The sequence below is a fragment of the Dipodomys spectabilis genome, unplaced genomic scaffold (assembly GCF_019054845.1).
Source record: "Dipodomys spectabilis isolate Male_0828 unplaced genomic scaffold, ASM1905484v1 ptg000155l, whole genome shotgun sequence".
NCBI classification, from domain to species: domain Eukaryota; kingdom Metazoa; phylum Chordata; class Mammalia; order Rodentia; family Heteromyidae; genus Dipodomys; species Dipodomys spectabilis.
Genome location: NW_024870832.1, coordinates 2,592,530 through 2,664,618, shown reverse-complemented (window position 1 = coordinate 2,664,618; position 72,089 = coordinate 2,592,530).

Genomic DNA, 72,089 nt, shown 5'->3' with positions numbered 1-72,089 from the left:
AAATTTCTAAAAAGTATAAATCAGAATAGGAATTCCCCTCCTGGTATGTGTAGGTGCTATAAATAGCATCATATTTAATGCTGCTCTGTAAACTTAATTTTTCCATTTAATAAAGACACATATAGCAATACATACAACTGCATTATCATTTAAATGGCTACACGTTCCATTAGACATTTCTGTCTAGCAATATAAATATATGAAATTATACCTACCATATATTTAATTCTTGTCTTCTTCGTGACTATTTGGATTGCTTTCAAATTCTCCATGGTCTCAGGCCAGTGAAGTAAGCATCTTTTTTACATTCATTTTTATGTCCTTATCTAGCAATTTCTGCAAGATATGGGATTAAAATGGTTTGCTGAAAAGATAAAGTTTTTCAGGATATTTGAAAAAAAAATCTCTCATAAATGTTGTGTCATTTTTATTTCCAGTAGCATGTCAGAATGTAATCTCTACTCTTCCCCCCAACTCTAACTGGGTCCTTTAGCATTTTTAAAAATATTTAACTCACTGAGAGATAGAATTTTATCTTTTACATTTCTACAGAATGTATTGAGTGTTTTCCTTCAAATAAATGTGTGAAAGATATGTATATATATATATCTATATATATATATATGCAAATATGTTTTGACAAGATCTTTGCAAAAATTGTGTCTTTTCTATTAGATTATAAAATGACTTAAAATGCTTTCATTGATAACACTAATCCCTATCACGCATTCTCATTAATATTTCCTGTCTTATTTCATTTTGCATTCCCCAGAACATCTTAACAAATCCTAAAATCTTTATAAATGATAGGCTTTTTCATTTCCAAGCACCATTTATTGATATGTAACTGCGTGTTAATTTTTCATTCCTGCTAGAAAGGTGATAAGCCTAATCATAAAATAATATGCTTTGAACAAATCAAGACACCCCACATCTACAGCAATTCTGTCAAATGTGTCAGACTCTAGTGAATTGTGTCCATGGAGTGTTTGAGTAATGGACTTTTTCCCTAGATGTATCATTAGTATAAAACACATATTGACATGGAAGACTTAGGAAACAATGTAAAATCCTTCACAATTTATTTTCATGCTGATTGCCTTTGGAAATGCTATTGCTGTGAGGCATATTGAACTATATACAGTATGTTAACTAATTACTAAATTTACTTATTTCTTTTTATGTGTGTGTTTATATGTGTGTGTTTGTGTGTGTGTGTGTGTGTGTGTGTGTGTGTGTGTGAATCCTGGGGCTCTTGAACTCAGGGTCTGGGCACTGTCTCTGAGGTTTTTGTTTTTTCTTTTGTTTTTTTGCTCATGGCTAGTGCTCTACACTTGAGCCACAGCTCCATTTCCAGCTGTTTTGTTGCTTCATTGGAGATAGCAGTCTCCTGGACTTCCCTGCCAAGTCTGGCTTTGAATCACCATCCTTAGATCTCAGTCTCCTGCGTATCTAGGATTACAGATGTGAGCCAGCAGTGTCTGGCTTCTTTTTACCTTTCTCTTGTGGCTCTTAGAAAACTTTATCCATGTGGTTTCCCTGTCTCTCTCCTGGACAGCAATACTCTTGAGAAGGCTCACATTAGAAACATAGAAGCGAGGGAGGTCGGCCTGGGGTCTCCTCTTGGATAGTCTTCCAGTCAGAATCCTGTCATTCCTTTACAGCCAAGAGAGGGAACAAAGCCTCTGAATTCCATTGTCCTCCTAGCTCCTGTTTGCCTTGCCTTTCATCTGTGGAAGCCCTGATAAAAGGAAAACGACATCAACCAGAATAGTTTATAGCTTCTTTGGAGAGAGAAAAAAAAAAACTTAAATGGGAAAAAAGAAAAAGAAGAACAGACCAAAAAAATGGAAATAGTTCTGACTTTGAACAACTGCCAGTGTCACCACAAAGCCACCGTCACCCTATGATCTGTTAGGAGATGAACAGAAAGTGTGTATCATGGATCTCCTCCAAGTTTCAAGGATTTCAAAGAACTAAAGATACAAGCCTGGTCTAAGTTACAAGGAGGGAGCGTCCTCCGCAGGGCTAGTTCACATGGGATGCTGATGATCTTCTCTTAGTGGGAACGTGGCCTCCTTCTTAATCAAATGAACAGTCAGAATCCTCTACAGTTGACTTTTTCCTATTGCAGAGGGATTTCACAGGGTGAGATGAATGGTTTCGGGCCCTGGGAGGAAATGAAAACCAAATCTCCCATCTGTATCTTCATTTTCATGGTACAAAGTTTCTTCAGCTTCCTGATCACAAGCCATAGGGCTTGTCTTTGTAGCTCAAGAGGGGTTGAGCCACACCTCCACTCTGGTTTTCTGCTGGTTAATTGCAGAGAAAAGTCTTGAGGATTTGTCTCCTAGGGCTGGCTTGGAACCTTGATTCTCAGATCTCTAGTTCCCTAATGGGCTATGATTACCAACATGAACCATCAATACCCAACTTTGATTTGATGTTTATTTTATTTCTGTATTTATTTTTAATTTTTTGGCCAGTCCCTGGGCTTGAACTAAGGGCCAGGGCACTGTCCCTGAGCTTCTTTTGCTCAAGGATAGCACTCTACCACTTGAGCCACAGTACTGCTTCGAGTTTTTTCTGTGTATGTGATACTGAGAAATTGAACTCAAGACTTCATGTATGCTAGGCAAGCACTCTACCACTAAAGCACATTCCAAGCCCTTGACGGTCATTTTAATATTGACATTGCTTAAGTCTTTTTCTTCTACAATTCTAATTGCTCTTGGGTTAATTTGGGCAAAACCTGTTTTATATTAGATACTTGGAACTAAAGTTTCCATTCTTCCTTCCTTCCTTCCCTTTCTGCCACAGGGTTTGAACTCGGGCCTGCGTTCAGTCCCTGAGTTGTTGTTTTATTTTTGTTTTTGTTTTGGTTTTGCTCAAAGCTAGTGTTTTACCACTTAGAGCCATAGTACCACTTCCAGTTTTTGAGTGAGATAAAAGTTTAACAGGGACTTTCCTGTTCAGGTTGGCTTTGAACTGTGATCCCCAGATCTCAGCCTCCAGAGCAGCTAGGATGACAGGTATAAGCCACCAGCATCCAGCAAAAGTTTTCTTTTGTATTTGACCTAGCTTACTTTCTCTATCCCTAAAATTTGGATTGGTTATCATTGTTGTTATTGTTGTTGTTTTACATTAATATGTCCTTGGGGAAATAAAAGTAAGATTGTATTAAAAGGAAAAGACTAATGGGCAAGTTTTTGCATAGACTTTACATGAGTTCCCTTGGTTAGATAGTTCCTTTTTCACATTCAATGAATTTTTTCCTTCCTCCATCATTCTTTTTCCTTTCTTTTTTTTCTGGTCTTGGGGCTTGAACTCATGCTGTCCCTGAGCTCTCTTGCTCAAGGCTAGTGCTCTACCACTTTGAGCCACAGCACCACTTGCAGTGTTCTAGGAGTGTATTGGAGGTAAGAGTTTCACAGACTTTCCTGGCCTGGGAAGGCTTTGAACAATGATCCTCAGATCTCAGCCTCCTAAGTAGCTAGGATTATAGGGGTGAGCCACCAACACCCAGCTCTTCCCTCCATCTTTCTATGTACTTACAAAACATGTTATTCTTCTGTTATTCTTTTTCCTGATCTTCAAGAGGCACACATGACTCAGTGAAGGCCTAAGTATTATATAGCCTTCAGTATGGTTATCTTTCTAGCATTTAGAGTATTCAGAGGAGGTTTTGAAGGAATGATGTTGAATTTGGGACTCTTACTGGGCTTGGAGGTCATTATTTGAAAGCTTTGCTACATACACAATTGGCCTGAGAGCCCCGATGGGGATACAGAGAGAGAGAATGATTAAGATGGAAAGGAAATAGAATGGATATACAGAGTGATAGGCTGCACTTCCTGTGTAACCCTGTTAATGATTGCCCTATAAAAGGAGACTTGTAAATTTAGTTCCTACAACATTGGCAGATTCATCAGACCCTATGCCATTGTGTACTCTCTCACATTCTCTCTCTCTCTCTGTCTCCCTCTTCTTCCCCCCCTCTTCTGTCGATTCTATCTCTCTGGATACTGGGGTGGAAATTCAAGGTCTGTCCTTCCTATACAAGTACTCAGCGTATCCCCAGCCCCTTTTGTTTTCGCTCTTTTTTCAGACAGCTTTCTGCACTAGTCCTGAAGATCAATCTTGGCCCACAGTTCTCCCATTGCCTCCCAAGTCACTGTGAATACAGGCACCAACTATCATTGCAAGCTTGTTCTTTTAGATAGATCCTCAATGACATTTTGTCCAGGCCACCTGTGAGCCATAAGTCTTCTATCTCGACGGCTCCAGTTGGTATGTATAAGCCATTGTGCCCAGCCATGTGTCTTTGGTCATCAAATAGGAAAGTCATCACAGTTTCTAAGTCTGAGGAAAGTTTGTCTTGGGTTAAATAAGAAATATTTTGGCAAGTGGCAATGATTTTGTTTCTCTTCTCCATTTGCATTTCCTGTGGAATTCAGAGACAGAAGGCTGTGGATTAGGGAAACAGCCCTTTTATCTTTCAGTAAATAGCCATTTCCTGTAACAAAGCTGATTTCTTCCCCCAGATGCTTGGTATTTGCAAGCCTAGTAATTCTGTTTCTAAAATCATTCGTACTGGACATCCCTTCCTTTATTTCCTCTTTCCTTCTTCCTATTGCTTGCTGATATCCTGTTGATAACTGTCTGCTCTTATCTTCTTTCTCAAAGGAAAGGGACTCCATTAGGGAGAGAAATTCCACTGAATGTGAACCCTTACCCAATTCATATTCTTTGGGAAACTCTGTGATCGATTAGCTGGCAGGAATTTTAATATATGCTTGATTAAAGAATAATGAAAAATGTAGAGGACAAGCAATTGTCTCTAACTTGAATGTTTACATACCTAGAGATCTGAAAAGCTACCCAAATATTTTTTGAGTCTGAGAATCCTGAAAAATAGTGCATAATGCTCATGTAAGTAGATTTCTCTTTGTTGATTCATTTTTATTTTTTTTAATTTTGACCAGTGCTCATAGGAGTCCTGAGAATCTGAGATTTGTTTCAATGATAAGACTGGGTGCTATATTTTGAATCCTTATAACAAAGTAGAGAGTGATGGGAATCCTATGACACACATCTGTAAACCTACTATTTTGGAGGCTGAGGATTGTGAGGATTGTGATTTGAAGCCAGCTCAGAAAAGACAAATTTGTGGAGACTTCTATCACCAATTCATCAGAAAAAAAAAATTGTGAAGAAGCAAGTGGGATCCTGGGCAGATGGAAAGAAGACACTGTAGCACCTTGTAGGCCATGTGGAGCAGAGTAAGATGTCATCAAGAAGTGTAGCAGAATGACTAATGGCATCATTTTAAGGACTTGGAAACATCTGGCTGTCAAAAGGAAGAGAGTGTCTGGGCGCTGGAGGCTAACTCAGGAGGCTGAGATCTGAGGACCATGGTTCAAAGCCAGCCCTGGCAAGAAACTCCCTGAGACTCTTTTTTTTGTTTGTTTAGGTTTTTCTTAACTGTATTTTTTTTTTTTTTGTCTTTTCATTTTTGGTACTGGGGATCAAACCCAGGACGTTGCACTTGCTAGGCAAGCGCTTTGCCACTGAGCTACATCCCAGCCCCTCCCTGAGACTCTTATCTCCAATGAACCACTAGAAAACGGGAAGTAAAGTTGTGGCTCAAGGTGGTGGAGTGTTTTAGCTTTCAGCAAAAAGGCTCAGGAACAGCGCCCAGGTCCTGAGTTCAAATCCCCAGATGAATAACAAAAAAACAAAGAGAGAAGGGGGGGAAGAAAGGAAGGAGGGAGGGAGAGAAGGAAGGAGGGAGAGAAGGAGGGAAAGAAAGAAAGAAAGAAAGAGAAAGAAAGAGAGAGAGAGAAAAGAAAGGGAGTGGTTTGTTTTATTAAAAATAAAAGTTCCAATGGGAGGCATGAGTCTCTCCCAAGTCGATTCTTGATGGCAGCCACCTTTACCCTATATTCCACTGTCTCTCAACTGGAAGATGATAGTCCCAACTGGGATGAAAAGAAGCAGTGTTGCATGGGAATGCTACATCTGATCAACAGCCGGGTGCACACAGTATTGATTCCAGCTGTCAGCAGGATGCTCTCTAAAGGGCAGGCTTGGCATTGGAGAATATACAGTTCAGCTTATCAGAAAAGAAGCTGAGGTCTGTGAGAACTCGATGAAGAAAAGAAGCCAGCATGGGATGGTGCAAGTAGATCAAGTTGGTGGACCAAATATGAATTCTAACATACAGATCAACTAGCTACCTCCTTCCCTCCCTATCTCCCTGCCACAAACATCTGCTGAGCATCCACTAGTAGCATTTGCTATGTTATTCTACCTCTCTGAGGTTTTGTTTCCCCCACACTTACAAAATGAGGGTTGTAATATTTCCTTAAAGACTAACAATGGGAAGGAATTAAACAGACCAAGATGGCATATGCCTGTAATACAAGCAGTCAGGAGACCAAGGCAGGATGATTATAAGTCCAAGACCACTACATAGGAAGACAGTGGGACCTATCCTTAGACACTAAGGACTAGGGATGTAGTGCAATGGTAGAGCACTTGCCTAATGTATGCAAAGCCCTAGATTTGATCTCCAACATCATAGGAGAAAAAAAAAAAAAGGAGAATAAGAGTGTAAGTAAGAGTCACATGAATGATGTATTTAGAACCAATTAAGTACGGTCTTAAGGGCATGGTAGCACCCAGTCAGCTCCTTTTCCATTTCCTACTTCCTACTTGGGTTGGAAACATTGGTCAGTATCCTCCATGTAACAACCACAATTAATATGGATACTGGTCAGAAGCAAAAGTCAAACAGGCTGTCTTGGGAGTTGACATTCAGTGGGGAAATAAAGTGGAAATAAGACTCCTCATCTGATACTTATGAGTGCCACGGCACAAGCCAAAAGCAGTGTGGGGCCTTGGGGCACCTGGTAAGGAGGTTAGTTTTGTAGGGTGAAAACAATGGCTTCCTGGAGGAAGAGACCTTGAAGCTGACACAGGAATACGAAGTGAAGACTGTGTGAGGAACAGGCAGTGCACACCTATAGTTCCAGTTACTGAGGAGGCTGAGGCAAGAGGATTGATTGATGGTAGGGGTTTGGAGCTAGCTGAGCTGAGCTGAAAGCGCAAGATCTAATATCTTTTGTTTTGTTTTGTTTTTGTTTTTTGGGTCCCGTCGTGGGGCATGAACTCTGGGTCTGGGCGCTGTCCCTCAGCTCTTCAGCTCAAGGCTAGCACTCTACCACTTAAGCCACAGCGCCACTTCCGGCTTTTTTCTTTTTTTGCTTATGTGGTGCTGAGGAATCGAACCCAGGTCCTCATGCATGCACAGCAAACGCTCTACCACTGAGCCACCTTCCCAGCCCCAAGATCTAATATCTTAAAAAAGAAAAAAAAAAGAAAAGTAGCTGGGCACGAGTGGCTCACGTCTGTGATCCTAGCTACTTAGAGGCTGAGATCTGAGGATTGTGGTTTGAAGCCAGCCCAGAAGGAAAGTCAGTAAGACCCTTATCTCCACTAAACTACTAAAAAAAAAATCAGGAAGTGGAGCTGTGGCCCAAGTGGTAGAGTACTAGCCTTGATCAAAAGAATCTCAAGGAGGAGAGGGATGGGGGGGGAGAGAGAAAAAAGAGGGAGGGGGGTAACAAGTTAGACAGGAAGTATACTTACTACCTTACTTATGCAATTGTAACCCCTCTGTACATCACCTTGACAATAAAATTATTTTTTTTTTTTAAAAAGAATCTCTAGGACAGCACTCAGGCCCAGAATCCAAGCCCTGGGACCAGAAAAAAGAAAGAGAGAAAGAAAAAGAGAAAGAAAGAGAGAAAGAAAGGGAGAAAGAAAGGGAGAAAGAAAGGGAGAAAGAAAGGGAGAAAGAAAGGGAGAAAGAAAGGGAGAAAGAAAGAAAGAAAGAAAGGGAGAAAGAAAGGGAGAAAGAAAGGGAGAAAGAAAGGGAGAAAGAAAGAAAGAAAGAAAGAAAGAAAGAAAGAAAGAAAGAAAGAAAGAAAGAAAGAAAGAAAGGGAGAAAGAAAGAAAGAAAGAAAGAAAAGGAGAGAGAAAGAGAGAGAAAGAAAGAAAGAAAGAGAAAGAGAGAAAGAAGAAAGAGAGAGACAGGGAGAAGAGAGAGAAAGGGAGAGAGAAAGGGAGGGAGGGAGGAAGGGAAGGAGGGAGGGAGGAAGGAAGGAAAGAAGGAAGGAAGAGAAAGAAAGGGAGGGAGGGAAGAAGGGAAGGAGGGAAAGAAGAAGAAAGAAAGAAAGAAAGAAAAAGAAAAAAAAGTAAAAAGACCTCAGATCCTGTTTTCTAGGCAGAGGGTGAAACAAGGCAAATTATACTAACAGGGAAACAACCGTGGAGTGTTCAAGGAAAAGGAAAGCCAGGCGCCTGGTGCCTACCCAGGAAGGGCAAGCAAGGAGCAACAAGTCACCAGCCTCTGCAAACAAGCACCCTGCTGGCAGACAAGTGGCAGCTGTCAAGAGAGATGATACTCAGCCTCCTCCCCTGCCATTCCCTTCCTGCACACAGCTCCCTCCGACCTTCCCCTGTCACAGGAGCATGAAGAGCCACCGCTGGGGACATGTGCACTCGATAGATAATGTTGCCATTTAGCCAGCAGTTCTCTCACAAGAGCAGATTCACATCTTCCATCTTCCTTTAATCTCTCCATGTGTAGCCCATGTCGCTTGTGAAGATACACGTTTTACAATGGAACCTGAGAGCTTACAAGCTAATAGCAAAGATAGATAAGGGGCCTCGTAAGAGAGATACTGTAACAGAGCTGATCACATTCTTTGCCACCGCAGAAAATGGACAGAGGCTCAAATATGTGCTTCTGGAAGGCTGCATGGAGAAAGTTTATGCCTGATCTTGAAAGGTGTGAAGGGGTGTATGTGGGGGGAGGGGGAGAAATCGAACTCAGGGCCTAAGTGCTATTCCTTAGTTCTCCTACCCCTCCAACTCCTTTTCGAGACTGGCACTCTACCACTTGAGCCACAACTCAACTTCTGGCTTTTTGGTAAATAACTGGAGGTAAGAGCCCCATGAACTTGTCTGGCTTTGAATCACAATTCAGTATTTTCCCTCTCTCTGCATATATATAGGTGATATACAGACAGATAAATTACAAATATAATATTATATATGCATATAATATAGATGATATACTTATATAAGGTACATATTTTTTCCTTTTCTTAGAAATGTTTGTAGATATGCTATTTCTAAATTTACTACAGTTCAGGGTCAAATATGCTTGCATCTTACATGTGGCCATTCTGACTTAAATTTGCTTTTATCATCTCTCATAAGGTGACATGATTTCATTAATATCAGCATTATTTCCAACAACTGAACATTGTCTAAGAGTTGTAACTGCATTAGAACTCCCTGAAAACCTTAAAGGATTTCTGTCACTCCAAAATCAAATGGCAACTCTCGTGTAAGGCAATATGAGAAGGAATTTTTTTTTTTAATTTAATTTTATTTTATTTGAGAACATACTGTACAGAGGGGTTACAATTACATGGTCAGGATAATGCATACATTTCTTACCAAGCATTGCAGCCTCCTCCTTTGTTTACCCTTCACCTCCCTTCCCAGCCTCCCCCCTCCCTCCCACCCAATCATACCCTTCCTCCCCCCCCCCCCCCCCCCCCCCCCGACACCGACATTGTAAAGCTGGTTTTGACATGACATTTTGTACTTCTCATTGTTGCAACAGGTCTACCTGAATCCTTAAACGACTTGTTTGTCCCCGTCTCCTCCACATGTTATACTGACATCAAATATAGTGAAAGCGGGGGTTACACTGTGGGGGAGGGACATACAAAGCAACAAAGAAATAATCTTATAAATGCGTTAGAAACACATGCATGAAAGAAACAAAAACATTAAAATACATATTTGAGGGTTCGTTTTCCTAACATCACATTCTCTGACTTTTTCCGCTTGACTCATACCTATACTAGATATTGCAAATAAGGGAAACCATGGGACCTATGTTTCTTTGGGCCTGGCTTACTTCACTTAATATAATTTTTTCCAAGCCTTTCCATTTCCTAACAAATGGGGAAATGTCATTCTTTCTGATGGAGGCATTGAATTCCATTGTGTATATATATCACATTTTCTTGATCCATTCATCTACTGAGGGGCATCTGGGTTGGTTCCATATCTTAGCTATGGTAAATAATGCTGCAATAAACATAGTTGTGCTGGTAGCTTTAGTGTGGTCTTTTTTGTAAACATTAGGGTAAATGCCCAAAAGTGGGATTGCTGGGTCATAGGGGAGTTCTATGTGAAGTCTTTTGAGGAACCTCCATACTGCTTTCCAAAGTGGTTGAACAAGTTTACATTCCCACCAACAATGAAGTAAGGTTCCTTTCTGTCCACATCCCCTCCAGCATCTGTTGTTGTTAGAGTTCTTGATTTTTGCTGTTCTAACTGGAGTGAGGTGATATCTCAATGTTGTTTTGATTTGCATTTCTTTTATGGCTAGGGATGTTGAACATTTCTTCATGTGTCTATTGGCCATCCTTCTTTCTTCTTCAGAGAAGCTTGAGAAGGAATTTTTTATTCTATCTTCCAAAATGTAATCAATATTTTCCTCTTTTTTCTCCTTTGCATATACATTTTTAACAGATAGGAGTTTTGGCATGAGGGAATGAGACTAGAAGATGCATGTTGGGACAAATTTGGTGGTATATGGACAAGGGTCTAGCACTAGGAAAAAAAACAGAACAAAACATGGTCATTCTGCATTGAGAAAATTCCAAGAATGGGATCTACAAGGCTGTTTTCTGTAAATAAATATGCCTGACTCTTCCAGAAATTCTTTTCATGTTGGATGCAAGAATCAAGGTTGATTGTGTTAACAATAGAACTCATGCCAGTTAAACTTTGGATTAAGGCCTAGAATAAAGACAATGACTACCTAGAAGTACTGCGATAAATTCCATGTATTATGGGAGAGTAATGTCCCCTGCTCTTTTACTCCAGCACAAGTATTTATACTAGCAAATAAAGGAAAGATCTGTCTTTAGCTATTTAAGATCAAGTACTTATTAACAGATCTCTTCTAAGACTGCTTTTTTCCTTCATATTGAGATTCAAAGTGGAATTCATGTTCAGAAGTAGAGTGGTTCAACAATATTTTCATGAATGCACCTTCTCATTCTCTTATTATAACAACAAAAGTTCATTATACAACACTTAAGATGTCAAGTATAAATCATAGAATACAAAACAGCTGTAACTTTAAAGCTCAAGGAAAAGAACATACTTAATACCTGTTTCTCTCATCTACCTTATCTATGTTTGCCCTAAGGGCAACTCACTTGAATATTGTAGGATATCTAAATATTTAAACATTTCATTAGGAAAATAACCCACATTGCTTTCTTCTCTTTTCTTTTTTTTTCTCTTTCTTTCTTTCATTTATTTATTTACTTGTTTACTAGGTCTTGAACTCAGGTGTTCCACACTCTTGCTTGGCTTTTCACTCAAGGCTAGCACTCCACCACTTGAGTCATAGCTCTACTTCCAGGTGGTTATTTGGCGGGGGAGGAGGGGGGTTAGGGAGGTTGGTCGGTCATGGGGCTTGAACTCCAGGCCTAAGCACTGTCCCTGAGCTCTTTTTGCTCAAGGCTAGTGTTCTATCACTTTGAGTCACAGCTTCACTTCTGGTTTTCTGTTGGTTCATTGGAGATAAGTCTCATGGGCTTTCCTGCCCAGGCTGACATTGAACTGCGACCCTCAGATCTCAGCCTTCTGAATAGCTAGGAATACAGGCTTGAGCTACCAGTGCCTGGCTCATTAGTTCAGTCTTATTCCTTGATAGAAATTAGAATTTCTATCACTTTAACATTGAAACTGGAGCAGGCACAAGTTGCCCTGCAGGTGATTTCCTGAGATTTTTGGCTGTTTCCTTTAAGATGATAAGAAGACAGTATCCTGTTTGAGGGGGCAGTTTGCCTTCCACACCAAATGCTTATTGATGAATTGTCTTTTCTTGGACCACAAGTTTATGGTAAAGAGAGTGCAGCAGAGAATAGCTCAGATCACAGAGCATAGATACAAAGTTTGGACGGAGGGGGGAGAGGCGGGATGTTCAGCTAACTCACAGGGCCCAGCAAAGTCATCATTTAAGTTGCCTACTGTGTAAGTTACACATAGAGGAGACTAGAGAATTGCCTTCCAAATAGTGAGCAGTGAACTATATGCACAGGAAAGGAGTTGAAAAGTCTAAAAGAGCCAGTCAGATCAGGTATATACATATACATATACATATACATATACATATACATATACATATACATATACATATACATATACATATACGAAGTGCTTTAAGTCTTTCATTTTCCTACATTTTATTAAAGAGGGGAAAATAAATCATCCCAGACAGCGTACAAAAATGAAAACGATTGTATTGTTGGAGAACAAGACACAGTAGTGAAAACCCTGGGAACCCAATTGGGAAGATTGTATGACTAACAAAAGCTGGGCAAATGAATGTGTATGCAACACTTTCCAGAATTTCAAGGTCAGTCCCCCCCAAAGGAAATTTCTTTCTAAGCATTTCTGAATGATTTACACAGCATGTATGTTCAGTTTGCACTGGAACCGCAAGTTACCAGTTTGAGATCTTGGAATTTTCACCAAGGAATGAGTGAATTCTCAAGTCCAGATGGTTTTCCTCTGTTTCTCTCCATCCTCGTATGGTGCTGGTTTGTAACATCACAAATTTAATGACCCTCTGGTTCTCTGGAATTGAGTAGACCAAAGAAAGGATGGATTTCTCCTTGTTCTCTGTCCACTGCAAAGTTTAATGGCACAGAGCATCCAGACATTGAGAGAAGAAAGTCCAAATGGAGCCAATCGCTCCTCAGTCCTGTCTTTTGTCCACACAGCTGTGCTTGACCTTAGTTGGGAAGTATAGCTTCTCCCTAAATTGTTGACTTCAGACTGCTAATGGAAACCCTCCAATCCTCCATCTGGCCTCTGAAATGTCATCTTGCCACTCCGTGTGTTTAATTGTTCCCTCCTTTAGAAACCGTAGGCTATCCATGCTGCTCATTAGAGTTGACTGGCAAGAATAGCCAGTCATTTTGGGCTTGATTCTGATGCTTAACCTTCGGGGGGGGGGGGAGATCAATTCTTGGTGCGGTCAGGGCACCTTTCTGAATCACCCGAAGGCATCAATTACATATTCAGACCTAAGGAGACGAGTGCACCAGGGAATGTCTTGTTAATAAACCAGTTAATGATCAGGGAAAGCAAAGGAAGAAGGTGGACTCTATTTAACCTCTCGAGGATGTCCTCTCATGATGAAGAGCAAGAGCACAGGAGTGCTCCCACAAATCATTGCACTCCTTTTAGAAGCAGCCAAGGGGATGTTTTAAAGCAGTCAGGTTGATTCTGTGCTCATTATCCACTATAGCAAAGAGTATCTACAGTGGCTGGTCAAATCGAATAAAACAAGGAAATTCTAACAACTTTATTGCTCTTCGAATATCAAGCTGCTTCTTCTTCTTCTTATTATTTTTTAATGCTTTCTTCTACAAACTCCCACTTGGATTTGTAGAGATCAACCTTGCCTAGCTATTTTCTCCTCCAGTCTTCTCTAGCTGAGACTCCATTCTGTTGTTTTACTTCCTGTCTTATCTGGGAATACAACTGTTAGCCCAGAAGCCTCCTCTCCCATAGCTTAGCATGCTCTTTCCCTAGGCAACACTAGGCCCATGCAGTAAAGGCAGTAAATGATTAGCCCCTACCCCCTTTTCCTGAGAGATCACCCCTTTAGTATAGCTATGGACATATAAGGCAGGGAAATCCCCTAATCCTGGACGTTGTGAAAGAACACCGGAGACAATAACCAGCACTTCTTCTCACTTCCTCTCACCTGATGAGATGGGGTCTTGCTGGTCCCCTTACTGGCAATAAACCTTTCCTTTCTCCTTCCTACCTGGATGTCCCAGTGGCTTTCTGTCTGAGTCTAATTTACTCTAACAACAACCCTAAATGCAATCTGTGCTGTATTAATTTGTCCTCTTTGCACATCACCTCACCTTTTCTATGTAGCATATTATCATCATCATCTTATCTCCAGCTGAATAGATCCTGAACTGACCTCAAATTTTGACTCTACAAAGAAGCTTTTCTACATTTTCTTTTCCCTCCCTTCCTTTCTTCCTTCCTACCTTCCTTCCTTCCTTTCTTCCTTCCTTTCCTTTTTTCTTCTTTCCTCCTTTTCTTTTTTTGATTGGTCATAGGTAGGGCTTGAGCTCAGGGCCTGCACATTATCTCTGAGCTTTTATTCTCAAGGCTAACACTCTACCACTTTGAGCTACAACCCCCACTTCTGGCTTAAAATTTTTAGTAGTTTATTGGAGATAAGAGTTTCATGGACTTTCCTGCCTGGGCTGACTTCAAACAGTGATCCTCAGATCTCAGCCTCCTGAGTAGCTGGATTATAGGTGTGAGGCAGCAGTGCCTGGCAGTTTTTTTAAAAAAAAAATACAAAGAGATCCAAAGACATCCAGGAAGAAAGAAACAAACATCTTTGCTTTGTTCTTCCTCCATTTTTCCCTCATCTTGTACCCTATCCTTGGGAAAATAATGTCTGATTAACCAGATGCTAGAACTGATTGGACAACATTTGCTGAGGGTGATATCATTTTATTCTGAACAAAAATGTCTACAAGTTCCTGAAACCAGGGTTTTAGAACCAGGAGTTTCACATGTCAGATCCAGTCACTTGCCCCCATATTCTAAATAAAGAGACATGGTGAAATGCAGGGAAAGAAGACTATTTGGCAACCACGAGAGACAGAGTTTCAGGACATCTTCAGGGGTATAGACCTTGGGCTTAAGTTAAATGGGGAGGATTGAGGGCAGGGACTGAGAAGTTGTGCATAGCTAAAACAGGCCCAAGTCACAAGTGAAGAGCCCACTTGATTGACCAATCTCAGATTTTTTTCTGGAAAAGTTAGTTTTGATTCATCACTTGAGCAAGAACAAGTCAGTCACTTGTTACCTGGAAGGTGGTCTGTCCTGAGTTTTTGCCTAGTCTCTATAGGGGGTAATTTTGCCTATTACCATACAGATGATTTTCAGTGGTACATCTTGTCTTTCCTGAGATGATTGTATGGTGATGGTGGGAGAGGATGGCCCAAAGAAAAGGACACAGACGCATAGTGGTGACAGACTGAGTACCTAGCTTTTCTCCTGCTTTTAGTTAATTCAGGGGCCTGGCAAAAGCAGCTTTGTTAATTGCTTCTTGCCCCCCCCCCATTTTCTCTAACCATAGCCCAAAGGGGTCTGAAAATGACTCAGCCTGAATTTTAAGTCCTACTTCCCTTCAGCTTGCACTTTTCATATATATCCTGAGATCGTGCAACTGAGTTGTTAAGTCTGTGGGGGTCGTATTTAAGAACCACTGAGCAACAAAAGAGTATTTGCTTTATGTTGACTGTTTCCTCTTTTTTTTTTTTTTTCCCCACTCATGGGGCATGAACGCTCTCCCTCAGCTCTTCAGCTCAAGGCTAGCACTCTACCACTTGAGCCACAGTGCCACTTTCAGTTTTCTGAGTGGTTTATTGGAGATAAGAGTCTCATGACTTTCCTGCCTGGGCTGGATTTGAACCATGATCCTCAGGTCTCAGCCTCCAGAGTAGCTAGGATTACAGGCGTGAGACACCACACCCAGCTACAATGTCTTTTTTTTTTTTAAATTTAATTTTATTTTATTTGTGAACATACGGTACAGAGGGGTTACAATTACATTGGCAGGATAATGCGTACATTTCTTACCAAGCATTGCAGCCTCCTCCTTTGTTTACCCTTCACATCCCTTCCCAGCCTCCCCCCTCCCCCCCCAATCCCAATCCTTCTCCCCCCCCCCCCCCCACACCGACATTGTAGAGCTCGTTTTGGACATACAACTTGTACTTCTCATTGTTGCAACAGGTCCACCTGAATCCTTAAACGACTTGTTTTTCCCCATCTCCTCCACAAGTTATACTGACATCAAATATAGTGAAAGCAGGGGTTATACTGTGGGGGAGGGACATACAAAGCAACAAAGAAATAATCTTATAAATGCATTAGAAACACATGCATGAAAGAAAAAAACATTAAAATACATATCTAAGGGTTCATTTTCCTAACATCACATTATCTGACCTTTTCCGCTTGACTCATACATATACTAGATATTGCAAATAAGGGAAACCATGGGACTTATGTTTATTTGGGCCTGGCTTACTTCACTTAATATAATTTTTTCCAAGTCTTTCCATTTCCTAACAAATGGGGCAATGTCATTCTTTCTGATGGAGGCATTGAATTCCATTGTGTATATATACCACATTTTCTTGATCCATTCATCTACTGAGGGGCATCTGGGTTGGTTCCACATCTTAGCTATGGTAAATAATACTGCAATAAACATAGTTGTGCTGGTAGCTTCAGTGTGGTCTTTTTTGTAAACATTAGGGTAAATGCCCAAAAGTGGGATTGCTGGGTCATAGGGGAGTTCTATGTGAAGTCTTTTGAGGAACCTCCGTACTACTTTCCAAAGTGGTTGAACAAGTTTACATTCCCACCAACAATGAAGTAAGGTTCCCTTCTGTCCACATCCCCTCCAGCATCTGTTGTTGTTAGAGTTCTTGATTTTTGCCATTCTAACTGGAGTGAGGTGGTATCTCAATGTTGTTTTGATTTGCATTTCTTTTATGGCTAGGGATGTTGAGCATTTCTTCATGTGTCTATTGGCCATCCTTCTTTCTTCTTCAGAGAAGTTTTTCTTTAAGTCTTTCGCCCACTTATTTATTGGGCAATTGTTTCTTTGAGGATTTGTTGTTGGGGGATTTAATTCTTTGAGTTCCAAGTATATTTTAGATATGAGACCCTTGTCCGTTGTATGGCTAGTAAAGATCTTCTCCCAATCTGTGGGCTTTCTATTGATCTTGCTAGCTATGTCCTTTGCCATGCAGAAGCTCTGCAACTTTATGCAATCCCATTTGTCCAACCTTTCTTTGATTTGTTGTGTTTCCGGGTCTCTATTCAAAAAATTTCGGCCTGAGCCAAGGAGACCTAGGGTTTCTCCTATTCCATCCTATAATGTTTTCAGAGTGTCTGCTTTGACTCCGAGGTCTTTGATCCATTTGGAGTTGATTCTGGTGCAGGGTGATATATAAGGATCTAGCTTTAGTTTTCTACAAGTAGTTAACCAATTTTGCCAGCACCATTTACTGAAGAGGCTGTCTTTGTTCCATTCTATTTTTTAGCTCCCTTATCGAAGATTAGATGGCTATAGGTCTGTAGGTTCATTTCTGGGTTTTCAATTCTATTCCATTGGTCCTGAGGTCTGTTCTTATGCCAATACCAAGCTGTTTTGATTACTATAGCTTTATAGTAGAGTTTGAAATTTGGTATTGATATTCCTCCAGCAGTGTTCTTTCCGTTGAGGAGCGTTTTTGCTATTCAGGGTCTTTTATTGTTCCACATGAATTTTTGGATTGCCTCTTCTATTTCCTTGAAGAATGAGGTTGGAATTTTGATAGATATTGCGTTGAATTTGTAGATAGCCTTGGGAAGTATTGCCATTTTCACGATGTTAATCTTTCCAATCCAGGAGCATGGGAGGTTTTGCCATTTTTTAAGTTCTGTGTTGATTTCCTTTTTCAAGATTTTAAAGTTTTCATCATAGAGGTCCTTCACTTCTTTGGTTAAGTTAATTCCTAGGTATTTTATTTTTTGTGGGGCTATTACAAATGGAGTTGCTTTCCTAATTTCAGCCACACTTTTCTCATTGTTGGCATACAGAAAAGCCATTGATTTTGAGGGGTTAATTTTATACCCTGCTACTTTGCCAAAGTTTTGAATCAGCTTGAGTAATTTGGGAGTGGAGTCTATGGGATTCTTTAAATACAAGATCATGTCATCTGCAAAGAGGGAGAGTTTTATTTCTTCTTTCCCTATTTGGATCCCCTTTATGTCTGCATCTTGTCTTATTGCTGTCCAGCTACAATGTCTTCTTAAGGCCACTAAGACTCTTACACAGTTTCTGGAAGATACAAATAGCAATGGTTCATTTTTTTCAAGACCTTCCATGAAAAGTTGTGTACACAATGACTTAACAACCTTCTGATGTAGCAATCATAAAGTTCCTGCACATAAAAATTCTGTCCATCACAGAAGATAGCAGCAGGAGGCCAATTATCCAGGGATAGGGTAGAGTGCAATAAGTAAGTTGCAACTGTGTTTGTACTAGGAAACATAATCCTAGGAAAGCCATTCTGTTAACAAGAAAACAGAGGAGAGAGAGGTAAAGGCAAGACCTCTTTCTGAAATTCAGCCAACCTCAAAAGACACATATATGGAAATTGCTCAACAGAAAGATAATGAAATCTAGGCAACATCTAAGGAGATCGTACACCCCACAGCCAGCAAACAATGAGGAATGTGGAGGGATATGTACATTAGGGAGTTGACTTCTTTTTGCATCTCCTTGGGGGATACCTACCCATCAGGAATCTTGCAAAACCTCATACAAGTTTTCATTTCTGCTGAGTTTCTCATCTCTGAGTCTATCTGTCAGTTAGGATTGGTGATTGTTTCAAGCCATCTCAAATAGCATTCAATTATTTAGAAAAGCAGGAAATTGGTCTAGTGACAACAGTAATGTGTAAAGATAGACTCTGAATTCAGATCCAAATTCTGCCTATCTGGAGCTTTTGAAGACAGCCATCTAATTTTTTTGGTCTTCAGTTTCTGCATCTATGGGATGAAGACGGTTCAGGTGCTTGTGTCATGGAATGTCTTGAAAAGTAATTCAAATGGTATTTGCTAACTATTCTCCAAATGTTAGTATCTGTATCATCATCATTTATATACCCCAAAACATGCCACTCAAAATTCCATCACTGTTCTCAATGCAGTGTGAAGATATACTTTATTCTTTTTACATCCTCAGGTCTGCTTCAACTTTATTTCTTTATTTCTGGAACTTATTTATTTTTCAATTCATTTTTCAAGTCCTACACCCTCTCCTTGAGGGTTTTCTTTTTCTTTTTCTTTTCTTTTGTTTGTTTGTTTTTGTTCTGTTTTGTTTTTACTCAAAGCTAATGCTCAACCACTTGGCTTTTTTTGTGGCTCATTGGAGATTAAAAAAAAAAAGTCTCATGGCCTTCAAACCACGATCCTCAGATCTCAGCCTCCTTAGTAGCTAGGATTACAGATGCCAGCCACTAGCACCTGGCATGGAATTCATTCTGAGAATAGGAGAACAGTCCCTTGATGAACATGTGCCACGAATATTGGAGAGTTATGTAAGAGTTCAAATGATCCTTGGAAATTACCATAGTGCAAATCTTTTTCATACATGATGAAACAGGCCTGGAATGAGACTGAATCTCAAAGTCTCTGACCTGCAGAAAGATGAAGGGGTATAATTTGTTGTCGGAGAACATCACTGGAAGTCTTTCTGCCTTCATCCTGGAGAGCAAACAAACCATATAATGTTCTACAAGGCTCACTTTAGGATTTAAAGATTAAAGAGATGGTTACCTTTCCATCCAAGATAAGTATCATCATGGTAAACTAAATGTGCCTCCACATGATTGTATTTACAATTTAATAGGCATCTAGCTCTTGTGTTAATTAGAGACCAAATTCCCCTTTCAAGGGATACCTCATAAGGTTTTATAAGTAAGTTTGGAGGCCAGTGCTCATCTCCCCGCTGAGTAATTAGTTTCTCCTGTTTAGCACCAGAAACATCAGTATGGACAAAACGATGTACATAATATAATAAGTGCAGCAACTGATCATTAATGACCCACCTTTGGGCAATTCTCCCAGGCATTGTCCTTGTCTGCATTCTTCTCACCTTGCCTCTTTGCTAAGTCACTCTCCCATCCTCTAATTTTTTAAACCATAAATACATCTGTTTTGTGTGTGTGTGTGTGTGTGTGTGTGTGTGTGTGTGTGTCTTTTGGTGTTGGTTCTGGGGCTTGAACTCAGGTACTGGCCACTGTCCCTGAGCTTTTGTGCTCAAGGCTAGCACTCTATCACCTGAGCCATAGCTCCACATCCAGCTTTTTGTTGGTTAATTGGAGGTAAGAGTCTCACAGACTTTCCTGGCTGGCTTCACAATATGATCCACAGATCTCAATCTCTTGAGTAACTAGGATTATAGGTATGAACCACCTGTGCCTGACTAAATCTGTTTTAAATGCTTTTTACATTTATAGCAGATGTGATCTGCCATGCTATATGTCTGCCATCATCATCCCTATCTACCTTTTCTTTCCATCACTAGGCTTGTGGAATGGGTAGAAGCCTGTGTCTTCTGGGCTTTACTGCCTGATAAGGGAGCTATGGCATGTTGTATAACGTGAGTCACACATCAGCAAATTCATGTACATTCACAAGATAGGAGAGAAATACAGGATACTGGTTAGGAAATGAGGCACAAACAAATTAGGGATCAAATCCTGTCTGAACCAGATAGCAGCTGTGGGATACCCACACTGGTCCATTTCTTAGCACCTTGATTTCCTCACTGACCATAATAGTGCCAGGATGGATGGAATTCTCCAAGGTCTACGGTAAGGTAGAGGTAAAGTTTACATTGTTACCTGAAGAGTGAGAAAATGTGGATTTGCCAAAATGAGTGAGCTCTGTGGGGAGAAAAATCAGGCAAAGTACTAACTCAGATACCATTGGCATTGCATAGGGAAGAATGTTAGAAGATAATTGTTTGTCAAGGGACTATTTAAATACAAGAGTAAAAGAATAAGTTAGGGCCAGAAAAATAAAAAAGACATAATGGGACGTTCTGTATAATGAAATTATGACCATTTACCTCCCAACATAGAGCCAATAAATACCATGTTTTTTGTTCTGGTTAAGAATTGGGGTTCAAGCCAGGCACTAGTTACTCACACCTGTAATTCTAGCTTCTCGGGAGGCTGAGAGCTGAGGATCATAGTTCAAGGCCAGCCCAAGCAGGAAAGTCTGTGAGACTCTTATCTCCAATGAACCACCAGAAGTGACACTGTGGTACAAAGTGGTAGAGTACTAGCCTTGAGCAGAAGAGCTCAGGGACAGCATCCAGGCCTTGAATTCAAGTCCCATGTTAAACAAAAAAGAAAGAAAGAAAAAGAACATGGGTTCAAGAGACAATTAATCTAATTTGCATCCTGGGATGCCTTGGTTCCCAAGCATGAGCCTTTTGGAGTAGGAAAAAGAAACATCTGCTTCCAACACTAAGGAGTTAGATGCTTTGAAACTGGAGTTTTAGACCCCAGGTGTAACAGTTACACCTGTCAGGTCTGACCACTAGCACTATCAGCTAAATAATGAGACATGATGAAAGGCAGAGCAAGGATATTTATTACAGGACACAGCCAGCTATGAGAGAAGCACTTCAGCACCTCTTCTGCCCTCTTTATTTTACAGAGCTGAGCTACAGGCTTAAATAGATAAAGAATGCGGGGCAGTGGGTAAAAGAAAAGTATGCAAAATTAAATGGTCCCAGTGCTGAGCACATTTCAGAGATGGTCTGGGAAGGCATTGCAGAGGGCCTGAAAGTCCATTGTCCCAGAATTGGTAAGGGAGAGACTTGTTATAGCAACAGCCATCCATACCAGGCAGGTGGTCTGATTCTCCCTAGATTCCATGATGGCTCAGGGAAGAGGACTCCAATGGAGGTGAGGATGGCTGGCTTTTATCCTGCTTCTGGTTCATTTGTAGGCTGACCATGTAGTCAGTTCTTTTCAACCAAAGCAGCTTTTGAGCTTCAGTTGCAGCTTCAGACAACACCTTTCACTGAGGATAAACAAAATAGATCAGGCACTTAGGAAATGTTTTTTTTTTTTTTTTTTTTTCTGAAAAAAACACTGACTTCTCCCTTCCTGGTATCTACAAATGTTAACTATTAAGAACAGGAGAAAAGCTTTGCATCTTTGCCTGTATGTTACATCAGTCTCTTTTTACTCTGAATCTCTCTGTCTCTCTGTCTCTCTCTTTCTCTCAATCTGTCTGTCTGTCTGTCTGTCTCTCCTCCCTACTCCCTCTCTGCAAAACCTTGAAATCCAGGGAAGGTCAGAACTGATGGATAAGCATCTGTGACGAGTCAAAACTGTCCCCAGACAACAACTTTCTTATCATGATCAAACTTCTCCTCAGCATTAAGAACTTCTTTAGTACCCCAGGTGATGATCAACTTGTGTCCTGGTTAGAACATGCTTTGCCCAGCACTTTTCGGGATTATGCATACCTCTTGTGCCCCTTACTCAAATTCTTCTTGGATTCAAGCCTGCTTATTTTCTTGTGCTGTTCTGATTCGTTGCTTCTCATTACACCCATCCAGTAGCCCACAAAGTCATGCCCCTGTGTGCGTAAGCTCTCCACGCAGGCTGCTGTCACCTGCCAGTGCCTTTCACCATACCCTCCTTGATAGACTTATTCATCCCTTTCATCTCAGAAATATCATCATTCTCCTACACAACAAAACCCTTTAAAGTCAAAGTGCTATACACCAGACACCTGTGAAATAAAAAGACCTACCAAGTCATAACAAACGCTAGTCAGGGAGGGGAAAAAAACAATATCTGATCCCTAAGCTAATAGCAGCGTGGCTAGGTAGCAGCTGGACAAATGTCTGCCAGAACTAAGAAAGTAAGATGTTTTAATAAAATTTGCTAACATTGAACTTACATTATTAGCTGTAGATACACTTGCAGATAAGGTTGGCTGCACCACAGAAACAAGATGACTTTGGAGATAGGCTGATAGGATCTAAGGAGAAGCTTGTTGCTCTTGTTTGGTTGGGGTTGTAAGCCGTATATAAGAAAGCTTCCTGGGCTGGGAAGGTAGCTCAGTGGTAGAGCGCTTGCCTTGCATGCATGAGGCCCTGGGTTCGATTCCTCAGCACCACATAAGCAAAAAGAAAAAAGCCGGAAGTGGCGCTGTGGCTCAAGTGGTAGAGCGCTAGTCTTGAGCTGAAGAGCTGAGGGACAGCGCCCAGGCCCAGAGTTCAGGCCCACGACTGGACCCCAAAAAAAAAGAAAAAAAAAAAGCTTCCTTTCTTTCCTCCTTCTTCCTTCCCTCCTTCTTCCTTTCCTCCTTCCTTCCTTCTTTCATTCCCTCCCTCCTTCCTTCCTTCCCTCCTTCCTTCCTCCTCCTTCCCTTCCCTCCCTCCTTCCCTCCCTTCCTTCCCTCCCTCCTTCCCTCCCTTCCTTCCCTCCCTCCTTCCCTCCCTTCCTTCCCTCCCTCCCTCCCTCCCTTCTTTCCTACCTTCCCTCCCTCTCTTTCTCCCGTCTTTGTTTCTTTGCTTCTTTTCTTTCTTTTTTCTTTCTCTTTTTTCCTTTCTCTCTCTCATACCAGTTCTAGGGCCTGGGGACCCTGTCCCTGAGCTTTTTTAAATTTTTTTCCTCAAGGCCAATGCTCTACCAGTTGAGCCACAGCTCCACTTCTGGCTTTTTGGTGGCTCATTGGAGATAACAGTCTCAAGCCTGAGCTTGCTTTGAATCACAATCCTCAGATCTTAGCCTCCTGAGGAGCTAGGATTACAGGCATGAGCTACCAGTGCCTGGGATTCTTTCTTGGTGAATTGGGTAATAAGCAGAATGTAAAGAGAGCTTTAAGAGCTACACTTCTGCAGCTTTCAATCAGGACCCTCATTGAGCAATGAGAAAACATTTTTGGCTTTCATGTGGTCCAACACTATTAGCTCTACTGCCTCTTTTTTTTTTTTTTTTAACTTCCCTACTCTGACCTCTGGCCTACAATTAAATTTAGGAGATCTCAGAATTTCTCTCTTTTTAAAACAAACAATCATATGAAGGACTGAAGAAAGAGTACAATGGAATTCCTAGAAGAGCACCCTGATTTTTCCAGAAAAACAAAAAGCACAAGTTTTGGGTTCAATATCCTGACTGCCTTCCTTCCCCTGCTCTCCCTAATCCCTACCTCGCGCCCCCCCCCCCCCCCTCAACTCAATAAACATGGATGAGATCTTTCAGCCAGCCTCCTTGTGTCCTGGTGTTGTTTCTATCAAGCAGAGGTGACAGGAATGCCTACAAAACAGTGCTCCTTGGAATATTAAACTAGTATGTGCATACTTTCCCCAGTGTCCAATACTTAGAATATTAAACAGATATATAAAATACTTTCCCCAATGTCTAATGCAGTCCCCATCAAGATAGAAATGGATTTTGAGCAGCAATGCTTATTTCCAAGACCAGTTGAGATGTGTGCACAATTAATACACCAAGCAATTGAGTTCTCCCAAAGCAATTGAACAGTAGCCCCCCTTTTTTGGGGGTCCAGTCATGGGGCCTGAACTCTGGGCCTGGGCGCTGTCCCTCAGCTCTTCAGCTCAAGGCTAGTGCTCTACCACTTGAGCCACAGCGCCACTTTTTTCTTTTTGCTTATGTGGTGCTGAGGAATCAAACCCAGGGCCTCAGGCATGCAAGACAAGCACTCTACCACTGAGCCACCTTCCCAGCCCCAGTAGCCCTTGTTTTAATGTTTATTTTTGTGTGTGTGTGTGCCAGTCCTGGGGCTTGAACTCAGTGCCTGGACGTTGTCCCTGAGCTTCTTTTGGAGTCACAGCTCCAACTCTGGCCTTTTTTTTGGTAGTTTATTGGAGATAAGAGCCTTGGACTTTCGTGCCTAGATTGGCTTCAAAGATGATTCTCAGATCTCAGCCTCCTGAGTAGCTAGAATGACAGGCATGAGCCACCAGCACCCAGCCAGTAGGTTTGTTTGTTTGTTTGTTTTTCACCTGGTTACAGTGGTTGGAATATTTAGGGGTCAGGGTTTACAGAAGTGGGGGAAATGCACACTCTAGAAGAGCTCTCTGTGTATAGTTGTGTAGTTTGATATTGTTCATGCCTAGAGGATACGGAGCAAGGTGTCATTTTTTTCTTACTTGCTTAGAGACATCTACTCTGCAGTCTGGTCCTTGACAGTCCTTAAGCCAACCTGCCATTGGGCAAATGCCTAGGACTAAGAATTCACTGATTTGCAAGACTGACTTGATGGAGAGATTTTTTAGACCAAAGTTTCAAAATTTCAGTGATACAAGATGAATAACTTCTGGAGGTATTTGTAACAATGTGTCTACGGTTAATAATCCTATATTGTATGTTCAAGAGGATATATCTTAAAGGCCTTCATCATTCTAAAAAATAATAATAGTAATAAAGGAAATCAAATGTTGTTTTTTTTTTTTAAGAAGATTGACTTAAATAGGTCAACCGAGTCAGAAATAGTAGCAAATAAAATTGCAGTTCAAAGACTTTGAGAAGCTGGAGAAGCTGGAAAACTCAAACAATTGGAATCATGGGTGCATCATCAATCAAGTCTGAAAGAGCCAACTCCCTAAAATACAACAACAATCCCACAAAGCTCAAACCAATTATCTGAGAAAGTCTAGCTATCCTAATTTCTCTCATAAGGGAAGAACATGTCCAAGTTCAAGGTTAAAAGGTGATAGCACTGAGATTTAACAAAAATCTACCTATAATTTCCACTATTTTCAGTAAGAAGCAGTTCTCCATGACCATTATTGTTCTTCAACCATTAAGACAAATAAATAAATAAAAAGATAAAATTCATCCAAAGAGATACAATCTCCGTGTGAAAGGAAAACGAAATGAGCCATCGGTGGTGATTATTTGAAAATTAGATCATTTGTTCACTTTTAAAATATATTAGGCATTAATGTGTTTTGCAATTCAGAAAGTATTTCTGCGTAGTATGCTGGACTGATTTGTACACATAAGGATTCCAACTATTTCTCTGAGTTCATAGGCATTTGCATTCTTTCACCATAAGAATATACAGAAGCACTATGGCAGTTAGAAAGAATCCAAGGATTATAGTTATTTTCTTGTTTATCATTGCATAATTACTGACTAATGAGCTTTCTGAGGAGAAAGAACATGAGCAAAATGCAAGTAACTCTATTTGTCTTCCTCTGGGCAGCTCATGCATGGCAATCTGTTTTCTTAGAGAAATTGGCTCTTGACGTTTATTTTTACTTTTATTTCCATTGTCATTATTACTCCAATCATCTCCTGCTTCCCTACAGGAAGAAGAAAATATTTGATGATCTTAAAGTGCCACCAGGAAATGTATAGGAAGGTATAATTATCTCTTTTTTCAGTTAGATAAACACAGATATTTTGACTAGTTAGCTTAGATTACGTGGTTGATTTCACCAAAAATCTAGAATCTGGAAGTCTTCTGCCTTCATTACTCTGTGTATGTACGTGTGTGTGTGTGTGTGTGTGTGTGTGTGTACATGCATGCGCAAGTATATGTGCCAGTACTAGAGCATGAACTCAGAGCCTGGTTGCTCTCTCTTTTCTCAAGGCTGACATTACCACTTGAGCCACAGTTCTACTTCTGACTTTCGATTGGCCAACTGGAGATAAGACTCTTATGAACTTTCATGTCTGGGCTGGCTTCAAACCATGATCCTCAGATCTTAGCCTCCTGTGTAGCTAAGATTACAGGCTCAAGGTTTTTGTTTTGTTTTTAATGATCTCACAACTGCAAGTTCCTATGTCACCTATTTTTTTTTTTTTTTTTTTTGCCTTTTCCAATTGTAATTTGTGTATCTTCCTAGAAATTCCTCTGACCCTAAAATTATGTAAACACATATTTTCCTAGTTTTTTAAATCCTATTTTCTCTCATTCCCACTAACTATTCAATCAGTCCTTGTTTCTTAATATGTTAGTTGATAGAAAGAGCCAGCTTCCTGCTCTCAAATAGTTAACTAATTATCTAAGCACAAAACAAATTTAACCGCTGATTTGAAATGTCACATTTATCTTAAACTAAATTCTGTCACATAGTTGGGTCTGTTTCTGGGACTTCATGTCTGTTTTGTTCATCTGTCTGCCTGTTCTGGTGTTTTTAAGACAACTGTAATAATGAAACTATTGTGTGGAATTCTATGTCTGCATGGTATAGCACCCACCATAGTTCTTTTCTGAGTCTTTGTTACTCTTATTTTAACTCATTATTTTTATAATCATCATTTTGTTGGCTTAGTTAAGAGTCATCATTTCTTTTGAGATCTAGAGAAAATTGTGTCAAATAAAAAAAGAACATGGAGAAAATGAAAACATTTGACATTTTGAAACTTCCCCACTTAAAAAGTAACTCTTTTTTATGTCCACAATTTTAAGTCTCAAGTTAAATACGTAAGTAGCTCTTACATATTTCTAGCACTTCAATATATTTTCTATCTTTTAGTATTATAGAACAAGATATTTGAAAATCACATTTGTAACTTTTTACAAGCTGTAATTTAAAACAAACAAACAAGTTTTCTTGCCAAATTCTGGGTAAGATTTAGTAATTATTCTATGTCACTTAAGAGTCGTTGTGCAAATCATCTTATTCTTGGTACATTTTTGTTAATGAAGTTTGATCTTGTTCCTCAAAAAACCATAAATAGAAATACAATATGATTTAGTAATAATAACACTCGGGCAGATACTCAAAGGAATTTAAGTCAGAACAGAGACACTTTGTATTTCCATGTGTATTGTAATACTCTTCACAATAACCAATCTATGGAAACAGAGTCCTACAACTTACAAATGGACTAATGGTATGATGGAGAATTAGAAATGAATTATAGTATTTGACTTAAACTGTACAAGGGGGACAATAAATGAATCTAGTAATATGATGGGAAATTAAAAATGAGCTGTAGTATTTGACTTAAACTGTGAAGTAAATGAGGAATGGATTTAAAATATGAATGTAACTAAGCTTCTTGTGGATGAGACTTTCTTGGTACCTAACTAGTTAGCTTTTGTAACCCTATCTGTGCTCCTTCCTGAGCCACGTGTTCCCCAACCTGGCTGAGCCATTAATATCGTTTGTTCTATTCCTGGAGCTTCCCGGGGAATCCGAGGCACGCCCAGTTCCAGTGGAAAGCCAATAATATCCTTGGGTGGGAAGCTCATACTGGAAACTGGCGCGGCCATTAGTTGGAATCTGAAGGACAGCCTTAAGACACTTGCCTGTAGCTCCCCTTCTCCTCCCCCTCCCCCCCCCCTCCGCCCCCCCCCCCCCCCTGCCCCTACCTAGCAATGTTTAAAAGGTCAAGGTGAGCCGCCCGGGGCCATCTCTTCTAAGTTTAATTGCGGATTGTGTGGTCTTACAAACACACACACACACATATGCACATTAGAGTATTATGCAGCCATAAAGAAGACTGAAATGATCTCTCTTGCAGGTAAATGGAAAGCATTCTGTTAAGCCAAGTAAGCCAGGTTCAGGAGGCCAAATGTTACATGTTTTCTCGTATATGAAAGCCAGACAAAAAATACATATATGATCATGTGTGTATATTTGTGCATATGTAGATAATGCGTTTGTATAGTGGGGCTGAGGGATCTAAGGAAAAGTGGAGAGCAGAAGAGAATGATAGAAGAAGAATATCAAAATACACAGTGCCTAAGTATGGCAATGGTATTCAGAACAACTCACTGGAAGTTGTGGAATGTGGGAGGTAGGAAGGATGGAGATGAATACAGAAGATTAATCTGATTAAGTACAGTAAATGCAAGCATGAAGCACAAATCTCCTTAGAACAATGGATGTATGAATTAAGACAATCCATTCATGAAAAATTAAAATAAAACATTTAATAAATATTTGAAATTAAGTATTTACAAAATGAACAATAGGAATTGTAAGAATCCTATCCTTTTCAGGGATGAGGGAAAGAAGGTGGTGAAAGAAAGTGAATTTGATCAAACTACCTCACTTGCAGAAGAATGAAACTGGTCAAGATGATTGTAAAAGGTGGATGGGAGATGACGGGGAGAAGTGGAGAGGGTGAGTCTGGTCAAGGTACATTCTAAGCATATATAAAATGTTATAGCCCCTTGCACAACTAATGAAAGCAGATAAAAACCGTTTCATATACAACAAAGACAGTAACTTAAGGTTTGTTAAAAGAACCTTCGGTGAAAAGATCTTGCTGACATTTGGCCGGGGGAAGGATTGTCTGCACCCACCAACCCCTAGTTTATGAAAATGGGAGGTTTTGAAAATCACTGAAGAAATGTGGATTCCTAAATCCAAATGCGGTGGAGTGGGGCGGGGTGGGGGTGGAAGTGGGAGAGTCAAATTTTCTTTGTGTGTGATTAGAACAACACCATTTGAATGCCTTTGTGAAGGACTTGTTTTTAGTCTTTCCAGGCTGTGAAGCCCTGGGTGGAGGGGGGAGAGGGGGATGGAAAGGGGTGGCAGGATTTATGCAGACAGGACTAGGATAACAACAAGGTTTTTTGTTGATGGGACAAAGGAAGCTTACCAGGTCAGGCAACCTGTTCTAAGCCTTTTGGCTGCTAGGGGACCTCCCTCCCCCAGTTCCTATATACTGTGGGTACTGGGGACTTGAACTCAGAATCCTGGCGCTGTCCCTGAGCTTTTTCACTCAAGGCTCCTGTTCTACCACGTGAGCCACAGCTCCACTTCCAGCTTTTTGGTTGACTGGAGATAAGAGTCTCACACACTTTCTTGTCCAGGCTGGATTCAAACCACAATCCTCAGATCTCAGCCTCTTGAGTAGCTAGGATTGTAGGCGTGAGCCACGGGCATCTAGCCTATTTCCATTGATGAGTCACATCCCAAATCCAAACCAGAAGCAAGTCACCATGTACCACCTAAAGCGTTTCCCCCTCATATTCTTCAGAGGAATTAAAGGGGGGGGGGGCGTTTATAATGCATCTAGAAAATTGGATGTTGCTGTATTATTCTATAGGCAATTCATTCTCTGACCCCAGTCAGAGCTCAGATCCTGCCCTGACACCAGGGGACTAATTGGCCATGTAATTGTTATCTTTGTTAGTAACTCCAAGAGTTGTGAGCCCTGTTCTTACCCAGACAAGCCCCTAATCCTTTTCCAAATTCTTCTTGCTTCAATTTGCCTCAATAGTTTCCTGCAGGAGTAGATAATTGCAGGCTTTGTGAAGAAAGATTTTTTTCTTTGATCTTCTCTAAATTTAGACTCTGGCTAATTTCGCTCACAGTCCCCTTTCAAGGTAAGCAAGGGGACCAGGTTAACAAAGGAAGAACACCCAAGTAGATGCTTGGTAGCTAGCCATTTCTGTTCAGATTTCCTCTCTCCTATCAGGAAACACAGATCCCCTCCTCCATTTATCTTCCTTGTGGAAGAGCCTGACTCTGTCCTGACCTGAACTCCCACAGCTGCTCTAATTACATCTGGTACAAATTGTGGCATCGCTCAGGTTCAAAGAAGACTTAACTGGAGAGAGATAAGATCGGTGGCTTCTGTGTCTGAGGGGATGTCAGGGGATGAAGCTTGAGATTTACTCTAAATGGAGGGAGAGGTTATACAAGTTGTTGAGAAGATGAACTTGAACTTAGTAAAAGGTAGAAGGTGAAGGTATGACATTGTTATCTACCTGGGAAATAAGCTAACCTAAAAGAACAGATTGTACTCTCCTTCATAGAGTTTGAAGCTGTTAAACTGTGAGGTAAAAATCTTTCTAGAGCCTCTTGATCTTGTTTGGCATTTTTTAAATTCAAGCTTGACACTCTAAGCAGAGTGCTGGTGGCTCATGCATGTAATCCTAAGGACTCAAGATACTGAGATGTGAGGATTACAGTTCGGAGCCAGCCCAAGCAGGAAAGTCTGTGAGACTTTTATCTCCAATAAACTACTCAGAAAAAGCCAGATGTGGAATTGTGGCTCAAGTGGCAGAGTACCTGCCTTAAGCAAAAGAAGCTCAGGGACAGTGCCCAAGTCCAGAATTCAAAGGCCCAAAACCAGCAAATAAATAAATAAAAATTAAAAAAAAAATCAGGGGGAGGGGTACTCTTCTACTTGAGTCATACCTCTACTTTTGGCTTTTTGCTGCTTAACTGGAGATAGGAGTCCTACAGATCTGTCTGTTAGGTTTTGTCTGAACCTTGATCCTTAGACCATACACTCAAGGAATGGAAGTCAGTTTGAGATCACCAAAACAAAGGAGAATTCATAATCAAGTTCTGGAATGTCAGGAATCAGATGACAAATTTCATCAGAGTGTCCAAAGAAACTAGAACCCAAATCTATGCAGTTAAAACCCTAAAAAGTTAACAGGTGGGCACTGGTAGCCTCTGCCTTGAATCCTCGCTATGCAAGAGGCTGAGGTCTGAGAACTGTGACTCAAAGCCAGCAAGGTGCCCAAATCTAAGAGACTCCTATTTCCAATTAACTAGCAAAATGTCAGAAGTGGAGGTATCTCATAGGTGGTTGGACACTAGCATTGAGTAGGAAACTAAGCAATAGCATGAGGTCCTGAGTTCAGGCCCTAATACTGGCCCATGTCTAACAAAACAAAAACCCAAACCTAAATGGTAGTTCCATTTCTATGGGACATCTGCTTTGTGCTTCCTCTTTTTATCCTTGTTTATTTATTTAGGTAGTTATTGTAGATAAGATTGGATAAGATAGATGGATGGGTAGATAAGATGGATGGATGAGGAGTGCATAGATGATAGATAGATAACAGATACAAAAAGTTTTATAAAAGAAGGCAGAGGGCTGGGAAGGTAGCTTAGTGGTAGAGTTCTTGCTTAGCATGCTTGAAGCCCTGTACCACATAAACAGAAAAAGCCAGAAGTGGCTCTGTGGCTCAAGTGGTAGAGTGCTAACCTTGAGCAAAAGAAGATCAGGGACATTGTCCAGGCCCTGAGTTCAAGCCCCAGGACTTGCAAAAAAAAAAAAGAAAGAAAGAAAGGAAGGAAGGAAAGAGGAAGGAAGGGAGGGAGGGAGAGAGTAAAGGAGGGAGGGAGGGAGGGAGAAAGGAAGGGAGAAATGTAGAGAGAATAATTTATCTTAACAAATTCACATAGCTAACACGGAATAAATTCCAGGATTCCAGATTGGGCCTGGGATTCCTTGTATCCTTGTGAAATTCCCCACAAGGAGTTTTAACAATGCTATAATAACAGAGAATTAAGAACAGAATAGAATAAAATAAATGTGCCACTCATTTGCTGTATTATCTTTCTTCTTTTTAATTATATGAATTTAAAGTATATTTACAAAGTATTATCAAACAGTACTCTTTCTCCCTTCCTCACCTTATCACTATTGTTATTACATTGAATGCCTTGGCATGATTTCCTAATCTATATGAACCCTTTCAAGAAAAAAAAAGTGTAATCATTTCAAAATAGATTAATATTGATATTACAGTTACATATTTGCTGATAAGGTAACTGTTAGTATTATGTTCACCTTTGGTCCTCAGCTCTACCCACACCGGGGCCCCCTCTCATTCCTGGAGTTCCTGCTTTACAGCTGGCCCCTCCCTCTCTCTGTCCAGACCCACCGGAACTCCCATCTACCTCACTTCCAATCCCCCAGACCCTCCTGTTACATGGATGGTGGTGGAGGCCATGTGTTCCTTGGGGGAACTATGGCTCCTCAAATAAACTTTATAATAATCTTTCTCCTGTGCCTGCCTACCTCTGCATGGTCTCCTGGGATGGATGGGTCCGCTCCTCTTACAGTAACTAGATTCTACAGAAGGGAAGAAGGGTGTCCCAGAAACAGGACAAGCCAATAACCAAGGTAGGAGCAGAATACAAGAATCACCATCCCTACTCCATTATTGGTTACCCAATCTTCCATACATGGTCTTACTGCATATGTGAAAAATGGGATTGACCTGCATGGCAACAGGATTATTTTAGCAAGGAGTCTGCAGCCATATCAGTTTGTAATCAATTGTGGTTATTGATTTATAATGCCTGTGTAGTGTATGGGAAGTGTGGTGGTGGGTAGGTTTGTGTGTTCACCATTGTACATTCACAGCATCCTCTATTTCCCTGCCTTATTCTGGCTGGGCAACTCCTCAGATAAAAGCTAGTGTAATCATATGGCACTTATCTTTCTTTGGCCTCTATCCTAATTTGTAATTTCATCCCCTCAGAATGGCAGAAGATTGAATAGAGTTAAGTTCATTTTAGCCAAATTGATCATGTGGAATAGTTAGAATGTTATTAGAGAGAATTCCTAGGAGGCAGTGCACTGTAATGCAGGAGGCATTGAATGCCAACTATGAAAGCTTATGTTCTGTAACTGACTGTGTGATATTTCAAAATACAGGGATATTTTTTAAAATCACAGGCACACCAACTCTGTGTATTTTAGAGGGAGTCAATACCTGAAGAAAAGAAAATGAATACCAAATACCTAGTGTATTCATAGTCACTTCCTCCTATTTGGAGAGGAAGGCAGGTCACAGAGTTAGCAGGTGGCTAGAGACTCATGTGATAGCTCTTCATGTTTTTGTGGGTGGTGGCTGGAAGGTTATACTGAGAATTTTCCTGAGACTTAATCTGCCCTCAAGAGAGAAACAGGAATGTGATTTATACTTCTATGGGCTGATCTGCTGCTTTACTGATTTTTTGTTTTCCAGTCTTGGGGCTTGAACTCTGGGCCTGGGCGCTGTCTCTAAGCCTCTTTGTGGTCAAGGCTAATGCCCTACTACTTGAGCCACAGCAACACTTCTGGCTTTTTCTGAGTAATTCATTGGAGATAAGAGTCTCACAGGGCTGGGAAGGTGGCTCAGTGGTAGAGCGCTTGCCTTGCATGCATGAAGCCCTGGGTTTGATTCCTCAGCACCACATAAGAAAAAGAAAAAAAGCCGGAAGTGGCGTTGTGGCTCAAGTGGTAGAGTGCTAGCCTTGAGCTGAAGAGCAGATGGACAGCGCCCAGGCCCAGAGTTCAGGCCCCACGACCGGACTCAAAAAAAAAAAAAAAAAGAGTCTCACAGACTTTCCTGCCTGGTCTGGCTTTGAACTGCAATCCTCAGATCTCAACCTCCTGAATAGCTAGGGTTACAGACATGAGCCACTGACACCCAGCATTTACTGATTTCTTGACATGGGATTTTTCTCCCTGTGTCATTTCCAGCCTATTTGCTTAGTCTTGCTTCTGTCATCTTCAGGAATCTGAACCCTGGGCAGGTAAACAGAATGTGAACCACAGGTGGTAACTTAAAACCATCATCTCACCCACTCTATTCCCAGTGGGAACCATCTCTGCAGGTCCTTGGTCAATTTCCAACTATTTGATCTCAGAAAAATCCCAAAGCTGGTAAAAAGTGAGCTTGTCGCTTTCATCCTTGACCACCCATTCTTCTTCTTCTTTTTCTTTTTTTGTACCTGATACCCATTCTGAGTCCTATATGAGAAGTATGTGAATTGATACAGGAAAATGGCATTGGATGACAAATAGGAAGTAAGGGTTCTTGTCCTTAGTTGGCCTGGTTTTCCTGGCAGGAAACTCAATGCTTAATGAAGAGAGCAGGGGGAGATTAATGCTGTCATTTTCTAGGGTGAAAGGTCAGAGTAATGACTAGCCTGGACTTTCAGCCAAGATCAGCTCACAGACTGCTATATTTATGCTTTCAGAAGTAGATACCCTACACTTCCAAAATCCTTCCTTATCCCAAAGTATTTCTTCTTTTCCCTTTATTTACTTGCTGATAATTGTCTTAGCAGACTAGTCAACAAGAATCAAGCCAGCAGGCCCAAGCAGGAACCTTTGAACAATCCACTTTGATAGCAAAGATGGCTTTTCTCATTCACACTCTTCTGATATTACAAGACATCCTAACATGGAATGACATCAAATATCGACTTGTTATGCTCATCAAGTCTTTGGGTCAGGAATTCAGAAAGGGTGCCACAAGGGCGTTTTTTTCTCTGTTGTGTGATAGAATGAATTCTGTCGGGATGGTTCAAAGGACTGGAGTGGAGAATAACTGCATTTGAAAAGTGAATTCTTTGCTTGCATATCTGTATTATGGGCTGGAATGGCTGAGGAAAGAGAATAGCCTGGAATATTTCCTAAAGCACCTCCATGTGACTTTTCTACCAGAGTATAGAATAGGTATGTTCTTCTTTAAGGACAAATTATCTCAAGGACAAAGACTTCAATGAACATACAAAGAAAAGTAAACATCTGACTGGGCACTGTGGCTCACACTTGTAATCCTAGCTACTCAGGAGGCTGAGATCTACAGAATCTACAAAGCCAGCCAAGGCCTGGAAAATCCATGAGAATCTTATCACCAATTAAAAACTGGAAGTAATGTTGTGGCTTAAAGTGGTAGAGGTCTAGCCTTGAGCAAGAAGGCTTAGGGATTAAGGCCCTGAGTTCAGCCCTGATAAGAAAGAAAGAAAGAGAGAGAGAGAGAGAAAGAAAGAAAGAAAGAAAGAAAGAAAGAAAGAAAGAAAGAAAGAAAGAAAGAAAGAAAGAAAGAAAGAAAGAAAGAAAGAAAAGAAAGAGAGAGTGAAAGAGAGAAAGAGAAAAAAGAGAGAGGGAGAGAGAGAGGGAGGGAAGGGAGGAAGGAAGGAAGGAAGAAAGAAAGAAAGGAAGGAAGGAAGGAAGGAAGAAAAGGTAAGCAACAGAATATAATTATATATTGATGACAACTTAGCAAAGAAGGATGGAAAGATTGGAGGAGACATGATATGGTCAAACCATACCTTCCCGAGGAGGTAATGTTTCCGCTGAGATATTAAGTACTTATTTTATCTTATATTTTATTGTTGTGCAAATCTTGAGTATTGAGACTTTTTCTACCCGGGCTGACTTCAATCCTGATATCTAGGTTCCCTTTATAGCTAGGATTGCAGGCCGGAGCCTGCTCAAAGCACCTGGCTCAAAGTTATTTCTTTGCAATACAAGTAACTAAAATCTCACCTTTGGAGTCAGACCTGCACTTGAACCCTATCAATATCTACCCCTCTATTTATCCCATACCTATCTTAACCCAGAATTCCAGCAGAGAAGCCCTCATCACAAATTCCACTAAATGGTTGGTCTCTCCTACTATTCCCTTTCATATTCAATTTCCCACATTTGGTTCTCTAGAAACTCAACATTTTTTCCTTGTCTTATTGCCTCTCTAAAATAGATTTTTTTTCTCTTAAAATGCTCTTTTCTTTCTAAATGGGAAATTTATCATTACAGTGAAGATTCAGGTTGAAAGACAAGAATAATGTTAATTAGAATTCTGAAAGCATGGCTGTTCACTTCCTAAAGGAAATCAAGTAGTTTTCTAATAATACTATATTACTAAGCTTTGTATTCTTTTTTCAAAATCAATCTTAAGACTTATCACCTTTTTGGAGGGGGTGGGGGGAGAGGGTTGTCATGGGGCTTGAATTTAGGCCTAAGCTCTATCCCTGAACTCTTTCACTCAAGGCTAGCGCTTTGAGCCACTTTTAGCCACAGCCTCACTTGTGGTTTTCTGGTGGTTAATTGGAGATAAGAGTCTCACAGACTTTCCAGCCTGGGCTAGCTTCCAACTGAGATCCTCAGATTCAGAATCCTGAGTTGCTAGGGTTACAGGTGTGAGCCACTGTGCCCGGCTTTCATCTCATCTTCTGAAACAGTAAAAATTTAGAAAGCCTAATAACTTAGAATTGAGAGAATAAGTTTACTGTGAAGTATACTGTTTTCATTATATCACAGGAGAAAGTAAATAACTGCTGTGATCCTACAGGCATGTGTAGGTAACTAAACTCCTGGTTCACAGTTAAACCTGCTCTCCTCTTTATTTGATATTACAAGTGAATAGAATGTGATACTCACTAAGTCATTCTCTTATTACTTTGTGCCAACTAATTTGCTGAGAACCTGGCACTTATGACTTAATTTGGGACCCAGTGCTGTAAGGAGTAAGGAATCATTACTAATGCCCTTTGGTAGAAGAACTTGGAGGGAGCCAATGTGCCTGAATAGTGGGTCCCACAGGTCAGATCAGAACCCATACTCCTAACCATTTTGCCTAGTTTGCCTTGTGTTCCAATAAGATATTCCACCTCTTTGCATCATGGGAATTGGAAAGAACCATAGAGCTCAAATGAGCCAATCACAGTATCCATACCCCAGTTCCTTTGACTAGTTGCTTCTGACAGCTGTAATTAACATCTACCACCCAGGAAGGGTTGGGGCAGGAAGGATGTGTACAACTGAAGTAATTTGTGCACTGTTGGATTGCTCTAGAAAAAAAAAAAGTAATTGCCAATGTGGAAGCCTTCAGGAGGAGGGTATCCCTGGAGGAAGGAGAATTCACAGGGGGAGGCTGGTGGGAGGGGGACTGAGCTGGTATTAAAAAAGAAAAGGAAAAGCAACAAAGAGGAAACAAATGCAGCAGTGATACTCCCTAGACACAATGTTGAAAATGAACTATATCACTTGTGGTGATGGGGGTCAAGGGAATGGGAAAGAGCAAAGGAAGGGGTGACATCATCCAAAAAGAAATGTACTCTTCACCTGACTTATGTAACTGTAAGCCCTCTGAACATCACCTTTATAGTAACAATTCAAGGATTTACAAAAAAAAAAAAAAAAAAAGGAGAAATGTTTAATCACAGTACCTGCTGTTAGTTGAGGGCTGTGGTGATACGCAAACATCTTCTTACTTCTAAGTAGGTTTCTTAAGTTTATGTTAAGTATCAATGAAAAATCCAAACCTTTCTAGATATGATTGAGAAAGATACAGGAGGACTGGGGGAGTCCAGATCTGATATTCAAAAAAGTAAGGAATTAAGCATAAAATTATTGTCGACATTGGTCAAAGGAGGCAAGACAGGTAAGAGGCCTCAAGTACAGAACCTGAAGTACAGTGGAAATGGTGCAACGATTGATTAATGATGTCTGTCCTGGCCAACTTATGAAAGAGTGGAACGTGGATCAATTATGTAACAGATTGGACCTTTAAATAGCAACTAATGTCATTTTCATACCCAAGAAGGATATAAGACAGATAATATAACCAAGACTAGCAAAAAAAGGCAGGAGCTCATGATACGTCGATGAGGGAGGATAACTGAGCCAAGGAAGTAAGAGATTTCTAGAGCAATCCGAAATAGTTGCATAAAAATGGAAACATCATTTTGGATTGTGGAGAAGACAGATTGATTCTTTCTAGAAAAATAGCAATCTTCCCAATTTCTTTCGTTGCCTGTAATGGTCTCATGGCTGGCCTCTACCACTTGAACTATACCATTCCACTTTGAGCATTTGGGGTGGTTGATGGGAGATTGAGTCTCATGGACTTTTCTGTGTAGGCTGATTTTGAACTACAGATCTTAGTCTCCTGAGTAGCTAGGATCATTAGGCATGATCTACCCAATGCCAGACTCCACATTTCCTCAGAGTACATAAACAAATTTTAAAGTTTCTTTTTATTTTTTTTTTTAATTTTCCTTGTAATTTTAAGTCCCTAAAGATCAACAACATGTCTGTGCTGCAAACCTGACTTCCCCAAAGTATTCAAGACACTTATCCTGCTCTGGGTACAGTGTTGGCAATTTGCTGGATGTTCTAATTAAATTAATAGTTGATGAATGTATTAGCTATGTTAATTGGATTCTGCTTGCATGAAATCCTGGCTGTTAATTGGTTGGAACATTAGAAAACAGCAATAGAGATTTTTACTTCTATCAAGGAAAACAAGTCAAGGCGAATCCTTAGGGAGAAAAAAGACTCCACAGAAATACGCAGTGTAGCCTAAATTTCAGCCTAAAGGGATTTCTGTGGGAGCTTAGAGGATGATAGCTTAAAATCAAAGTAGAGTTTTCATTGATACATTCATCAATTTTATGGATGCTTTAAAAAAAAAAAAGACTATTCAAGGCTGTTGAAATCTATTCAAGGATATGAGGAAATCTAGTTAGAGCTAGAGAACCTTTTAAATAAGTGCATGCTTTGTATGAAAATGAGTTAGGAAAAAATAAAACTCAAGCCTTTGCACTCTCGCTTGGCCTTTCTGATCAAGGCTGGCACTCTACCACTTGAACCACAGCTCCACTTCTAGTCTTTTCCTGGTTAACTGGAGATAAGAGCCTCTTAGATTTATCTGACCAGGCTGGCTTTGAACTAGGATCCTCATATCTCAGCCTCCTGAGTAGCTAGGATTACAGAGATGAGCCACTGGCGGCAACACCTAGCTTCAAGGATGAATTTTTAAATTTTCAGTGGATCTAAAATAACCATTTGTTGTACAAGAAATGATGGTGTATATATCATAAAAAAATTTTCCAGGATGACTCTAAATTAACTTTTTTTAATTCTGCTCAAATCCAGGGGATTATCACAGATAGTTGGACTTTTGTTTTGAAGCAGAGTCTCAATATGTAGCCCAGGCCATCTTCGAACTGACTCACAATCCTCCTGGGTCAGTCATCCTGTGTACTGGGGTTAAAGGCATGCGCCACTGAATCTGGTGCTGGGCTTTTAAAAATGTAATCTGTGTGTTTTGCAAGGCTACTGAGATTTATTTTTTAAATGAGTTTTCTAGAGTTTTATTTTACTACAATTAATAGGAAATTTTACTGAAATTCAAACAGGCAAGTCTTTAGTAAGTTATAAATATTGAAACAAGGGTAGTAAACTGAAAGGTACATTTTTTTGTTTGTTTTTGGTCAACAAAGTGGGGTTTGGTAAAATTAAACAACTCAAATATTATTCCATATTTAAACTTGAAATCCTATACTTATGATTTGATCTTCGGTTGTAGGAAAAATCTTTAATGGAAGTTCCTATTTTGTGTCAATTTTGTTTTTGGAACTGGCTAGCTTTGATCATTCTCTGCTTCCTGAGGTTAGAGATTTTTTCAATTAGTCAAGTCTTTATTCCCCAATAGGATGAAATGAAGTTCAGATATATGATTGCCTTATTAATTTATCTAAATAGTCATACATAGAGGTAAGTTATGTATCACATTTTGTCTTATAAAGAAGGAGAGAGGAATACAATCTAAGTTAAAGTGAAAAATGAGTAATGGACAGCCTACCTAGATACCCTATCTAGAAGGGCTGTTGTTGTTTTGTTTGTTTCTGTGAATATACAGGAAGTGGTGTTTGAACTCAAGGCCTCATGCTCTTAATTGCCTTTTTTACTCAAGCCTGGTGCTCTACTTCTCAAGCTATAGCTCACTTCCTAAATTTCAAAAGGGTTTATAGCATTTTGCATTTTGTCTTTATACTTAACCATAACTTGTCTTATCAAAAACTTCAAATTTATTAAATAAAAACATTTTTGATGAAGGGTAATAGGCAATTTTTGGAAAATAGGAGTAACAAAATCACACTATTTGAAAAACACGTGTTCTTTAGAAAACATACTAGCGGTAGATTTTTAAAGACAAATATGGCTAGTTAAATTCTTGATAAAAACTAATTCATTGGTTTATTTTGAATGCTTAAACTGTCAATAGAACATTTAAAATTTATTACTTCTTGTGTGCCCTCTGCCACTTGAGTTTCAGATGGTTAATTAGAGATCAAAGTCTCAACTTTACTGCCAGAACTGGCTTTGAACCATGACCCTCACATCTCAGTCTCCTGAATAGTTAAGATTATAGGTGTAAGCCAATGGCACCCAGCATAGTACTTTTATATTTTGCTGGTGTCGTGGTGAGGCTTGAACTCTGAGTGATATTCCTGAGCTTTTCTGCTCAGGCTAGTGCTCTACCACTTTGAGCCACAGCTCCATTTAGTACTTTTATATTTTAAGAAATGATTCTATTTTTTTTTTTTCAAATTAGTCTTGGAAGAGCACAGGAAAACCATTTTAAGGTCAATATGCATAAATCATTTCCATGTGATTTATACTCTGCATTGCTATCCAATGTTGACTGAAAAGCAGTTCTGAATGAGCACTTGTGAGCAGGTTGAAGGACTCAGGACATTGATGGATGGAATGTAAATCTAGTGAGCTCTTTGCTTGGATAGAGTTTGTGGTGAACTGTGCAGAATTAGCTTTCTTAAAGAGAGCCAAATGAGCCTAGCCTTCTCCTCAAGATGTTCTTTTTAGTAGGTGAGATTATGCAAAGACCTACCACTTACACCTGCATGAATGCCAGCTACTAATCTAGAACAAAGATGTGTTAGAATTTAATAATTAAATCAGCATTCCTCTGGATATGCTTCAGTTTTCAGCTGAGTGAATCCTGTTGTTTTGTTCTCTCTCTCTCTCTCCCTCACTCTCTCACTCCGTTTCTGTTAATATAAGCTAATTATTTCAGAAACTAAGTAGGACAAAAAGAAATTAAAATTCTTCTTTAAGGTGATTTCTGTGAAGGCATTAATCTTGGCCAATGTTATCTTTGTTGTTGTTGCTGTTGGTCTTGGGGCCTGGGTACTGTCCCTGAGCTTTCTAACTCAAGGCTAGTGCTCTACCACTTGAACCACAGCTCCATTTCTGGCTTCTTGGTGGTTAATTAGAGATAAGATTCTCAAGAACTTTGCTGGCCAGGCTGATCCTCAGATCTCAGACTCCTGAATAGGTAGGATTGCAGGCATGAGCCACCTGTGCCCAGCTGGCTGATGTCATCTTCAAAAACTGCTTCTACCAGATGTTGGTGGCATAAAAGCTCAGGGACAGCACCCAGACCCTAAGTTCAGCCCTAGGACTCTCTCTCTCTCTCTCTCTCTCTCTCTCTCTCACACACACACACACACACATACACACACACGCTGTTCTATCTAAAGGGAGATCTTCCAGATAATTCCAGCTCTTCGAGAGTGCATTCCTAATAGAATAGAAACAGTCACCATGTTCTTGACGTTTATTGTTGAAAGCCATATGGTATCAGGAATACATACATATATTTGACACTCACATAATTAGCTTGTAGCCCATTGATCATTAAAGCTGAGTCTTCGTCTTCCTCCTCAACTATTTATTCTGTCAGTTTTACAGTTGACTGAACCATCTTAATAAATGTTTTTCAGAGCACCAGACTGTACATATCCACTGACAATACTGAAAAATCTCTTCTGCACCTACACAGGACAGATTTGGGAATTCATTGCATTTTTAGTAACATAACCAATGGATTGCTGTTAATTCCCAGGGGCTGACCTTTGGCTATTAGACTATCACAGTTTTCCATTGCTCTACACATCCCACAGCCTATTTATTAATGGATGAGATATGGGATACTAGAAGGGTTGTCCAAACTATAGGGTCACTTTGGTAAGATTTAGAGTAAAATTTATTTCTATCTTTAAGGTACATCTCATTAGTAGTAGTCACTCAATTACTGCTGGCTAAAATGGCCAACATGAAACCTGAAGTAGAATTGGTTGGAAATAGAAAATGAGAGAGTTGTGGTATTTATTAATTTCTTCCTTTGAAATACATAGATTGCCTGCATTTTGATACTCTAGGAACTGAAATCTATACAAGGTATTTATTCCCTGGGGAGCTCAATCTACTGGGACAGTAAACACTATAGTAGCTAACAGTTAAGTATCTCTATTCAGTAGCTTATGAGTAAATAGCCAAAAGTATGCCAGTTATCTTTCTCAAGGCATCATCCAAAGGTTAATATGTCTAGGGAGAAATCTCCCAAGAAAGCTTTACAGAAAAGTAGGGCATACGGTGGCTCATGCCTGTAATTCTAGCTTCTCAGGAGGCTGAGATCTGAGGATTGTGGTTTGAAGTCAGCCCAGGCAGGAAAGTCCCTGAGACTCTTATCTCCAGAAAACCAGAAGTGGTGCTATGGCTCAATGTGGTAGAGTGTTGGCCTTGTGTGAAAAAGCCCAGGTACAATGCCCAGGCCCTAAGTTTAAGCACTATGACTAACCCTTCCCTATCCTCCCCCTCAAAAAAAGAAAAGGGCTGGGAAGGTGGCTCAGTGGTAGAGCGCTTTCCTTGCATGCATGAGGCCCTGGGTTCAATTCCTCAGCGCCACATAAGCAAAAAGAAAAAAGCCAGAAGTGGTGCTGCGGATCAAGTAGTAAAGTGCTAGCCTTGACTGAAGAGCTGAGGGATAGTGCCCAGGCCCAGAGTTCAGGCCCCACAACTGGACCCCCTGCCCCCCCCCAAAAAGAAATAAAATGTAAAGTAGGGCATAAGAAGGCATTGTAAAGGCTGTATTCTTGGAGAAAAAAAAATGAGATAAAAGCATTTAAGGAAATATCTTAAGATTCTCTACTTTTCATGTAGGCATAATATTTACCAAACACTTAAGGACAGTGTAGTTTCCTGTATTCTAGGGGCAAAGAGAATTCCACCAGACTTCAGCAGTAAAAGAGAATATAACACTGCATTTATTGCTAATGCTGAAAAACATGTAACGTAGGAACTTCCTCCCAGTTTGTTCTCTTCTTGAGAGCCAACCTCATCTCATTCCCACCCACCTCCACACCTTCTGGTCCCAGGATGCACTCAGCACATTGCCTTGTCTCCAGTCTTCAGAAATGTTTGGTAAATATATGTCTAGATAAATACTTGAGCAATCTGACTTACAGAATTTCCATCGGTTCACAGGATCGCATTACACGTAGGTTACTGCTAATGTGATGAACGAGAATTAGAATGAAAAAAGAATTCCTGGTTCTACCTTTGGCTATGCTGAAAAGTCACCTGTAGATTCCACACCTTTTCTCCTCTCCCTCTTCTTTTCCCTCTTCCTCATAACACATGACAATGGTTATCACCCCAAAGCCTTGCTAACTGAATTACTTATTTGATCATTCATTATATGCTTCCTGGGAAACTGGCAACAAAGCAGGGTGAATGCAAAAATCTGAAGGCCTGAAATCTATTCTTTTCCTTGATTTATTTTAGTAAAAAGCGAGATTTATGCGATCTGAAGAGAAACCAGAGTATTCCTTGATTTATTTTAGATCTGAAACCAGAACTCCAACTCAGTACCTGATACTTTCATTCATTGGCTGGTGCTCTACCAACTGAGCCATGCCCTCAACCCTGTGGCCTGAGATCTAATACCATCTCTGTGACACTGGGAAAGTCTCTTCTCTGGAGTTCCCATCTAATTTTTAATATTTTGCTGGCTTTATTACTCTCGGCCGTTATTTTGGGTGGAATCTGGAAACACATACTTCCTGCTTGAAAACAATTCCCTTCGTGATTTTTTTTTCATGCTTTGCTCTGGATGTTTATAAGCCACTCAGCAGCTGTTTCATTCTGTGAAAAATGATGTGAAATGGCAGCTGTTTCCATGTTGTTTTGGGACACATGGGCATGCAAATATTCTGTATTAATGGAATTTACTAATCATTCTCCCATTCATGTCTTTACATCTTGTAATCTGCTTCAGAGGTCAAAAAAAGTGAAAAAGAGGAAAGGCAGAGGGTAAGAGGGACAGAAGGAAGGAGAGAGGGAAGGAGAGAAAAATAGGGAGAGAGAAAAGAGAAGAGAGAGAGAATGCGAGAGAGAGGGAGAAGAAAAGAAGGAAGGATAGAGGGAGAGAAAAGCAGAGAAAGAGGAAGAAGTAAAAGAGAGGGAAGGAGGATGAGAGAAAAGTTTGTGTACAGAGACCAAAATATGATCAAATTTGAACTCTTAACAATTATGCAAAATAATACAATAAGAATCATTTTGATGAGCTCATATTTAACAAGGTTTGGTGGATAAAATAAGCTTAAAGTTTAAATGAGAAGTCTCAGTGTATAGGCAATTCTAGGAAATGAATGGAAGGGTACAAGAGAGTTAAAGTAGTATAATAACTATCCATGAGTGAAGGAAAAGGACCAGATCTCTTTCATCTGACTCCAAAAGAGAGAAGAGGAGAAATATATATACAGTACAGAAATTCTACACAAACAGAAATAACTTTGTAAACATTAGTCCAAGGATGGAACTTATGTATGGACGTAAGCTAAATTTCCTTACTCTTGGATGACACCGAGAGATAAATTGATAGGGGTATCCTTTCACTTGAAGTGAAAAATACATCAAGACCACTCAGTACATGGAATGCAAGAAGAGAATGGCTCATATGGCTGAACAATCAAAATGGTGCAATCTAGCAGCTCAAATGCCACCATTAGTCTGCTAATTTCTTGAGACTTCTGTTTTCTCCAGTGGCTCTATTTGTCTTCTCCACTATGTCAGGAAACCCCTGGATCTTTTATCTGGTAACAAAGCTTCTAGAAGTTGCAGATTTCCATGTTATAGGGCCACTCCCATGAGGAAACAAGAACCTCTCTCTCTCAACCGACCGACAATTCATGGTTTAGCAGTAGAACTGGCTGGAGAAGGGCTTGCATAGTCACCAATGTGACAGACTCCCAGCTCTGCAAAAAGATTGTGCCTCTAGCCCCCACAGAAACCTTGTCCATAAGCTATCAGCAGATATTATCCACTGCACAAAGACATGAGGTGTTTTTGTTTTTGTTTTTTAAATTATTCTTCTCCCAAAATAAAATCAGCGTTGGTGACCCATACAAGAGGTGAAGAGTCAAATCAAGTTTCTGTCCTTGTATCATAGAGGTAAAACTTAACAGTGGATCGATTTTTCTACCAATAACAACAAATACACACATACACATACACACATACGTACATATATGTATACATATATGTATGTATACATAAATATATATACATATATATAAACAAAATGCATATAACCAAAAGGATGCTAAAATCCTGACCAATTAAATCTTTTTTCACCCCAGTCTATATTGCCAGAGTGTGTCTGTGAACCCCTAAGGATTGAGAAGAATACCTTACATTCTGTGAGGCAGAATGAGTAGGAGAAATACTCCCTAGGAAACACAAAGTCTTTCCTTATTACCTTTCATTACATGGCCCTGCTCCATTGTTGGGGCACAGGCGAGGTCAGCTCTGGCCTGCTCTAGGATATGCAGAATCATATCTCTACGGTTGAGTCTAGTCCTGATCTATGCTCTGTTTTGTAAAGTCATAGATTTGGTTTAATTGACTTCATTTTTTGAGTCCCAGAGACTAAGCAATGTCTTTTACATCTTGTTTATACACATAGCTACCATCTGTCTGCACACACCAGGAGGCAAAAGGAATTTGTGTCAATGAACATCTGCCAAAGTAACATCCTATCCAAACCCCCAGGGACAGTGGCTTCTCAGTCCGCATGGAAGCAGCTCCTTCACGTGCAACTATAAAAGGTCTCTGACCCCACCACTAGCCTTGTCTAGGAGATTTGCCCAGCTGACGGCCTTCTAACATACTGTCTCCAGGCAAGTTTCTCCTTCCTGTAATATACTGTATACTTCAAACGACCACTGCAAAGAGCCTGCCACACAGATCTGCAGATTTAACCATTCTACACTTTGAACAGCTTTGTTGCTGAAGCTGGTAGAATCTATCAAGTCTCTTAAAAGAATTTTCCTGAACATGTGTCAGTTTTCTGCCTAAGCTTCCAGACCAGCCTTGAAAATCAGTATTATCTACAAATGGTCATTGTGGGCATTGTAATGTACAACTTGAGAATTAATAGAATTAATATTAGTAACTAAGATTGGAACAAAAGAACTGGTGTGGTGAACAGCGCAGGTGTATTAAGTGAACTCAGTAATATTTGATAATGTTTGTGAATTTGTTGCTACTCAATACATTCTGACATCATGAAAGACAAAAGCATTCCTGTCTATTTTTCTAACATAGGTACTCAGGGCAATGCGCTAACAAATATTCATTAAATATTTTGGGGGCTGAGGTTATATAGGATTAATTATAATTAGTTTTTTTAATTTTTATTTTGTCAGTCGTGGGGCTTGAATTCGGGGCCTGGGCACTGTCCCTGAGTTCTTTTTCTCAAGGCTAGCACTCTATCACTTTGAGACACAGTTTCATTTCTGGATTTTCACTTGTTAATTAGAGAGAAGAGTCTCATACACAGAGACTTCAAATTGAAATCCTCAGATCTCAACCTCCTGAGTAGTTAGGATTACAGGCATAAGCTAACAGCTCCTGACTATTAAGATATTTATGTCTGTATAAATTTTTCATGACATTTCTATTTTTAAGGTACTTTTTACTACTTTTCATTTATTTCCTCTGACATCTTTGTGATCTATTTTGAAGACTTTATTTTAAAGACTTTATTGTGACATTTTAAAGATTTTGACATATTTCTATAGATGATGAGAGAGAATAACCTGATGAATCTCTTTCTACGCCCAGAGTGCCAAATGTTAATGTTGTATTTCATTTGTTCCAGGTCTCTATGATTTTTATGATTTAGGCTTTGTACTTAAAATTGTCTATATTTTATCTCTGTTTTGTTCTGGTTCCTGTCTGGAAGTAAAAACTGGAGTCTAAACAGACTGAAGTCAATTTAAAATATTTGGATTATGTATCTACAAAATATTTTTATTTATCACCACAATCAAACAGGATTCATTTCAGGGATGCAAAGCTGGTTCAATATATGCAAATCAATATAATTCATCACATCAACAAGAGCAACAACAAGAACCACATGGTTATCTCAATAGATGCAGAAAAAGCATTTGACAAGATCCAACACCCCTTTATGATGAAGGTTCTGGAAAAATTGGGAATCCATGGAACATTCCTCAATACAATGAAGGCTCTATATGACAAACCTACAGCCAGCATTATACTTAATGGTGAAAAACTAAAGCCATTTCCTCTTAACTCAGGAACGAGACAAGGATGTCCACTCTCTCTACTTCTCTTCAATCTAGTATTAGAATGCCTCACTACAGCAATAAAACAAGATGCAAACATAAAGGGGACCCAAATAGAGAAAGAAAAAATAAAACTCTCCCTTTGCAGATGACATGATCTTGTATTTAAAGAATCCCACAGACTCTATTCATAAATTACTCAAGCTGATTCAAAACTTTGGCAAAGTAGCAAGGTATAAAATTAACCCTCAAAAATCAATGGCTTTTCTGTATGCCAACAATAAGAAGAGTGCAGCTGAAATCAGGAAAGCAACTCCATTCGTAATAGCCCCACAAAAAAATAAAATACCTAGGAATTAACTTAACCAAAGAAGTGAAGGACCTCTATGATGAAAACTTTAAAAACCTGAAAAAGTAAATTAAAACAGAACTTAGAAAGTGGAAAAACCTCCTATGCTCTTGGATTGGAAGGATCAACATTGTGAAAATGGCAATACTTCCCAAAGCTATCTACAAATTCATTGTTATACCTATCAATATTCCAACCTCATTCTTCAAGGAAATAGAAGAGGCAATCCAGAAATTCATATGGAACAATGAAAGACCCTGAATAGCAAAAATGATCCTTAACAGAAAGAACAGTTCTGGAGGAATATCAATACCAAATTTCAAACTCTACTACAAAGCCATAGTAATCAAAACAGATTGGTACTGGCACAAGAACAGACGTCAGGACCAATGAAATAAATTGAAAACCCAGAAATGAACTCACGGACCTATAGCCATCTAATCTTCAATAAGAGAGCTAAATAAAATAGAATGGAAGAAACTCAGCCTCTTCAGTAAGTGTTGCTGGCAAAATTGGTTAATCACCTGTAGAAAACTAAAGCTAGATCCTGATATATCACCCTGCACCAGAATTAACTCCAAATGGATCAAAGGCCTCAGAATCAAAGCAGACACCCTGAAAATGTTACAGGACAGAATAGGAGAAACCATAGGTCTCCTTGGCACAGGCTGAAATTTTCTTAATAGAGACCCAGAAACACAACTAATCAAAGAAAGGTTGTAAAAATGGGATTGCATGAAGCTGCAGAGCTTCTGCATGGCAAAGCACATAGCTAGCAACATCAATAGAAAGCCCACAGATTGGGAGAAGATCTTCACTAGCCATACAACAGACAAGGGTCTCATATCTAAAATATACTTGGAACTCAAAAGTTAAATCCCCCAACAACAAATCCTCAAAGAAACAACTGCCCGATAAATAAGTGGGCGAAAGACTTAAAGAGAAACTTCTCTGAAGAGGAAAGAAGGATGGCCAATAGACATGAAGAAATGCTCAACCTCTCTAGCCATAAAAGAAATGCAAATCAAAACAACATTGAGATACCACCTCACCCCAGTTAGAATGGCTAGAATCAAGAAATCTAGTAACAACAGATGCTGGAGGGGATGTGACCAGAAGGGAACTCAACTGCATTGTTGGTGGGAGTGTAAACTTGCTCAATGAGCAGTATGGAGGTTCCTCAAAAGACTTCACATAGAGCTCCCCTATGACCCAGCAATCCCACTTTTCAGCATTTACCCAAATGATCACAAACAAGACCAAAGTAAAGCTACCAGCACAACTATGTTTATTGCAGCATTATTCACCATAGCTAAGATATAGAACCAACCCAGATGCCCCTCAGTAGATGCATGGATCAAGAAAATGTGGTGTATATACACAATGGAGTTCTATGCCTCCATCAGAAAGAATGACATTTCCCCATTTGTTAGGAAATAGAAAGGCTTGGAAAATTTATATGAAGTGAAGTAAGCCAGGCCCAAAGAAACATACGTCCCATGGTTTCCCTTATTTGCAATAACTAGTATATGACAAGCAGAAAAGGTCAGATAAGATGATGTTAAGCAAAATGAACCTCAAGATAGGGACACAAGTGGTTTTTTCTTCCTTGCTATTGTTTCTAACATATTTATAAGGTAATGTGATTTTTTTTGTTGCTTTTTATGTTCCTCCCCAATGGTATAAGTTTTCACTGTATTCGAAGTTGGTATAATTTGGGGAGGGGAAGGGAAAAAACAGATTGTTTAAATAAGGATACAGATTGACCCATTGCAACAATGAGATGTACAAGACACTATGTCAAAAAATGAACTTTACAATTTAGGCTGGAAGCAAGAGGGGTAGTCGGAGCCCGGGGAGGGGGTGAGTGTAATTGAGGAGGTGGGAAGGAAGGGATGGTAGGGGAAAAACAAAGGAGGAAGCAACAATGCTTGATAAGAAATGTACTCATTACCTTGCTCATGTAACTGTAACCCCTCTGAACAGTATTTTCACAATAAAAAAACATTAGAAATATTTTTATTTATGTATTTTATAAATGATATTAAATCATAGGCATCCCTAAATCATATGATTTTTTCATTTATGTTTTTTAAAATTCCTATTAATATAGGGTAGATATAACTTTCTTTCTATCTTGCAAGGCAAGAATTGATCCGCATAAATGATACAATCATTAACTCAGTAATCTGTTTAAGGTATTTTTCTTCTTGTGAGATTTTGTAGTTATTGTTTATGTTGGTGTTTTAAATGACTGTTGACCACTAATCACTAGATATGGTAAATATAAGAAACAGTCAGCTTGTGACTGATTTAATCTGTAGTAGATGTAGACACACACACACACACACACACACACACACACACACACACACACAGCTCCACAATAGTTGTTTCCACCTTACAATCTCTAAACTCCCATCCTCTTCCATAAACTCCTATACTCTTCCATAGATACCCCATAGTCAAGTACAAAGCCTTCCTCTATGGATTCCAATTTTTTCTGAGAAAGGCTTGGAATTTCAAAAGCAACTATAGCTTCAGAATATCAAGAACCACTACTTTATCTTATTAAGTACTTAAAACTCATTCCTAACTTTCTACATTAAAAAAAATCCATAATGGGATTAGAAGTATGGCTCAGTTGGCAGAGCAAAAGCCAGTGAAAGAAAGCATCAGAGTCTTAGTCCTAGTTTCAGACATATATAATATATATGTATATCCATATATGTATATAATAACCTTTTAGAAAATAGTTTCGAAATCTTCAGTTCCTTTGAAAAATCACCTTCATTCTTTTCATTTCCGAAATACCTTGAAGTACAGAATGAGAGCTGGTGAACAGTCATTGTAATACCTTGGGGTTATCCACTAGTTTCTCAGACTTTCAAGACTTGAAACCAACAGCATGTTTTTGTGTTCCTTTGTGAGCAGAATTTCTGATAAATTATCATTGCTTCTTCATGAATGGAGGCCATTTAGAGTCAACTTTATACACACAATGGAAGGGAAGCCATTTAAAGTCAAGTGGAGGCTGTTGAGAGTCAACTTTACACACACAGTGGGAAATTGAAAAGGAAGAACCCATCCTGCAGGAGGACGTTCACGTAAAGAATGCACTCTTGTCCTTTTCCAGCCCCATTCTGTATAAACTACAGAACAAGGAAATCTAGATTGTGAGGTCTCCCATTGCAGGTGTTGTATCTAGGTCTAGGACATATGACTCTCCAAATCACACCTTTCAGTTAGCCTCATGCATCATGGCATAGGTGGAAGAGCAAGTTTTCTACTTTGGCAATGGTATAAATAATGTGTTTCCTACTGAGGTCAGAGAATAGCTTCTAGTGTTTGCATTCTTTTTAAACAATTGAAACTCCATTTTTTTAAATGTTATTGTCAAGGTGATGTACAGAGGGGTTACAGTTACATAAGTAAAGTAGTGATTACATTTCTTGTCTCACTTGTTACCTCTTTCCTCATTTTTCTCCCTCTTTCTTTCTCCTCAAATTCCCCCAAGTTGTATAAATCATGTACAACACATTGTCTTGTGAGTATTGCTGTCACATGGGTTCCCCCTTTGTCCTTTGTCTCACCGTTTTGTTGTTCCCTTTCCTAGTTCAGATAAACATATATATATATATATAATACCCAGGGGTATTGTAACAACAGGGGGAAAACCAAAAAAAAGAAATCACATGTACATTGAGAACAACAACAAAGAAAAACTTCTTGGAGTTCATTTCACTTAGCATCATCTTATATGGTGATATGTACATACGTACAGATGAGCTATTCTGCTCATCTGCTAAGATTATCCTAGATGTATACTAATTATTACAAATAAGGGAGACCATGGGCCCTCTGTTTCTTTGGATCTGGCTTACTACACTTGATATGATTTTTCTCTGGCCATAAAAGAAATGCAAATCAAAACAACATTGAAATTCACCCTAGTTAGAATGGCTATAATCAAGAAATCTAGTAACAACAGATGTTGGAAGGGATGTGGCCAAAAGGGAATGCTACTACACTATTGGTGGGAATGTAAACTTGTTCAACCACTCTGGAAAGCAGTATGGAGAGCTCCCCTATGACCCAGCAATTCTACTTCTGGGCATTTACCCAAATGACCACAAACAAAGCCACACTAAAGCTACCAGCACAGCTATGTTTATTGCAGCGTTATTTACCATAGCTAAGACATGGAACCAACCCAGATGTGATATATATATATATATATATATATATATATATATATATATATATATATATATATAATGGAATTCTATGCGTCCATCAGAAAGAATGACACCACCCCATTTGTAAGGAAATGGAAAGACTTGAAACCCTCTTTAAAACCCTGTGGTTTAATTCTTTTGGTTACAGGGTTACAGCTGATCGTACAGAGCTATACTAGTAGATGGCACTGATTTCATAATGGACAGGTGGACGGATGGATGGATGGATGGATGGATGGATGGATGGATGGATGGATAGACAGATGACTAGTGGATAGATAGGTGAGTGGATGGATGGATGGGATGGAATGGGATGGGTGGATGGGTAGACTGATTAGTGGATGGATGGATGAGTGGATGGATGGATGAGTGGAGGATGGTGAGTGAATGGAAATGGAAGCACAATGATGGAATTCTATAGGTGAGAGGATATCAGTAATCTTTGTATTTTAATACTACCTTCAATAACTGAATATTTACCTTTTCCAGGTGGCCGTTTAGCCTCTGATTAGTCACCTTTTGCAAGTGATAATTCATCACTTCCTCAGGCATTTCAGGGTACCTGTAAACAAGGACACAAGGTGGGGATTTGCAAAATTTTGCTATATGTTGTAGTAAATCATATCTCTTATTGTTTCTTCTAGTTCTACTTAAGTTTTAACAGGCAACTCCTGGAAACTCCCCTTTAAATAAAGAGAATTATATTTTGAAAGCAGAATTTCAGACACTAAGACTTGTTGGGGAGGTCATGGATGAGCTATGTTTATTTCCTGCCGGACAAATTCAGGATTCTTTTGTCATGTAGTTGTGGTGGGTACAGGATGACAAATGTGTTCAGTATTTGTATGTTTTCAGATTTTGCATATCAGTAAGTATATGGGAAATGAAGTATAAATTTGTATTAGAACTTAAGTATGAAGTAATCCTACTTCTTGAATATAAAAATGCAAAAACTACATTGCTTTTAGTTTAAAGATGGGGTATAGAAGTGAATGGTGTGTGTGTGTGTGTGTTTCACTGAACAGCTATTTTAAGTTAAACATAGAGAGCCTCGAGAGTCAAATTATTTGAATCAAACATTACAAAGGATATTATTCTGTGCAGCAATTAAGACTTAAATGTCATCATTTGATTTCTCCCTGGAAAGCATTTGTTTGCCGTCCTATGGCTGAGCTGTTAAATTGGCCACATCTGGAAAGAAATCAAAGACAATGCTCTATCAAATCTTATTTTCAGGGGGCACATCTGCTTGTGGAGAAAAATAACAATAAAGAAAGACAGCCAAAGAGAAATTGAAGAGCCACAACAAACATGTGGCAGGGGGAGGGTGGGTTAATAAACCAGTTGCCATGGAAAGCTGCTGAATTAATTTGCATCCCTCTTACCCATGCATCCCTGTAGTATGTTGCCACCTTTGGACTGCACAGAATTCTAGGGAAATACCACCCCAAGCCAATGCTCTGCACCATTTTCTGAACATGTGCTCAGCCTTGAAAATAGTCTTGTTCCTTAGACAGCTGCTTCTCAAAGCCTTGTTTATAGTATGTGACTCAGTCCTCCATTCATGGCCAGAAATGAGTGGACCAGGGTGGAAATTTGACTCACACTTGAACACACACATATATATGTATATATATATGCACATATACACACACACATATATATGTTGTGTGTATATATATGTATACATATATGTATACGCATTTTATATAAATGCATGTTTATAATATACAATATATAATTATATAAGATACATCATATAATCATATTATAATAGATTATATATCATATATTATATAAACATACAAATATGTAATATTTTATATACTATAACTGCATCATATATTATGCAAATATATACATTTGCATGTGTATATATTACAGGTGTGTATATATACATACATGCATATATTATATATGTATGTATATGTACACACATTTTATATTTTATACACACACATATCTTTTTTTTCCATCATGGGGCTTAAACTCAAGGCCTAGGCACTGTCCCTGAGCATTCTTGGTCAAGGGTAGAGCTCTACTACTTTGAATCACAGTTCTACTTCCAGTTTTCTGGCAGTTAATTGGAGATAAGAGTTTTAGAGACTTTCCTGCCTGGGCTGGCTTTGAGCCATGATCCTCAGATGTCAGACTCCTGAGTAGCTAGGATTACAGGCATGAGCCACCAGTACCTACCTAACAATTATATTTTCCTGCTCAGGTATTCAACGTTTGAAATAAGAAAACATTTTGATCTGACCTGTTTATTTAAGTAGAAGAAATCTAAACTTTGAAGCTATGAGAGAAGGTATGGTTGACCAAAAGCTCAGGAGAGAAGTATGGATGAGAACTGGAAAAAAATTCTTGTCCTGGATGTTTTATTTTAGGTTCTACTCCCCAGTTATTCTTGGCTTTCACGAGGGAACCCAGAACCTATTTTATAATGCCGTTCCTTGGTTGAGATTTGAAGTCAGTTTCCACAAACTGGAGTGAAAAGACAACAACTTCAAAGGTTCAGTTATTTATTGGTGCAATTAGCTCAGCTGTGCATGATAACAAATGTTTCAAACATTCCAATCTGGGTAAATAGAGTTAATCAGGCTTTCTCACTGCCACTTCCAGAGGGGCTTAAGCTTACACTTCCCTCAGTGTTGAAGTTCATATGCATATGGTCAGGTAAGCTTGATTCATGTACACAGGCGCTTCCTATATGGCCTTGAAACTATACGTGGCCAGGTACTATTTTTATCTAGTGAGACAGGAAACAGGATATGGGTAGACATAATGTAAGCCTTTGCACAGAATAAAGCTGCGGAGCGTGCAAAGTTGGTGAGTCTGAATTGCAATGTATGATGTGTTATAGATGGTTATGTTACGTATACAGATTGGGTAATATGCCACTGCTCCCACATCTAGGAAGAGTGTGTAAATAAAACATGACTGCCATCTTCACCCTGCCTTGTCTTTTTTACTTTGGCCTGTCTGAATCAGAGAAAACCCCTACCAAGCAACACAGTCTTCTATTCTTCTGTACTAGATAGTAGGGAAAACTAAGACAAACATACATTGCCACATTGTTACCTTCTTATTCTACAAACTATTGTGTCCTACTCTATTGTGCTTAGCCTCAACCAGGCTTTCTATAAGGAAAGCTAAACCATGGAATCCCATGTCCACATCTTCTTTATGTAGAAACAACTCTGTGGGAAAAAAGTCTATTTCCACAACTAGGCACTGCAGTCTTGATAAGAAGGGACCGTTCTTCTTCATACAAGGTTAGCTTCCATTTCTCTCAAAATGGTAGCACCAATTGCTTTCTTCATTAGAGAGCAGCTTTTCCTTCATCCAGGAATGAGTTATATTAATTCCACATTATTTGTAAAATTAATAATTCATTGATTAATTTTCTCTCTCTCTCTGGAATGAGAAGAGGGGTAGAGAATGAAATTTCCTGACTCAGGAAAGCCTGAGGAGACTGAATCTGTTGTCATGTTTTCTGGCACTACCAGGAGATTCTAGAAACTAAGATGGATTTTAGGCTGAAGGCGTGAAGTGGATCCCAACTATTCACTCACTACCATTGGCGTTAGTCATTCATTGACATAGACTCTGCTTTACCAGCCTCAACTGAAGCTGATGTTATATGTTTGTTTGTTTTTTTTTTTTAAAAAAGCCTATCTAGAAAGAGTTCACTTAAATTTCCCCAAACTCCATTTCAGAGACAGACATACAGACAGACAATAGGTGGGTAGGTAGGTAGGTAGATAGGTAGATAGATAGATAGATAGATAGATAGATAGATAGATAGATAGATAGATAGATAGATAGATAGATAGATAGATAGAAGAATGGGTGGGTAGACAGACAGACAGACAGACAGACAGACAGACAGACAGATCGATCGATCTGACACTTGTGATCTCCTGACAACAGGACTGTGTGGCTTGACTAGAAAGATGTTATTTTAATGCATGTCAGGGAATTTTTTTTTTTGGTTGTGGGACTTAACCTTTTTTGCTCAAGGCTAGAGCTTTACCACTTTGAACCCCAGCACCACTTCCAGTTTTTGGTGGCACACTGAAAATATGAATCTCATTACTTCTCTGCTCAGGCTGGCTTTGATTTGCAATCTGTAGATCTCAGCTTCTGGAGTAGCTAGGATTACAGGCATGAGCCACCAAGTGCCTGGCTCCTTAACTTCATTCTTCTATGATGGGCTTTTTAATCTCATTCTAGAGGGGCCTGGAAGCCTTTAGGACCTAATTATCTCTTACTTCATAATATTTGGAGATTAAGATTTTTCTTAGGCATCAGGATCTCAACAGAAAATGGGAAGGAGGTAGTGGCATTCAGACCATGGCAGAAGACAGACATGGCTGTAGCAAAGATTGAATAAATGTTTGTTTTGGGTAAACGAGTATTCAAAGACATGTTCCTGCTCTTATGAGGGGGAGAGGTCAGATGTGAGCCACGTAGGAAAAGAACACAGAGGCTTTGGGACCCAATATCTTTATGACATTGTGGTTTCATGACACAGTGGCTTTATGGCATAGTGGCTCTGTGGCATGGTAGCTACCTGGCACAGAAACTTTGTGGCACTGTAGTTTGGGGGCCTAGAGGACTTGGGGACCAGTGGCTTTGGGGCCCAATGGCTTTTAGGCATTAAATTTTCCTTAAACTGGAAATTGGGTGGAAATATCCATTTATGTTTTCCAATTTTTTTAGAAAACATTAATTTGTTCTCCTGTAATGTCTTAGGTTTACAGTGATTTTTTTTTTCTATTTGCACTAATTTCACGTCACATCACCAACTACATTTATTCTATGCATGATTTGCAGGAACACCTGGGAACATGCAATCTCCTAAAAATTGGATGGTTACTTTTCAGGAAGATTGATTGGAATCCTTAGGAAGCCATGTAGACTTTATCCTGTATACTTGCTCAAGCTTCTTTTTCTATACTTCTACACAGCAGTCAAGAATCCAATGTATACCCTACAAAATTAAGACGAGTGGGGGAAAAGATCAAAGAGGGATGGGTGAGAATGTTAAAAGGGGCGACATTGACCAAGATACATTATATTCATAAACTTCGTTAAATGGCAAATCCTTTGTACATCTACTTAAAAGATAATAGTTTTACAAACCTAAAAATTAATGCATATCCTCATAAATTGTTTTGTTGAATCACAACCTCTTTGTAGAACTACTTAATTTTTTTTAAGCTTGGGGAAAAAAAACAAATTAGCCAGGCACTAATGGGTGCTCGTGTCTATAATCTTAGCTATGTAGGAGGCTGAGACCTAAAAATGGCAGTTCAAAGCCATCCCAGACAGGAAATTCTGTGAGACTCTTATCTCTTACCAGAGAACTGGTAGTGGAGCTATGGCTCAAACTGGTAGAGAGCACTAGCCTTGAGCAAGAAAGCTCAGGGACGGTGCCCAGGCCCTGAGTTCAAGCCCCAGGACCGATAGATAGATAGATAGATAGATAGATAGATAGATAGATAGATAGGTAGGTAGGTAGGTAGGTAGGTAGGTAGATAGATAGATAGATAGATAGATAGATAGATAGATAGATAGATAGATAGATAGATTAGATAGAGATATCTATAGATAAATGTATTTATCTATGGATAAATATATAGTTCAAGAGATACGTTTTTCTCTATGTACAACACTCTGCTTTATGGCTAGCTGAAAGAGTCTCTGTGGATTATGTTTTACTGTGGATTTTTTTCACATTATCCTTGACTGAAATCCAAAACTTCAGTGACACAGTTCTAGTATGTGCCCTTGATCATGTCCAGGCCCCTGCCTTCCCTGGTACTCTAGGTGTATGCATTTCCTTTCATTAATTCAAATGTCAGCCACTCTTTTCTTCCTTTCTCTTCATTACAAAGCCCTCTTAATTTCATTTAAATAAAATCTGTGCTTGTGTGTGTGTGCACGACACAGATGTGGCTATGCCAGCACTTGAACTCAGAGCCTAGACAGTGTCCCTTAGCTTTTTCACTCAAGCTTGATACCTTACCACTTGAGCTGCATCTCTATTCCTAGCTTTTTGCTGGTTAATTGATAAAGAATCCCACAGACTTTCATGCCTGGGATGATTTCAAACTGTGATATTCAGATCTTAGCCTTCTGAGAAGGTAGAGTTCCAGGTGTGAGCCACAAGCACCTGGTTAATTCCATGATTTTGTTTTTTACTCTCATGCATGCTCAAAATATTTTCCCTTTATTGAACTGCTGGCATCTGTGTTAGAATCTGGATTATAGCCATTGTGTTAAAGCACAGCTGTTGATAGTAAGTATGTCTGACTTTGTCACTGGACTAGAAAGCCCCTTGAGGCTTGTGAAAAATTATGATCATCTTACTTTTCATTCGATTGCCCAGTATTTGCTGTGTTTGAATGTCTGTTCATTAAGGAAACAAATAAAGAGATATATCTTAGAAATAAGGAAAGAATAAGTTCAGGTTATTTCTTTGTAAATGCTTTGACAAGATCAGCCCAGATACTCTGATTTGTTGATTTTGTTTTCTTTTCTTTTCTTTTTGGTAATTTATTTTTTTCAATTACCTTTAAATAGCAGTATAAAGGAATTTCAATTCAATATGTCAGTTTGTGAGAACAGATTTTCTTTCTAATGTATGGAAAAATGCTTTCTTCAACGAGCTACACTTGATGTTTCTTATTCAGATAAGTTTTACATAGTCTGCAAAACTGACACCAGCTAATTATAAATGTAATGATAATAAATGAATACAATTAAAAAAAACACTTCACACGCATCAGGAGACCACTCTATAATTTCAGTTTTGCTATAATGTGCTATGTGACTCGAAAGAGTTCCTTCGTGTTGCTATTATCTGTCTTTGGCATAAGATGAAAACAATTTGCCATTGCTTTGTTTCTTTTGCTTCCTTCTTTATTTTTAAAAAATAAAGTTTTTTTTAATTTGTTTTGAGACAAAGTCTCACTGTGTTACCCAAGCTGTCCTAGAATTCATCATCTTCCTTTGGAATACTGGGATTACAGGCATGTGCCACCACACCAACCGGCCTCAGTGTTTTTCTTATTTTGCCATTCAAGTACCTCCTGATTTGTGATTCTCGACACTAGTCTGAAATTTGAACGGCCACAAGCTTTAAAAAAAAAATCAAAATAATATAGAAATAAAAACCAGCTGCTCTGGTTCTTTGTTCAGACATTTTAATTCTATTTTTGTAGTTGGGCCTAGGGTTCATGCATCAGGGATGCTGTTTCTTTCTGGGTTTATATGTTCTCCAGTGCATGACTGGAGACACCCATTCCAGACTGGAAAAGGTGGGGCTTGAAAAATCCTTGAAATCCTTTCCTATATAAGCATCTACTCATCAATGACTGGAGCTGGATAAATATCACCCATCTTCAAATGTGTGGTTTCTACGCTCTGCATTTCGCATGCAAAATAACACCTACATTGCCCAGGCCCACACACTGGAAGGAGGTATTGAGAGATTCATTTAATTAGTGCCTAATTAACTCTGTGCTGCTGGCACATAAAGTACTGTTGATTGCATTGCATTAGGTATCGTAGTCCAAAAAGCAAACTTGATACAATTGGCAAGTCTCATAAAAAGATTGGCCACTGAGATTAAAACCAAAAGAATTCTCACAGTATCTCCCCAACACCTAGCACCCCTCTCTTGAAGAATAGCTTGGCTTTCCAGACTAAGTCTCAAATTTGCATAATGTAAAAGCATGTCAATAGGTTAAGAAAGACATTTTTAACAATCATATAATATGGAAGCATGGCAATAGGATATAATCTAGTTGTAAAATATACAAGCATGTAATAGAGCATAATGTAGTTGAATAATATAGAAGCACGTATACTATAAAGGTATGTGAATATGATGAAAAAAAGACGTATTTAAAAAAATTTAGGTCCAAGACCAGAACTCAAACTGGATACCTGATGTTTTTACTCATTAACTGGCACTATAGCAACTGAGCCATGCCTCCAACCCCAGAACAATGCTTTGAGCTGTTTTATATGAATGCCTTGAGATTGAATATATACCTTCTCTACTGGTTTCAAGTCCATTATTCACAAATTTGATCATTCATACATGCATTGACGATTACTGTCTTCCAATCCCTGATGATTTGCCTTAGACTGTGACAACCTCCTGATGATATTATTAATTCCTATCTGGGCAAATATACTAAGGAATGAAGAGAGAAACAATGACAATCTAGGGATTGACTTTCAGTCCCAATGCACACTTTATTGCTGCATAAATAAACTTGAGGACAACAAATTATTTCTCTGAAATACAATTACCCAATGACTGTGTTCACTATTACCCTATGCATCCGATGGAGACAAATGTGAAGAATGGATAAAAATTGTTAATGTGATGGGTAAATAGGAGAGTCATTAGAAGATAGACTCTTAGCCTACTTCCTACTGTGAAATATCTTTGTTTCTACACTTTTAGACAAACAACAAAACAAAAAACAAAAAATAATACAAGCTGGGTGCCAGCAGCTCACCTTTATACCTTGCTATTTGGAGGCTGAGATCTGAGGATCATGGTTCAAAGCCAGTCTGGGCAGGAAAGTCTGTGAGACCTTGATCTCTAATTAACCACCAGAAAACCAGAAGTGGTGCTATATGGCTCAAAGTGGAAGAGCTCTAGCACTGAGTAAAAAGAACTGAAAGACAGCGCCTAGGCCCTGAATGCAAGCTCCATGACTGATAAAAAAAGAAAAAGAAAGATAAAGGAAGGAAGGAAGGAAAAGGAAGAGAGGAAGGGATAATAAAAACATTTCCTAATAAATTCATCAGCCCATAGCTGATGTGAATAGAAACAGATGTGCTCTTTAGAGTTATGGGCTTTTTTTTTTTTTAAGTTAGCAATCCTTCACTGGTTTTCTGATAGAAACAAAATTATAATATATGAAGGAAACACATTGTATATTCCATGGCCACATCTCAGGAAACTCTGTGATAGAATTTGATGAAAAGCCTGCCTGGGAGATTAAGCGTAAATTGGCTTGGATATGAGTGCTTGTCACCAGGACTGAAAACTGTCAAAGAATGTAATGGCGAAACTGACAAAGGGTAGCGGTGAGTGGCAATTCAGGCCACAAGGAGGCTGAGGTCTCCAGTGGGAGCATCTTGGGGGTCAGAGGTTATCCCAATCTCATTACCATCATCATTAGCTACTCCTGAAAGATCTGTAGGTCTCTTTAGAGCAATTTACAGAAGACAGTTCTGATGGCTGAAAACAAAGAGAGGCAAAATCATACCAAGGAACTAAAAAGGTTTCAGTAGCATCAGAGGCAAATATCAAGATTTTTCCGGAGACATGGGAATTTTAGTTCTGTCTCCTGAACTAAAACCACATTCTGTGTTCCACTCTACTCTCTCCGAGGTCTTCACTGCCTTCAATGGGAAATATCCTTGTATGTTCTAAGATATCACGTTGCGCTATTGTCCCTGGAAGATTTGCAAATGAACAAAGGACTGATTGGGTTAGAATGTACATCCAGTCAGAGGGGCTAAAGGACACATGGAGAACCCAAGCAGGCTGCACGGAGCAGCCTCTGATTGAGCCTGGAGATTGACTTGGTCTATGGCTGACCAATCATCTTGAAAATCATCTGGCTCTCTCATCTTATTAGATGCATGCCAGTGGCTCACACCTGTAATCCTAGCTACTCAAGAGACTGAGATCCTAGGATCAGGGTTTGAAGCCAGCCCAAGAAAGAAAGTTTATGACATTCTTATCACCAATAAATTACCCTCCCCCGAAAAATCCAGAAATGGAGTTGTGGCTCAAATGGTAGGGTACTTGCTTTGAGCAAAAGAAGCCCAAACACAGCACGTAGGCCCTGGGTTCAAGTTCCTGGACTGGCACTGAAAACAAACAAAATAAAACAAACAAAAACCCAGAAAACATTTTTAGAAACAAAGGGATCTGATTCAGGTGTTTCAGTTTTTCAGTGTTGGTACTTCAAGCATAATTTCTCCAGAGGAACTTTCCTTGATGACCTAGAGTCTCTGCTGAATATTCTCACATTGTTCTCTACATCTTAGCTGTGAAGTTATAAAATTTGATCATCATCATCATCATCATCATCATCATCATCATCATCATTATTATTATTATTGTGTGTATGTGCATGCGCACATGTGCATGCCAGTCTTTGGGCTTGAACTCAGAGCCTGGGCACTGTCTCTGAACTTTTATGCTCAGTGCTAGCACTCTACCACTTGAGCCACAGCTCCTCTTCTGGATTTTTTGGTAGGTATTGGAGATAACAGTCTTTATGGTCTTTCCTTCCTAGGCTGGCTCCAAACAGAGGTCCTCAAATCTCAATCTCCTGAGTAGCTGGGATTACAGGCATGAGCACCCAGCACACAGGCATGCCTGGTTATTTTAACACTCTCTCCTGCAAATCTCCCTAGTAAGACAGTAACATTCTAGATTTTGTACACTTTATAGTTTCCTGTGTTAGCACAGAAGATTGCAAATGTTTGTATTCCTTACAGTATGGCCAAATGCCCTTATCAATGGCTATATCAGCCTGTATTTGAATCGCTTATATTGGTAACAAAATTCTCAGCACATAATAAACGCGTGCTAAGAACATTATTTTTATACTAATCATATTTGATCAAACTATCATCCAGTTTCTTGGGTATATACCATATCTTCTTTAGATTTATAATTGTGTGCATCCTATTGATACAATGGGTGGAATAAAATCAACAGCAAATATGTATCTATTGATGAACACATTTACAAGCCAATCTGTTCCAGCCTCTGCCTTCCTTGTCTCCATGTTCCTATCTCATTTTCTCTGTCACATGACATAATGGATATTGAAACCCATGGAAGGTACAGCTTTGTACATAAATGCAATTCTAATCAAAGGCAGAAGCATTTGGCAGAAATGAAGAGGGAGTCAAGGAACGCCCACAGGTTTCCATTGTGACTTATAACTGCTTACCTGGAGCCCTGCATTTTCTCTGGGAAAAAACACTAGGTTTGAGGATGGCCTATAAAAAACAATGAAACTCTTTCTTTGCTTACAAACTCCTAAGTAAAATAACCTTTGGCAGTATGCAAATCTATACAAATGTGCTAACTGAAATGTGGTAGATTCAAAGGAGCGCTCCAATAGTTCAATCAAATCAAAGATCAGCAAAAGAAAACTCCAGGAAGCAGAGACTCAAAAAGGGGTGGGGTGGGGTAAAGGGAAAGGAGTCACTGAATGAAGAAGAGATGAGGGGGAAAATGCAGTTGAGAATTCAATTTATGTCTTACAAAATTAAGAAGAATGACAGAGATAGGCATTGGTGGCTCATGCCTGTAATCCTAGCTACTCAGAAGGCAAAGATCAGAGGATCACAGTTCTCAGCCAGGCAGGGCTGAAAAGTCCAGAGACTCTTATCGTAATTAACCACCAAAAAATAGGAAGTAGAGCCATGGCTCAAAGTGGTAGAGCACTATCCTTGAGCTAAAAGAACTCAGGACAGTGCCAAGGCTCTTAGTTCAAGCCCTGTGACCTACAACAAAAAAAAGAGTGACGGGAGGGAAAGGGTAGGTGGGGGAGGGATGGGTGAGGATGATGAAAGGGGTGATGTGTATGTAAGTTCGACAGGTACGAAAGAGAGAAGCCACATTTTGAGAGGTTGAATTGGGAGTCTTTATTGGAGAACCAATAAAAAAAATGACTGCTGGTGGACTCTTGTCATGAAGTCCTGCTGCCACCTCAAATACACTTAATATATGGTGTTGGAAAACAGAGCCATAAAAGTAGGAAAACAATACCAACAAACCAGATCAGCTCCAATGGAGAGCTGAAGTGGGATGCCATGGTGACCAGAGGAGAACCAGGAGACCTGAGGCATGACATAATGACACCTGAGCTGGGCCAGGCCTAAATAGGTTCATGATCAGGGGGCGGGGTCACAGGGAGATTGAGAGTTTATGACCCAAGACTGGCAGGTCCAGTAACCTATTGTCCAAGTCCCTACCCCTGCTCCTAGGAATTTAGGTATGCCCAGCACCTGGGGGGGGGTGGGACTTCACCTTCCTCCACCATGAAGACAAGATGGTACCAGTTAAACCCAATTCCCTATCATCCACCATGTTGCCAAGATGGCATAGGTTAGACCCAGTATCTTTATTTCGGTGACATTGGTCAAGATGCCCTGTATTCATAAACTGCTTAGCTAAATGGCAAATCATTTGTACAACTACTTAAATGATAAGCTTTAATAATAATAAATATTAGGAAATTGAGGAAGTTTACAAAAAATTTCAGTAATAAATGCAAAGAAATCTTAAAACTTTTAAAAGAAAGTATTTGTCTTCCTACAGATGTAAAACCAAATGTTTATAGAATGAGTTGAACTAAAATATAAAAGATGAGAGAGAGAGAGAAAGAAGGAAAGAAAGAAAGAGAGAAAGAGAAAGAAAGAAGGAAAGAAGGAAGGAAGGAAAGAAAGAAAAAGAAAGAAAGAAAGAAAGAAGGAAAGAAAGAAAGAAAACAAGCAAGAAAGCAAGCAAACAACTGGTCCAACTCTGCTTCCTGGTGACATTGAGTTGTCCTTAAAGAAGTTACTTTTGAAGTCAGAAGTCTCAGGACTATACAGCTACATAAGACAATGGATTTCCCTTTTAAATATAAGCTCTTTAGAATTGGGTTTTCTGTCATGTGCAATCAAGATAATCCGGAGAGACTTATAACTTCAAAAAAAACAGATGAAATTTAAGTAGATTTTAAAGACTGCCAGGTCTACAAAGGGAGAAGAATGCTCTAGAAAAGGATCATCAGAGGTCCCACACAGAAAGGCCTGGAAAAACTTCCTGTGTTTGGAGAACTGTGAAGAGATATTTATCCATGCTGTCAGCGCCAAAGAAAAGAAAGAAAGCAGTCTTGATATTTCCAGTTTCTGAGGTCCAGAATTCTCCACAGTGTCTGCCTTCCACTTCCCAAAGTGGACCCAGCAAGTGTTGAATTCATAATCCAGTGAATTAACAAAAATATGAGCAAATGCATTTGTTTTCTCAGGGGAAGAAGAAAATGTAGAGGGGAGAGAAGATAGGGGGAAATGTCATCTCTCAGACTCCCTCTAATGAATGAAGAGAAAGATACATTTAAACAATACAACTGTCTATTACTGCCATTCCTGGCTCTACAAATATTAGCACCATAAAGCATGAATTAAAATTCTTCTGTAGCCAGGCATCGGTGTCTCACACCTGTAATCCTAGGTACTCAGATGCTGAGATCTGAGGATTGCAGTTCAAAGCCAGCCCAGGCAGGAAAGTCTATCACACTCTTACCTCCGATTAACCACCAGAAAACAGGAAGTGGCACTGTGGCTCAAGTGGTAGAGCACTCACCTTGAGCTGAAGAGCTCAGGGAGAGTGGCCAGGCCCCATGACCAACAAAACCAAAAATTCTTCCATAGACAAAGACAATTTCATGAGCCATTCCATGTGTATTCTAAGACTGATAACAATTACAGCAGAAAGAACGGGAATTGATTTACCAGATTGTCTTTTATGATATAGCCAGAGGCCCCAATATGATGGTAAAATCCTAGGTTTCCATCCCTAGCTGTAACCTAACAAATCATAGGGCACTTAATGGTCCATCCTTCTAGATACTTCTTTTCCTTGTGAACACCATATACATCTCTATGTCCCACTCCATCACATCTGCCTTTAGATTTTCAGCTCAAACATTATGTGTTCTGTGAAGCCTTCTCTTATAAGGTCAAATTTTGTAATTATATGCTGTCATCTCAGCTTATATTTCTCTTTCTTCCAAGTAATCCTAATTATAATCCTATGATTTCCTACATCATGAACTGGCTATATTTTGACTTTAACATTCTAGCCTCTCTGAAGACAGGAAACATGTCCTGTTAGTTTGTTCTGTCTTTTTTAAAAAGTGTTTTATTGTTACTATTAGGCTGTTGTACAAAAAGGTTATCATTTCGTAAGTCAAGTAATAAGTACTTTTTTTTGGACAATGTCCCTCTTCCCTTTCCTTCCCCTCCCCCCTTATCTCTGCCTTCCCATCCCTGTTCCTGCCCACAATTACATAGTTCATTTATTGCATAGTATATTTGTTCTTTCTTATATCCCCTGGACTGTCTGGACAATGCTACCCAAACAGGTGTTCAGAGATTATAGACTAAACTTGTTCAGCTGGATTCACTTCCTTGCTGATTTCCCAACTCCACCTCTCTCCTTCCTAACTTCCTGGCCCACCTCTTTTCCTGGCTTTCCTTTAAGTGTGGAATATTACTAGTAATATAACTATGATTCTGGGGAAAAGTCAAAAGTATGAATGAAGCTTGCTTCCTAAAGGAGAAGACAGACCAAAGTAATAGATACACGAGCAAAAAGTAACTTCAAAGAGCAAGTTATGTGACACTGAAATTTAGGTTGATGGACTAGGAAGTGAGGTGGAGACCTTTTCCAGTGGGATACGCAGAGAAGCCTTCTAATAGAATGGAAGTTCAGTACCAGTATGGAGTCTGGGGAAATGTGGTCCCATCAGGGAATACAAGGAAAAGGCAGGTGTCCTTTGACCCCAACTTCTGTGCCAAAGGTCAGACCCCATGGACTTGGACAGGATGACCTTCTTAGTGAGCACAGAGCCCCAGCCTTGCTCTGAGCTTCAGTGTTTTGAAGGTGGCAGTGTTTTGAGAGGTGCTCGTCTCATCTGTGGAATGATATGGTTATACAACAGAAAAAGCAAAGAATAGAATCAGGTGTCAGTGGCTCACATCTGTAATTCTAACTAGTCTAGAGAGGGAGATGCTAGGATCAGAGTTTGAAGCCAGCCCAGGCAGGAAAGGCTATGAGACTCATCTCTGACTAACAAAATGCCTGACGTTGCAGTGTGGCACGGATGGTAGAGTACCAGCTTTGTGCAAAAAAAAAAAAAAAAAAAGGAAGGGAAAGGGAAGCTGGGTGCTAGTGGCTCACGCCTGTAATCCTACCTACTCAAGAGGCTGCGATCTGAGGATGAGGTTCCAAGCCAGCCTGGGCAGGAAAGTCCATAAGACTCTTATCTCCAATAAACTACTCAGAAAAATCCAGAAGTGGTGCTATGGCTCAAGTGGTAGAGTGTGAGCCTTGAGCAAAAAGAACCTCAAGAATAGCATCTAGGCCCCAAATTCAATCCCCAGGACTGTCAAAGAGAAAAATAAATAAGTAAAAAGAAAAGGGATAGCATACAGGTTCTGAATTCTAGCCTCAGGACCAGCAGATGTGGGGTGTGTGTGTGTGTGTGTGTGTGTGTGTGTGTGTGTGTGTGTGTGTGTGTGTGTGTGTGTGTGTGTGTGTGTGTGTGTGTGTGTGTGTGTAGAATAGATAATTTCTTTGTGTGGGGAAACTCGAGTATTTTGACTTCACTTGATAAACTGTTATCCAAGATTTACTTTCAATTTTCCTATTAAATGTCCTCTTCTATCATCCTATGAACCAAACAAAATCATCTCTTGTTCTATACCCACACCTTAGCCTCCCCTGCATTGCTTATCTTTGCTTTGTGAATGGCCTGGACCACTTGTCTCATGTCTTGAAACCTAAAACCTGCCCACTCTAGAAATCAAAAGCTTCGTTTGCCACATAGCCATGAAGTCATCCTAGATGCTAAGAAGATGGCACCTCTGGCTTCTCAGACCTGCACTGATGCACATGCCTTTCTTATGGCACAATCACCTTGTCCATTTAAGATAAAGGTAACTGTATAGTTTTTTCTCTTGGCTGAGTCTAAGCCTCTTCAAATAGGCTGTTAACCCTCTATTGCTTTATACACCATACTATTTATAAATCATACTATTCAAATTTACAAATGCATGTATTAGCAAACAGCACATTACTGACGACTGGCCAGTGGATCCTCCTTTTTTTTTTTTTTTTTTTTTTGTAATTTGATTAGTCATAGGGCTTGAACTTAGGGCATGGGCTCTGTCCTTAAGCATTTTTGCTCAAGGCTAGACCTCTACGACTTTAAGCCACAGCATCACTTCCTATTTTCTGGTTTTTAATTGGTGATAAGAGTCTCATAGACTTTCTGGCCCTGGCTGGCTTTGAAATGTGATCCTTAGGTCTCAGCCTCCAGAGTAGCTAGGATTACAGGTGTGAGCTACCAGTGCCCGGTGAATGGTTCTTCTTGAATAACAGCTATGATTGACAGAGAGCAAAGAGTCATCGTTAATTAGCAATGTCTTCTCTTGTGTATGGAATCACCAAGCAACAAGAAGCTAGCAGCAAGCAGAGTTATTATGCTTTGAATTTACCACTTCTGGTTTACATGATGGAATTTGTTCTAGATGCCAGGTAAGGAATAAACAGACATCCAAGATCTTGAGTGTGAACTTGCATAGTGAGTTACAATCTAGGAATATCATTTATTTGGATTTTTTGCATGCAAAGTAGAATTCTGTACAGATAAGATTGACCTTCCACTAAGGTTATATGGATACTATTTATGTCAAGATCATCAACTTGCTCTTGCATTATGCAATTACAATAAATATATATTGTTACCAGCCACCTGGCCCTTGGGACCCAATGAGGTAGGATCCAGGAAAGCCTATTATTAAAGAAAATGACAAGCTGGGTGCTGGTGACTCAGTCCTAGCTATTCAGGAGGCTGAGATCTGAGAATCATGGTTTGAAGCCCGACAGGGCAGGAAAGTCCGTGAGACTCTAATCTTCAACTAATCTCAGCAAAAGCCAGAAATGGAGCTGGGGCTCAAATGGAGTGCTAGACTTGAGCAAAAGAAGTGCAGGGACAGTGGTCAGGCTCAGAGTTCAAGCCCCAGGACTGGCAAAAAAAGAAAAACAAAAAAGAAACATACACTCAGACCTGAGTTTCAGGTAGGTGAAGAGTGGCCAGGTGAGTACTCAAACATGGGAGATATGTATGTTAAAATCATAGGCTGTGGTTTTGGTTTAAACTTGATCTGGAATAACTGTTCATTTGTTTTGGACTCCTGATAGGATTTAATATGCTTGCTAGAATACTGCTTTGGCTACTGTCACTTGCGAATAACATGTCTGCTCAGTGTACTAAATTTGGGTCACATTGACATAGATACCTATTTTTCTCAAACACTCACTTAAAGAATGAATGGGTGTGTCAAAAGCTTGTTTTAAGAGATCTTCCTCTTGAAAGTAATTGATTTCCTTCGCAAAACAATTCCGGGATCAAAGGCATCATCATCTCCAAACGGTTTGTTCGCAGGATAAATGTCTTTCCTTAAGATATTCATACTTAAAGCCAGGTGCATGTGGCTCAAACCTGTAATCCTAGCTATTTAGGAGGCTGAGATCTGAAGGATCAAAGGTCAAAGCTAGCCTGTGAAGGAAAGTCCTTGAGACTCTCATCTCCAATAAACCACTAGAAAACCAGAAGTGGCGCTGTGGCTCAAGTGGTAGAGCGCTCGCCTTGAGCTGAAGAGCACAGGGACAGAGCCCAGGCCCAGAGTTCAAGCCCCATGACTGACACAAAAAAAAAAAAGAAAGAAAGAAAGAAAAAGAAAAGATATTCATACTTGGTTCCCAGTACCTAATAATAATTTGGGCACTTGAACGTAGTCAGATCAAATGAAAAAGTTGCAGTACAGAGGATGAACCTTAAACAAAGAAAAGTGTTGGCTTGTTTGCATTCCAACAAGTTACTAATGCAATGCTTGCCTCTGGGACCTTGACATCTGTTCGTCCTTCCTCATTCTTCCTGACCTGACCTGACTCCATCTTGGAATCTTCTGTGCACAGGACTCATATCTACTGGGATAATTATGTTCTGTTCATTGAAGGGCCTCTTCTGGTCATGACTGTGCTGAAGATGGAAACTGAACCATTGTATTAAGAATTCATTAAAGAATCACCTTAGGGTTGGCACTGGTGGCTCATGCCTGCAATCCTCACTACGCAGGAGGCTGAGCTCTGAAGATCACCGTTCATAGCTAGCCCAGGCAGGAAAGTCTGTGAGACTCTTATCTCCAATTAGCCACCCCCAAACCAGAAGTGGAGCTGTGGCTCAAAGTGGTCCTGAGCTAGCCTTGAGCACGAAAGCTCAAAGACAGCATCCAAGCCCTGGGTTCAAGCCCCATGACCAACTAAAAAAGAAAAAAAGAATCATCTTAAAACTAGGCAACTTGCGTAGCTGTGATGATGCCAAAAATCACATGTGGACATTAATAATGTATTCCTAAAGATTTGACCCTGCAAAAATGGCTCATATCTGTGCCTCTTTCCCATAGAAGATGTCCACAAGTTGAAATCATTGAAATGTCAGTTTGTGTACAGAGCACTGTAAAAAAGAGAAATCTCTTTGGTTTGTTTATTTTTTATTTATGTATATATTAATTTGTTTTTATATTATATTTTTATTTTATATTTTATTTATATATTTTTTATTTACTTATTGCTAAGGTCTGGGAGCTGTCTTGAGCCTCTTTGTTTTCAAGACTAGCATCTACCACTTGAGCCACAGCTCCACTTCTGGCTTTTTCTGAGTAGTTTATTGGAGATAAGAGTCTCACAGACTTTTCTGCCTGAGCTGGCTTCCAACTACAATCTTCAGATCTCAGCCTCCTGGGTAGTTAGGATTACAGGTGTGAGCACCAAACACATATTCTTTGTGTGTTGGTACTAAGGCTTGAACTCAGGGTTTTGGCACCGCTCCCTTAGATTCTTTCGCTCAAGGCTGGCACTCTACCACTTGAGCCACCAGCTCTATTTCAGGCTTTTTATGATTAATTGGAGATATGTCTCTCAGATTTTTCCAGCCGAGTCTGGTTTCAAACCATGATCCTCACATCTCAGCCTCCTGAGTAGCTAGGATTACAGCCGTGAGCCACAAGTGCACAGTTCTAGTGACATTTTCTTCTCTACAAAAATGATGTATTTATCTTCAATGTCTTCATTTGAAGGAGTTGCTGAGATCAGTTTTGTAACCTGGTTTTTGAAGATCTGGCAGAGACATCAGGAAGGTAGATAATGGTGAAGAGCCAGGAGAATTATAGAAAATCTTGGCAGATTTTTGATAGGAGTTATATCAATCCTCTCCATCTATTTAGAAGAACTCCAGGCTGGCCTTGAATTTCCAGTCCTCCAGATCTCAGCTTCCTGAGTAGACAAGATTACAGGTGTAAGTTATTGCAGCCAGCTAAAGCTGCCATCTTGAAGCTGCCATCTCTCATTTGGATCTCTCATTTAGTCTTCGTTTCTATCAGTAGTCCAGAACATCTGACCAGGTGAGCTGGGATTCCTAGTTCTGCCTAAGATCTCTGCTGAGTCTCCTCAAATGGAAGGAGCAGTGTAACTCTTGGCTTCTCAATGTACCCCACCAGTACCAGGACGGTAACAGTGGCCTCTTTATAGCTGGATGGAATGAAAATCTTGACGCCTGTACAAGATCATGCAGAGAGAGGGACTTCAGTAGCCTACTCATTACTGAGTTTAGGTGGAAGTGTAGGTATCCCATATACTTTTCTCAAATGTTGACGGGAAGTGGGACCTGATTGGCATTCAGCAAGGACGCAAGACCCTCAGCTCCTCCACTGGCCCAGCTGGTGGTACTTCTTTGTATAAAGAGGTGAGCGCAATGCGGAAGTGCTCCACTGAGAGTTGGTGCTGCGCTGGGAGAGATCATAGATTTTTGTTTTTTGTTTTTTTTCCATGGTAATTGGCTACATTGATCATTGGCTAAAAGTTTCCTATTTCTTTTTATTTTGTCTGTCATGGGGCTTGAACTCTGGGCCTGAGTGCTGTCCCTCAGCTCTTCAGCTGAAGGCTAGTGCTCTACCACTTGAGCTACAGCACCACTTCCAGTTTTCTGGTAGTTTGTTGGAGATAAGAGTTTCACAGCCTTTCCTGCCTGGGCTGTCTTTGAACGGTGATCCTCAGATCTCAGCCTCCGGAGTAGCTAGGATTACAGCATGAGCCACTGGTACCGGGCAAAGTTTCCTATTTCTCTAGGTTCTCACTTTCCTATTCCTT